Source organism: Impatiens glandulifera, chromosome 1 (assembly GCF_907164915.1).
Source record: "Impatiens glandulifera chromosome 1, dImpGla2.1, whole genome shotgun sequence".
In the NCBI taxonomy this organism is placed as follows: domain Eukaryota; kingdom Viridiplantae; phylum Streptophyta; class Magnoliopsida; order Ericales; family Balsaminaceae; genus Impatiens; species Impatiens glandulifera.
This window is the reverse complement of record NC_061862.1, coordinates 138874639-138935586: the sequence shown is the minus strand read 5'-3', so window position 1 is coordinate 138935586 and position 60948 is coordinate 138874639. Positions and strand designations below refer to the sequence as shown.

General features: G+C 35.8%; 3 protein-coding genes across 4 annotated transcripts; 2 read left to right on the top strand and 1 right to left on the bottom strand.

Moving 5' to 3' along the window:
• Positions 1–272: 272 nt before the first annotated feature.
• Positions 273–1994, top strand: LOC124919907 (heme-binding protein 2-like). 2 transcript variants are annotated; one of them, XM_047460271.1, is made up of 3 exons: positions 273–516; positions 1029–1507; positions 1854–1994. In XM_047460271.1, exons 1-2 carry the CDS (start codon positions 305–307, stop codon positions 1480–1482), a joined length of 666 nt encoding a protein of 221 aa, XP_047316227.1. In that variant the 5' UTR covers positions 273–304; the 3' UTR covers positions 1483–1507; positions 1854–1994. The 2 variants fall into 2 exon arrangements, with proteins under 2 accessions (XP_047316227.1, XP_047316226.1); XM_047460270.1 differs by lacking the exon at positions 1854–1994 and having other exon boundaries at positions 1029–1564.
• A 111-nt stretch (positions 1995–2105) lies between these two features.
• Positions 2106–8756, top strand: LOC124945151 (chaperone protein DnaK-like). Its single transcript, XM_047485537.1, has 6 exons — positions 2106–2325; positions 2397–3869; positions 4269–4320; positions 4434–4533; positions 6915–7131; positions 7203–8756. Exons 1-6 carry the CDS (start codon positions 2106–2108, stop codon positions 8693–8695), a joined length of 3555 nt encoding a protein of 1184 aa, XP_047341493.1. The 3' UTR covers positions 8696–8756.
• A 27183-nt stretch (positions 8757–35939) lies between these two features.
• LOC124945141 (F-box/kelch-repeat protein At2g44130-like) lies at positions 35940–36965 on the bottom strand. The gene has a single exon (XM_047485526.1). It carries the CDS (start codon positions 36963–36965, stop codon positions 35940–35942), a length of 1026 nt encoding a protein of 341 aa, XP_047341482.1.
• Between the last annotated feature and the right edge of the window lie 23983 nt (positions 36966–60948).

Here is a 60948-nt window from a genome sequence, read left to right as displayed (position 1 = left end):
ATATTATAAAACTCACGTATATTGTAAACACGTGAGTTCATAAATACGTTTTAGATGAAAACGCGAGAGTGGTATTTCGCGTCTTTGAGTATTGAGTAGGCACGCGAGGGACAAAATAGGAAAAAAAGACCATTTTTTTTCAAGATTTACAAGGCGGAGAACTTTTTTGGTATTAGGGGTCTTATAAATGCCAATTTAATCAAATTTCCCATTAAAATACAAGGTAAGAATCAATTCATAAATTTATTCAGTAACTCAGAATTCAGAAGGGAATCTCTCAATCTCAGTTAGTTCCTTCGAAGAAATGGCAAACGATCGGTTCCCTTGGAAGACTCTCACAGTATTGCTTAATCTCCTTTGCTTCACCGTTCTATGCGTAGCTCTCGAATCACCACAGTACTCGGTTATTCACAAGGAATCAGATTTCGAAATCCGACGATACAGAGACCTGGTATGGATGTCTGCCCCAGTCAAAGAGGTCTCCTTCCATAAAGCCACTAGAAACGGATTCCACAGGTACTCTTAACACTCTATTCTGTTTTCCCTTGCTTTTCTGTTAGAGAAGATGATATTCAACCTGAATCATAAAATCCTGGAGGTTCTATGTATAGGGTTTTAATGGCATACCACAGAACCACTCACGTTTGAGACATTTTTACTCTTTTATGTGTAGGGTTTTCACTGGTAACCCGTAATCTAGTTAGACTTTATTCCAGAACAAAATACATACTTCTTTTTCGTTAGATTTTTCATCTATACTTGAGTTTAGAAGGATCTGGATCCTAATGCAAAAAGTGCAAGTTTAATGTGAGGATCTTTTATATGTTGGCAAGAGTTAACCAAATATATACATAATATCAAAGTAGATAAACAAAATGTTCAAATTTTCAAAAAGCTCCCTTAAAGCCCCAGGTCAAGGTTCTCAAATGGATTGAGATCAACTTGCTTATTCATCTGAGATACTCTTCTCTTCATGTTATAACTGAAAATAACTTTCATTTTTGTTTTGTGTTTTGGGATCATGACAGGTTATTTCAATTTATAGAAGGTGCAAATCTAAACTTCTCCCGAATTCCAATGACGGTTCCTATCTTAACAAGCATTGTTCCTGATGCTGGACCCCTCCACTCATGGGCATACTATGTTAGACTCTACTTACCTGCTAAGTTCCAAGAGAATCCGCCTCTTCCTCTTCCAGAACTGAACCTTCAGCCTACCCCATGGTCGAGCCGATCCATTGCAGTCAGACAGTTCTCAGGATTTGCGGATGATGATAACATTGTTAAAGAGGCGGATAAACTTGCTACCAGCCTGAGCAGGTCTCCATGGTCAAACTCTACTTCTTCTGCAAGTGGAGACGCCTATTCTATTGCTCAGTACAACTCCCCCTTCAGGTTTATTGGGAGAGTGAATGAAGTGTGGGTTGAAGTAAATGAACCTGTTGTTGATCATTCCATATTCAGTGGAGGAATAGCTAGCTGAGTATTGATTTTCTACAACTGAATTGGTGTGGACTGAACTTCTAAAACTGTTATTGTTTATATGTATACTCACTTGTGATTAATTCTAGTGTCACGGCCAATACACTAAAGTTCTCAAGTTCGATTCTCATTCAGAACACCTTGAGTTGTTGAACTATGTGTTACATATAATAATAAAAAATAATAATAATAAAAAGATTCTAAATGACACAGCCAAAAGTGAAAATGTTATTTCATGGTATTACATATCATTGCCAAAAATTACTGTTTTATGCATACTTAATGATTTATGTAACATTAATGTCTATTGAATTCAATTGTGCAATTAAATTTTTTAAGGGAATAGTTTTTATAATTTTGTTTTTTCAACAGGATATCCCCATGGGTCACTATAGAAGGATTAGAGATAAGGCTTATTAACTTAAGAAGCTGAAGAGATCACTAGCAGAAGGTAACACTAATTAGGTAGCCGTCTGGAATTTCTACAATCAATGGTTGGTGGGACCTTCTTGAGAAAACCAAAGGACAAGAGAATTAGCTACTACAAGTATGTGGATCAGTCATGGAATGCAACTTAACCAGAACTTATAGGCATACACGTTGTTGAGATTCATTTGATATATAATGGCAGGGAAAGGGAAATGGAAAGGACCGGCAATCGGAATTGATCTGGGTACGACATATTCATGTGTTGGAGTATGGAAGCAGGGCCGTGTTGAAATCATTGTTAACGATCAGGGCAACAGAACTACTCCATCATATGTTGCATTCACAAAGACAGGGAGATTGATAGGGGATGGAGCTAAAAATCAGGTAGCTGTCAACTCCATCAATACTGTTTTTGGTAAGTTTCTATTCTTCTTCTTTGATAATGTCATTCCATATAAAGTTTTCAAATCAAATTCTATGGTGCAGATGCTAAGAGATTGATCGGTAGGAGGTTTAGTGATGCATGCGTACAAAGTGACACAAAGTGTTGGCCATTCAAGGTGGTTTCTGGGTTAGAAGACAAACCAATTATTATTGTCAGCTACAAAGGCGAGGAGAAACAGTTCTTTCCGGAGGAAATCTCTTCCATGGTTTTAATCAAGATGAAGGAGGTTGCTGAGGCCTTTTTGGGATCACCTGTGAAAAACGCTGTCATTACAGTCCCGTCCTACTTCAACGATTCCCAAAGGCAAGCTACAAAAGATGCTGGTGTAATTTCTGGTCTGAACGTGATGCGTATCATCATTGAGCCAACCGCGGCTGCGATTGCCTATGGTCTAGACAAGAATAGAGCAAGAAGCGTTGGAAAAAAGAAAGTCCTTATTTTTGACCTTGGAGGGGGGACATTCGATGTCTCTCTCTTGACCATTGATGATTCCTTATTTCAAGTAATGGCCACGGCTGGTGATACACATTTGGGAGGGGAAGACTTTGATAATAGAATGGTGAATCATTTTGTGCAAGAATTCAAACGCAAAAACAACAAGGATATAAGTGGAAACCCTCGTGCCTTAGGTAGATTGAGAATGGCTTGTGAGAGGACAAGAAGGGCACTTTCATATACTGCTCAGACAACTATAGATATTGATTCTCTCTTTGAAGGCGTTGACTTTAATTTTAAAATAACCCAATCCATGTTCGAGAAGATGAACATGGATCTATTCAATAAGTGTATGGAGAGTGTTAAGAAATGTTTGAATGATGCAGAGATGGAGGAGAGCAGCGTGGATGATGTTGTTTTGGTTGGGGGGTCTACTAGAATTCCTAAAGTGCAGCAGCTTCTTAAGGAGTTCTTCAATGATAAGGAACTCTGCCAGAACCTTAATCCTGATGAGGCTGTTGCCTATGGTGCTGCAGTTCAAGCTGCCATGTTGGTTGGTGAGGGAAATCAGCAAGTTCAAGATCTTGTACTTCTGGATGTCACTCCTCTTTCTCTTGGAATTGAGACACATGGAGGCATCATGTCAGTCTTGATTCCTAGGAACACTACAATTCCCAAAGAGATGAAGAAATCCTACACTACAGGCTTTGACAACCAGTTGAGTGTTCAGATTCAAGTGTACGAGGGTGAGAGATTGATGACGAAAGACAATAACTTTCTTGGAGAATTTAGGTTGTCTGGAATTTCTCCGGCATTGAGCGGTGTTCCTAAAATCTCAGTATGTTTTGAAATCGATGCAAACGGGATATTAAATGTTTCCGCAGAGGAAAAGAAATCAGGTGAGAAGAATAAGATGTTAATAAGGAATGATAAAGGAAGGTTAACAACAGAAGAGATAAAGAAGTTGGTGCAAGATGCAGTGAAGTACAGGTTGGAGGATGAGGAGCAGAAGAAGGCAGCGGAGGCCAGGAATGAGGCGGAGAAGTATGCGTACAACATTGCCAAGGCTCGCGGTGCTGGTAACCTATATTGAGGAAGTTGATTGAATTAGTTGCTTGAGTATTTTATAAAACTCAATTTTGTTGCTAGTTAATGAAGCTGTTTTGTACTTTGAGCTTATGATTCTGCAAAGTATATAAGTTAAGTCTGTGGATGAATTATTAACAAGTCGAGGGTTTATCTACTCTTTGAGCTTGATATCATTTCTTATATAATTGGACCTCGTTCTCCAATCTTGCTTCAACTCTCTCTTCCTCTCCCTCTTTTAAGCCATCGAAGAAGAATTACCTATAAACAGATTGCCTGAAAGCCTCATTTCTGATATTCTTGCTCGTCTTCACTACAAGGACATACATACCTGCCACATCTTAAGTCTTTCCTAAATAGTTCCATCTTATGCAAACTTCTCACTTTCACAGACTCAGGAAACACAGCGGTTATAGGAACATCTAGTTTGCTTGTTCCAGTCTTGTGATTTCGATTTTGTATAATCAATGTTTTTGACCCAATGAATCGAGAGTGGAACCACTTCCCCCGATCCCTAATTTCACAAACGGGATTCTTGAGTTGACTCGGATTGCTAGCTCAGATGGAAAACTCGTCGTCATTAGCCATTGCAAGATGATGAGTGGTGACCCGACTTTCCTGTTCATGTGGGATTTTGTGACTAGAGGTGGTGGAAAGGCAAGAACGTACCAAATAATTCATAATTGTTCATGGTAGATGTCGATTGCAGGATATTCATCGCTGCTATCATAGATGATAAGGTGTTCGATTTGGGAGTATGATGTGAGGAAAGATGAGTGGACCGAGTTGCATCAGGTGAGAGGCCCCTAAATAGAGATGTATGTAATTGGAGATGAATTATGAGTTATAAGTACAATTGTCGTATTAGGCAGGGTATTGAGAAACATAGTGCAGATGTATACCATCTTCAAACTGGAAAATGGAGACAACTTGAATGGTGTTTTGGACTCAATGAGTTTTCTTGTCTTTTTTGCAACACTCGGTTTTGAATATAATGAGTAGATGATGAAGTGGTCCAAGTTTAACTTGATCTGGAGGTTTGGACTCCAATTGTGCAATCAAAGATTGGTAATGGGCATAGTTTTCACGCACAATAATTGTTACAAAGATTTTTTTTTATCTACATGGAAAAGATGGTAATTTTGAAAAAGTTCAGCCCTTTACTATTGAGATTTCTGGACTTGTGAAATCAAGTTGTTTTATGGAGCTTAAATTAGGGTTCTTCCTCTTTTTCAAGGTTGTTTGTTAGTAATGACTTTTGACTTGATAAAGGTTGTTTTTTAATCATATTAAAGTTGTTTCTTATTTCAGTTAGCATATATATAGATTGTTTATGTTAAAAAATGTGTTTTGGTATGATAAATTTCTGTAAATTTGTTTCTATTCATATGACAATCAATCATTCTCTATGCGTCTGGATCTTTCATGGACACATAATTCGCCGAGATGTGAGTATCTGCTTTGTTTGTTCGTAATGGTGAGTCTATCTTAATGTTAAATTCAATCTATTGTAGTTCATGACAATATTAGAATCTAGATAAAAAAAACATACTTGAGAAGGAGTTCACATTTTATCTCAATTGATGCAAGTATAGTCAATGTGACCTAGTAAATTAAATTAAGATATATATAGTAATCTCTGAATTGTGATATATATAGTAATTATTTAATTGATGTATAGTATAGCCAATGTCAGACCTTGCTCTATTTTTTTTTCTGATTATTTTCTATAACTAATGTCATCTACATGTACTAGTAAAGAAGAATAGTCTTTACCTTTTCTTAACTACTAAAATAAATAAATTGAACCCATTCAGTTGGTGTTTAGATAAAAAAAAACAAGGTTTTGTATCTTGACCCTTTTATTGGATTTCTCGATTATCTTGATCTATGTATTTATACTCAGGTATATTCATGAGTATGATAATTCTTGCTGGTATAGTATATTCTTATGTTTCTATGATGGATTAGGTTGTAATATGCATTTTCACCACATTTCAGCATTCTTGTTTTTTGTTGACTTTTTTGCAAATTTTTGTTAGCAGGGCTAGCTTTTATTAAATGCATTTGCATAGTTTTTGCAATTAGGAGATATGTAGTAGTAATAGGTTCAAGTTTGATCCTCATTTTGGATCAATTGATTATCTTAAGCTCTGTTGTTTGTGCTTTAATAAAATTCCTGCATTGATCTTGAGTATATCTTCTGAGGTCATGATTAGATAATTTTGAGTAATTCAGGTTTTGTTGTTATATGCTTTGATTTCTTTCTCGTCATTGTTTTGGTTTTCAGGGGACAATGATGAAGATGGAGAGCAAAGATAAAGGGAGATAAGTCTTTCTTTGCTTTGGTTTCTATCTTTATGTGAATTTGGCGTGGTTTTGTTTCCTTGGATTTTTGCTTTCTTGATGCATTTCTTTGAATGAGTGCATGAATGTGGTTGGATGTGCTTTGTTTGTAATTCTTTCAAATTTGATTTGTATTGGAAATTTGATAAGATGGGGTGGGTGGAGTTGGGTTGGGTTTCAAGGAAAGACTATAGGTTTGTAATGGGTATCATAAGAATCTTGTGCGTAAAATAAGAAAAACAGTGGTCACTATAGAAGCAACTCACTAGAGTAGTTCAAGTGTCAAAAGTCAGATGATGAAAGGTCATAAATATTATTCTTACTATTGAATTACAGAGAAGCTGGAGAGATGATCATTAATATCTATTGCATCCGGCCACTACTAATAATAATTAGATGAGGTGTTTGAGAATTGTGCTAGAATTAATGATGTGGAGAGATGAGAATCAATGACTTATTAACTTATTACAGAGAAGCTGGAGAGATGATCATTATTAACATATATAGAAAGGCAACACTATATTTGGTCTGGTTTTACTCCAATCAATAATTGGTGGACTGGATTACTAAACCTTCTCAAGAAAACCAAAGGGCAGGAAAATTTGCTATTACAGATCAGTCATAGAATACAACTGAAATTAGAAATACCATATCATTATAGACATAGACGGTTTGTGAGATCCATTTGATATATAATGGCAGAGAAAGGGAAAGGACCCGCCATCGGAATCGATCTGGGTACAACATATTCATGTGTTGGAGTATGGCAGCACGACCGTGTTGAAATCATTGTTAACGATCAGGGCAACAGAACAACTCCATCATATGTTGCGTTCACGAAGACAGAGAGATTGGTCGGGGATGGAGCTAAAAATCAGGTAGCTGTCAACTCCATCAATACTGTTTTTGGTAAGTTTCTCTTCTTATACTTTTATAATGTCATTCCATATATAGTTTTCAAATCATTTTTTATGGTGCAGATGCTAAGAGATTGATTGGTAGGAGGTTTAGTGATGCATCCGTGCAAAGTGACACAAAGTGTTGGCCATTCAAGGTGGTTTCTGGGTTAGAAGACAAACCAATGATTATTATCAACTACAAAGGTGAAGAGAAGCATTTCTTTGCGGAGGAAATATCGTCCATGGTTTTAATCAAGATGAAGGAGATCGCCGAGGCATTTTTGGGATCACCTGTGAAAAATGCTGTGATTACAGTCCCAGCTTACTTCAATGACTCCCAAAGACAAGCCACTAAAGATGCAGGTGTAATTTCTGGTCTGAATGTGATGCGTATCATCATTGAGCCAACGGCTGCTGCAATTGCCTATGGTCTAGACAAGATAGAAAGCAGCGTGGGGGAGAAGAACATCCTTATTTTCGACCTTGGTGGGGGAACATTTGATGTCTCTGTCTTGACCATTAAAGATGCTGTCTTTGAAGTGAAGGCCACAGCCGGCGATACTCATTTGGGAGGAGAGGATTTCGATAACAGAATGGTGAGTCATTTTGTTCAGGAATTCAAACGAAAAAACAAAAAGGACATAAGTGGAAATCCTCGTGCCTTAAGCAGACTGAGGATGGCTTGTGAGAGGACAAAAAGGATACTTTCATTTACTGCAGAGACAATTATAGATATTGATTCTCTCTTCGAAGAAGAAGACTTTAGTTCTAAAATAACCCAAGCCAGATTTGAGGAGATGAACATAGATCTACTCAGTAAGTGTATGGAGACTGTCGAGAAATGTTTGAATGATGCAAAGATGGACAAGAGCAGTGTGGATGATGTTGTCCTGGTTGGAGGGTCTACTAGAATTCCGAGAGTGCAGCAGCTTCTTCAGGAGTTCTTCAATGGTAAAGAACTCTGCAAGAGCGTCAACCCTGATGAGGCTGTCGCCTTTGGTGCTGCAGTTCAAGCTGCCATTTTGAGTGGTGAGGGAAATCAGAAAGTTGAAAATGTTGTACTTTTTGACGTCACACCCCTTTCTCTTGGAATTGATACATTTGAAGGCATAATGTCAGTCTTGATTCCTAGAAACACTACAATCCCCACAAGAGTGGAGGAAGTCTTCACTACAAACTTTGATAATCAATCGAGTGTTTTGATTCCAGTGTACGAGGGTGAGAGATGGATGACAGAAGACAATAACTTTCTTGGAGAATTCATGCTGAACGGAATTCCCCCAGATCTGGAAGGTGTTCCTGATATCACTGTATGTTTCGATATCGATGCAAATGGGATATTAAACGTGTCAGCAGAGATAAATACAAATACAACGGGTGTGAAGAGTGAGTTGATAATAAGAAACGATAAAGGGAGGTTAACAAAGGAAGAGATAGAGAAGATGATTCGAGAGGCGGAGAAGTACAAAACAGAGGATGAGGAGCGCAAAAAAAATGCGGAGGCTAGGAATGAGGAGGAAAAGTATGCTCACATCATTGCCAAGGCTGGCGGTGCTGGTTTTCGTGTATCCTAAGATTGAGGAAGTTTATTGAAATATTTATGTAGTACATTACATAGTGAGTAAATTTCTTTTTGATACTTGTTTGCATGGAAATTGAAAAGATTTCTTGCATGTCAACAAAAGCTATTTTGATAGCTCTGTTTCATGACTTGCAAATATTGTAAATGGGAATTTAAGTGATGATTCCTAGATTTCGAAAGGTCTTTGAGGACTAAAATTTTGGTTTAGATCCTTCCTCATAATTTTGGTATGATTTAGGTGCTGGATGTTTGGATGATTTTTTAGAAACGGATTCAGTCATTATTTGCAACAACAAATTGAAATACAAGATTTAGAGATTAGTTGAAAAATGGTAAATATCAGATTTTTTTGTTCTAAGATCTTGGAAGGTAAGGCTTTTTATTTTATTTTATTTTTGGTTATAACTTTTGTGTAAATTCAAGTCAATTATGACTATGCATTTTATACCATATCTACAAAAATCTATATAGAATATTTTCAAAAATCTGTTTGTTATCAACAAATATTTTAATTTTGCATAAATAATAGATATTTTTACATACTATCCACAGCAAGATGTCAAATAAGGTATCAAATAAGTGTTAAAATAATATTAAATGCTGCAACCCTAAACTCTAAAGTATCAAAATTAAGTGTTAAAATATGGGTATCAAATTTTGATACGGGACCAAATTTGATGTGGCCCAATCACAGCGTGCCAAGTGGCAGCACGGTTGGTTACTTTTTTGTTTTTGTTTTCTTTTTTAAATACACTTTTGGATAATAAATAAATATATATATATATCATTATTTTTTATTTTTTGAGATCTATAAATAGAGACTTAGTTTGTGTCATTTGGATACCAAAAAATTTCTAAAATTTTCCACCATATTATCATCCTGGTTTCTATCACATTTCTTTTGACATCTTCAAACTCTTTCATGGATACTTCACAAAACTACATCTTCTTTTCAAATTACTTCCCAAATCAAGCTCAAAACTCAAATATACAACCTTCGAACCAAAACATTGAACGTCCAGAGTTGTTTGTATGTTTGATTTACCAAGTGATGAATAATATTGTTTGTGGTTAAAAAAAATGAAATTATGTATAAATGATGTTGAAGTGAGAGAAATTGAAAAAGTAATTTTGATACCTTGAATAATACTCTGTTGTAGGATATGCTAAAAAGTGGATGTTAAAATAGATGTTAAACTGACGTGGCAGGGCATTAAATGAAAAAATTTGATACCATGCTGTGATAGTCTTAGTTTGTGCTTCATTCCAAATTCAAATTGATTTTTAGTTGCCAAGTTTAAAACCTTAACGAATTGCGCTTTTCTTTCTAGGTGAGCTATTGAGTGTCATTATTATCGGTCTTTCTAAATTTTTTAACTTCTTATTATTTAAATAAAAAAGTAGGATATTTACCTAATAACTTGGACTGAGAATTTAAATTTAAATGTGTAACAAAAATATTTTATTTATGACTAGGAGTTTAATAAACTATTTTTCAGATTTTTTTTTTTAATTTATTTAGTTTTTATTCAATTAATAATTTAATATTTATTTTCACCTTTTAAACTATTCTTTTTGCCCCTTTTAAAATAAGATAAACAAAAAATAATTTCAAGCAATCCTATACACAAATTTAAAGAAAACTAATACATGTTACATCTATTAAATTATATTTTGTGCTCAAGTACAAAATTTTGGCTCTGATACCATGTAAGATATGAGAGATTGTCTTCAATGAACTCTGAATTACATAAGACGGGTCTCTTATATACATATTAAATTAGACTTACAAGGAAACTAATATAATACAATATAATATCGATATTATCACAATTTATTATATTTTGATAATATTTTATAGATATATTATTTTTATATTATATTTCCATATTGATTATATTTTTTTAAAATAGGGTGCGAATTGAGTTATTTGAAAATAATTTAGAATAAAACACATCAAATAACAAGGATATGGAACAAAATTTTCAAGCACATGCGTGTCATGTTCCCACCCTTTTGTTTTGAGATTGTGATGATGATTTGAATGATGGATAGATTGTGGATTGCATATTGACTTATTTGAAAATAATTTTGAATAACCCGCATCAAATAAGAAATTTAAAACAAAAAATTTCAAGTCCATGTTTCATATGTTCCCACCTTTTTGAGTAGGAATTTACAAATCATAATTTAAGTAGGGTCTTCCATATAAATCTTGTTCAAATATATTATTTTGAAATAGGACACAGGAAACATATGAATCACCAAAATTACTCTCATATTAATCAAGCAATCATGAAGAACTAAAAGTAAATTATGATTAGTAAAGAAACTTCAAAGATAGATGGAGACCGACCAAGGCAACATGTATCAATGCTTCATCACGTGATGATGAGAAATCACCAAACCTGTTAATCAATTTTCTATCACCAAGAATTACAATTATGTTAGAATGCTTAATGGGCTGTGATCCAAGAAGATTACCCAAAGAATAACAAACCCGATTTTAGAATTTTACAAAATTTAAATTTAGGTATTTCTGTTTAAGGTTGATTGATTGTTTCTAATCTATACTGAAAGTTCATATGTAATCATATGTTCGATTTCTAACCATAAAACACCATAACTAGGCAAAATACAAGTTTTTACAATTGGAAATATAAAAATTTCAAATTGGAAATATGAATTAGAGGATGATTGAAATGTTACTAAGGATTGGAGAACACTCTTAGGACCTTAGGAAAGCTTTTGTGATGCTTAGATACAAGTTTTAAAGACTTACACGAAAATTTGAAATTTCCAAATGCTTGAAGCTTTAATTGCAGAATTTTGAAAATCTTCGATTTGAAGCTAGATAGTGGATCTATTGGCTTCAGATTTGTTCAGGTAAAATCCATTTATGTTATTATAGTTGTTCTTCATCAACTTGGTCGGAATATGGATGAATCATCCCCATTTATGTAGGAGAAATGATCACCGTGATAGGGTAATCATTTCAACTTTCGAATCAGCCGAAAAGGTGGACTGTAGAGGAAGTTCCACTTTTGAAAAATCAAAAGTGGATATGTTCTTATCCTTCAGGTGATTGCAACGAAAAAGATGATCGAGACTCAAAAACGACGTCATTTTGTGCGTGTTCAGGTGTTCTGTCAGTGGTTCGTCCAATGTCGTTGGCTTTTGGGAATTTTGTTAGCGATCCAACAATTATGTGTGTTAGGATCGGTGACAACAATAGAAAAATGGTTGAATATTGTTGTAATATTTTTAACTTTCAATTCGATTTTAATCCTGTTAAGGTTTAAAATCTATTTCTATTCTTCAACAAATCGTAGCAAACTCTTGAACGATTTCAAGTGCGGAAAATGCTTATAGGATTTGAAGCGGAAAATGCAATAATGAATGAAGCAATAAAAAGACAACATAAGATTTTATGGATGTTCGGAGATAAAACTCCTACGTCACCCCTTCTGTTTCTAGAAGGATTCCACTAGAAGACTTTGATTTGTATAGCCTCTATACAAACCCACTCAGAGTACAGGTCTTAACAATTGCATGTTCTGAACTCCTAGCTATCACACTCTTTGGAACAAGAAATATTATAATCAACTTACAATACTGAAATAACTATCAGGTAGTACAAAAGATTATCGCTCAGCTTATCGTAGTGATTAGCATAATGAACTTAGTGAGAGATTAATCTAAAAGATTTTTGGATCGTGAGATACGGAGATTCAGAGATTGAGCGTAAATTCACCGAGAGAGATCAAGAGATTCATCGTTGTACTCTGATACTTTTTTATATTGAGTGCATGACAATGGTCGAATATATCTCGTAGATACGTGACAACTTTCCGTTTGTTGTACGCCAAGTTTACGGGATAGTAGTGCGCGGAATATTCGGTAGAACGTGGCGTACGGGATAATATTGCATGGACTAGTGGAATAATCATATTCATGGAAGTTGTTCATTTTGTCGTCTTAAACTGATGTAGAAGATGACTGATATGGAGCTCTGTTGATGATCAACTCTCTTGATAAGGAAGTCATCTGTTGGCGCAACTCAATTGTTGACGCAACTCTGTTGTTGACGCAACTCAGTTGTTGGCTCAACTCAACTGTTACCGCAACACTACTATTGACAACCCAGCTGTTGACGCAACTCTATTGTTGCCGCAACACTGATATTGACAATCTAGCTGTTGACATAACTCTGTTGTTCGCTACTCGGATGTTAGCGTAACATAGTTATTGGTGCAACGCTATTGTTTGCTACTCGGCTGTTAGCGCAACACAACTGTGCGGATGGAGCAAGACTGCTGCTAGCGCTTCTTCATTTTGCTGTTGGAGCAAAGCTGCTGCCATCGATTCTTCAACTCTGTTGATGGAGCAAGGCTACTTCCAGCACCTCTTCAACTCTACTGTTGACAAGACTAATGTCAGTGTTTCTTCAACTCTATTGTCGTCAACACTATAGTTAGCGCCTCTTTAGCTTTTTCTGCACATTTAAAACATTTGCAGAACTTTGTTTTATTTATTTATCAACGCATCATCAAAGCTATGTCATATTAATTTTTATTATCCTAAGTTCATTTTAATCAATTAAAATATTTTTCTTAATTTAACTTAATTAATGATTTCCTTTTTAATCTTAATTCCCATTTTACTTTCTTTAACTTAATTTAACAATTTCCTCTTTTTTGATGATGTTAAAACTAAGTTATAAGAGTAGGAAATTAAAGGTAATTATATATTAATATATAAACATAAATACAAAAAATATTTATAGTAAAGATATCCCCCCTTTTAAATTCTTCGTAGCTTTCCCAAGCCCGCTTTAGCTGACTCGCTGCCTTCCTCCTCGTCTAGGCTTCCCCCTCGACCACTTTCCCCTTTTTAACATCATCATTCTCTATCCGGTTGTCTGTTGCAATCTTAAGGTAGTCTATTACTTTGGTAATTTGCATACCGATAGTGTCGATCTTCGTAGAGAGATCCCGATTATAGCCGCCGATGGAGTTATGCAGTATAGTCTTCAACCTGCTCATGGAATCCATCATAATGGAAACCTCAGCATATCCCTTCGTGACTTGGCTTAGGATTTTGTCTTCCGCCAAAGCTGTTGAGGCGGATGCCTTTCAGGATGCTAACACCTTCTCCTTAAGGAAATCAATTTCTCCAAGGATGGTTGCAATACTCTGTTGCATAGGAGAAATGGTGTCCTGGATTATGTTGCGGATATCCACCGTTCCTAAAGATGACTCTTCTAGAGAATGATGAGTCGAATGTTCAAGTTGGGAAATGGGTAGAAGAATCTGTAGAGGAACAACCCATTCACTGGCCTCAATGGCAGATGGCTTTGGATCATTAGATAAAGGAGAAGCTCGAGGAGAGGGCACCTAAATCAGTGCTTGAGATAAGTAGTCGACCCCCTAAATTTCTACACACGTCTTTGATAATTCCAGTCACTACTACATAGTGACAAGATGCAGCTAGAGGGAGTTGCTGCTCAGACGGGATAGATTGTTGTTTGATTGGAGACAGAAGCTTCTCGATAGCAAGAATTTGGGGTGGCTCAGAATCTGAAGAGATTTGTTGCACAATAGTCCGGGAAAGCTACTTTTCAGAAGCAGGGGTGGATAGCTGCTCAACATCTTAAGAGAGCTCCTTCTCAGGAGCAGGAGAGGAGTGTTGCTTAGCAGCTTGGAAGGACTACTGATCAACAGCAACGGGGAGCTGTTGCTGCTCAGCAGCTTGGCTGAGTTGATGTTCAGCAGCTTGGAAAAGCTATTGCTCTATAGTAGGAGGTAGATGATGCATTGCCACCAAAGAGAGTTGCTGCTCAGTAGTAGGGAATATCAACTTTTCAACATTGAAAAGTTGTTGCTCATCATTAGGACAATTTGGCACTCCCATAGAGCTGGAGGCTAGATAACTTCCGCTTGAATTATAGATTGGAGCCCTTTGTTGCTAAACAATACTGGAGGATTTAGTACCATGTATGAAGGACATGGCTATTGAGCTAAACGAATCTAGGATATGCTGAAGCTTATCGTTGACTCTAGCATCCAGCCATACGGTTTTCTCAAGAGGATTGTAGTTGCCCTATATTTGGCGAAGGATCGGGTGTAGTCCTCAAGCGTTGCTCGCGACTAGTTCTCTCCTCTTGAGAGCTTCCTGAATATTTTTAGTGCAAAACTAATTTAGGGTTGATTTCTCTAGAACTATTAGTGCCTTAAACTTCAGACTTAGATCGACACCGTAAAAGAATTGAGTGAATCTCTAGTGAAGCCTTATCTTGAGTCGAACACTCTTAGTCTCTCCGTCGCTGTCGTCTCAACCTCCACCATAATGAGATTGACGGTTTGTTTCACTAGGGTGAGAGGTTCGGGTACAAAGACCATAATATCTTTTTCCTTTCCTGCAACTTCGGCAGGTTGAGTAGCAGTAGGGACATGTTCCCTAAATATAATACATCTAACAGCATGAACCATTTTTGCGATGGCCGCTGGTGAGATGGCTGATAAGGGAACAACTACTGCTGGAGTTTCTGCTTTTGGTTGTGCTGCAATAGGGCTAACAGCTAGCTCTATAACAGGAGTTTCAGCAATGTCGCCAACAGGGTCTTCAACAATAATACCATCTGACACAGAAGTTGGTGCTTCAATAAGGTCTTCAACATGCGCTTCGGTCAGAACCAGTTCAGGAGTTACCTCATGAGTCTTCTCTGCTGCCGGGGTTTCCTCTAGTCTAGCCTTCTTGGCTCTAAAGATAGTCTCAATTGTCTCATCAATTGAATCAAGGTTTTGACTGTTTGAGCTTCCAATCGACTCCTCAACCACTGACTTCCTTCTGTTCCTTGGAGTTGAGCGTGGAGAGAGGGTTGAACGCTTGGAAAGGGTAGTCGATTGTCTGCTCGACAGTTGAGCGGATGTGTCAAGACTGGAGTTTGACACTCCTATCAACCTGAAATAGTAATTGCTGACCGTTTTAATGGTTAGAATCCTATTAGGATGAACGTTCACGCCCTTGCCTGTGCTAACCTAGAGGTGCTCGAGCATCTTGCTGATCTGCACGGCAAATCCAGTGTGCTGCTTCTTTGGGAGAGTCACCATCGTCACCAGGGTTTTGAAAAGGATGGATGACCAGTTGATAGGCATTTCTTTGGTGATGGCCACCATTATTTCGAAACGATCTTGAGTGTAGGTAGCAAAGGATCCTACTTTTTCCCGAAGGGATTTTGAAATAATATCGTTGAGAACACAAAACTCCGACTTCAAGAACTTCTTCTTTTCATGAGTCTCAACAGTAAGTGAGATGACTAAAAAGACTGTTTACATTTCCTTGATCATATCGGCCGGAATCTGGTCGAAAGTAGAGAGCCCTTCCATCGAAAGCCCATAATATTGGGCGAACAACTCTTCTAAAATAGAACCTCAGCGCCTTTCATCGTGCACTGAATGATTTCTCTAACTATCTTCACTAAGGAAAAGAACTCGTAAACCCCAGGTTCATGAACTGTGAATGGTCCCCCTAGAAACTTCCTTAGACCGAATGTTTATAGGGAACAAAATATCGCCACCATTTTGAGCATCTTTAAGTTGTAGACAGCTTCAAAGTCTACCTACAGAGTATTTTGAGCGTAAAAAGTCAGTTTAGATTTTTTGGGTTTAGAGGATGAAGATGAAGAATGCTAGAGTTCTAGAGAGAAGATGGAGATTTAGGGTTTTGAATCGCAAATGGGAATATGAATCGTTTTAGGCGTGTTGGTCACACTTTATAGAAAATGATAGACACATGTCTTCATTTTGTTTATTTTAAAAAATAAATATTTATTTTAAAAAATATAATTCAAAAATTTGACCGTTCATTGTCCAAAGAGGGATGAAACGATAACGTATTGATAAAATTAAAACAACTATTCCACTCAGCTTAAGACGCGCCGTCTGATGTATACTAAGACAACCGACTAACTGTGTTGTCTGCATGCCTTGAATTTTTGCTTAATGTCATTACTATGCTGAAGGCGCTCTACTGATTCACAACAACAGTTGTTCAACATCAGACTTTTCCTAACAGCGGAGTGTCATTATTATACTGAAATTATAAGTTTCTTAAGCACAGATCGTCTGGTGTACAGTGTCATCAGTCGACTCTTCTTTCAGCATGGTTTGAAATAGCTGTTTCAACATGTTTGGCTTATTAGTTAAGTATCAAATTCCTCATAAGTTTATGCATCATTAATTAATTTAGATCTAGAAGACCTAAAATATTTCTAAAGTAAGAAAACTTAGTCTCGGGGAGTAGCTTCATGAAAATATCAATCACTTGTTGATCGGTAGGCATGTAATCCATCCAAACGCGCTTTTGCACTACATGGTCTCTGATGAAGTGGTGTTGGATGTCGACATCCTTTGTTCTTGAGTGCAACATCAGATTATACGTGATCGCGATTGCGCTGGTGTTGTCACAGAAGATCAGTGACTCGTCTGCCTAAATGTCAAAGTCCCTCAGCTACTGTTGAATCCAAAGTAACTAAGCACATTAGCTTCCTGCAGCAAGATATTATGTTTCTGCTGTAGACGTGGAAATGGACGTCTGTTTCTTGCTGAACCAAGAGATCAGGCAATCACCTAGGAACTGACACGTTCCACTGGTGCTTTTTCTATCAATCTTGCAACCTGCATAGTCTACATCAGAGTAACTAATTAAGTTGAAACTAGAATCATTCGGATACCACAGTCCAACGCATTGAGCTACTTTAGATATTTCAAAATACATTTAGCAGAATGTAATGAGATTGTTTAGGATTAGCTTGAAATCTTCCACACAGACCGACAACAAACAGAATATCTAGTCGACTGACTATTAGATAGAGCAGAGATCCAATTATTCCTCGGTAAGTTGTTATATCGATATCCTGACTGCCTTCATCTTTATCCAGCTTGCTTGATGAGTTCATGGGAGTTGAGGCAACTGAGCAGTTCTCGATACCGAATTTCTTTAGTAATTCCTTGATACACTTCATTTGGTTAAAGAAAGTTCGAGCTTCAATTTGCCTAACTTGAAGTCCAAAGAAGAACGTCAGCTCACCCATCATACTCGTCTCAAACTTGTCCTACATCAACTTAGAAAACTTTTCACACAGTTTGGGGGTTAGTTGACCCAAATATGATATCATCCACATAAATTTGTACAAGTAATATATGTGAGTTTTTAACAAATCTGAAAAGTGTTTTATCTACTGTACCAATAATAAAATCATTCTCAAATAAGAATTTAGTCAATATATCATACCAAGCTCTAGGAGTTTGCTTAAGACCATATAAAACTTTATCTAACTTGAAAACATTATTAGGTAGAGAATGATTTTGAAAACCAGGTGGTTGTTCAACATAAACATCTTCATTAAGTATATCATTTAGAAAAGCACTTTTAACATCCATTTGATATACTTTAAAATTTTTGAAAGCATAAACTAGAAAGATTCTAATAGCTTATAGTCTAGCTACAGGGGAAAATGACTCCTCAATTTCAATTCCTTTCCCCTATCTTTGAACTACTAGCCTAACTTTGTTTCTCACAATTAAGTCATTTTCACTTAGTTTGTTTCTAAAAACTCATCTAGTTCCAATAACAGATTGATCATCTGGTCTTGGAATTAGATGTCAAACTTTTTTTTTTCAAATTGATTTAGTTCTTCTTGAATTGTGTTGATCCAATCTGGATCAAGCAATGTTTCATCTACTTTCTTATGCTCAATTTGAGAATAAAAGCAGAGTTTGCAAATTCATGCATTAGTTGGCTTCTAGTCCTAAGAGGTGCAACTAGATTACCTATGATTAATTCAGGTGGATGGTTTCTGTTTCATTTGAAGTTCGGTCCTAGAGGGTCAATTGTCTGATCAGTTGTTTCAACAACATTCAGACTGCCAACTGCATGCTGTCTTTCAGTCTAGTTGTCTAGTTGAACATCAACCGGGTCAACTGGATAATCAGACGGGTTATTTCCGTTGACCTAAACTTCATCATCACTATCAGATTGGAGATTAGCAGCTTCCAATCTATTAGACACTTCAATAATTTCATTAGAGTTATTTTCAACAGATTCATCAAATACAACATGAGTAGATTCTTTAACAGTTAGAGTTTGTTTATTAAAAACTCTATAAGCTTTTCTAATTGAAGAATAACCTAATATTATGCCAACATTTGATTTGGCATCAAAAGTAGTCATGTGAGTTTTGCCATTATTATGAATAAAATACTTACAGCCAAATATCTTAAAATATGATAATTTAGGAACTCTGCTATAGAAAATTTCATAAGGTGTTTTGTTAAAACGCTTATTAATCATTGATTTGTTTTAAGTAAAGAATGATGTATTAATGGCTTCTGTCCAAACCAAAATCAGCTAACATTGATCTAGCTGCTTCTTTCAGTGTTTTGTTCCTCCTTTCAGCAATACGATTTTGTTGTTGAGTTCTGGAACTAGACAACTCGTGTTTAATACCAGATTCCTCAAGGAAAGACGACAAATTCTTGTTTGTAAATTACGTTCCTCTGTCACTTCTAATCTTTATAATGTTTAAATATTTTTCATTTTATAGTCTTCTAAAGATTTTAATTAAATTTTTAGCAGTTTGATCCTTAAATACTAAAAATACTACCCAAGTAAATTTAGAAAAATCATAAATTATGACTAGAGTATGTCTCATTCCCCCTAAATTGGTTACTGAAATTTGACCAAACAGATGCATGTGCAATAGTTCTAGACACCTATCGGATTGGATATTCCCTTTGTTTTTAAAAGTTGATCTGACTTGTTTTCCCATCTAACAAGTAGTGCAAACCTTATCTTTACTAAATTTTAGTTTAGAAATACCAGTTATAATATCTTTTTAACATATGTTGTTAATTGTTTTAAAGTTTAGATGATTTAGTCTTTTATGCCACAACCAATTTTGATCATTTAGCAATTATGCATACATGATTAGATAATTTGTTCTTCTAGTTCATCTTATATGAATATACTATTCTACTTCCTGTCAACAGGATGTTCCCCTACTAATATCTAACAAGACATGCATGTTTTTGAAAATCTACTTTGTACCTATTATCACACATCTGACTTATACTAATTAAGTTATAACATAGATTTTTTACTAACAGTACGTTGTTAATTATAAGGTTACTGTGGACAATGTTACCCTTACCCACGGTTTTACCATTACTGTTATCACCAAAGGTGATTTTTGGTCATGTGTATTTTGTTATGTCTGTTAGCAGCTGGCTGTTTCATGTCATGTGCCTTGAGTAGCCGTTGTCCAAATACCAAACATAGTCTTCCAGCCAGTTGTCCTGATTTACCTACACATATATATACATTTATGACTTTTGTACCCATATTCATTTGGGTCAATAGTTAATTAGTCTCTTGGGGATCCATATTTGAGTTATCTTTATGGATCTACCATTTGTGTTGTTAATAGAGCGTATGTTTTAGACTCGGCAGAGGTCTTCTTGCCAGCTAATGATCCATTGACTTTAGAAGATGAATTTTGATAAAAATTTCTTGACTTTCTGTCACGCTTTTGCTTACTAGACTAGTTGACTACCCTTTTCTTGGGCTTAAGCCAGCTTGACGTTTGGTCAGTTTGCTTAACATATTTAATTTTATCTTTTAGAGTCAAGTCAACACCGCTTTGGTTAGTTCCAGTATTAGTTAAACTAGGAAAATTTCCGTACGATGCACACGGATAATGATAAAAATAAAATAAATTAAAAAAATTATAATAATATTTATTCAATGTTTAAAATTATTAAAATAAAAAATATAACGCTCTCATTCCACATTTTATTCACTTCGATAAAACAACTTATTTTCTCACATGTTTCATCACATATTTTTTTCCGAATAATCTCTCATTTCGTGACTTTACACTTTCACTTTGTCAATCAAATATTTGATTCATATTTTTTAATAATTAGCATCGTGACCTCACACTTTGGTCAATTAAATATTTGATTCATATTTATTTAACCTCTTTCATATGATACCGGTCTATTATCCCTCGAAAAAGCACATCTCAATCACATTTGGTTAAAGGTTGTATTTGTTATGTTAGGTTGCAAGTTCGAAACCTACAAATAACATTTTTAAATTTATTTTTAATCGTTTTAAGTTTATAGCGGGTCAACCCACAATCCGACCAAAGTATCCATTTACTCTCACATAAATATCCAAATTAACCACAGCTCTCGACCCGGCAATCCGGACACTTTAAAAATTAAGCATAATTATATATATAGATTAGTTAGTTAAAAATTTGAACTTTTATTGATTAAATATCTCGCGTTCATTAAATTTGGTGTTGAATCTTAAATATAAAGTATTGTTAGCCTAGTTGGTTAAAGTGTTGTATTTATTTTGTTAGGTTGCAAGTTCGAAACCTACAAATAACATTTTATAATTTATTTTTAACCGTTTTAAGTTTATGGACGGGTCAACCCACAATCCGACCCAAATATCCATTTACTCTCACATAAATATCCAAATTAACCACAACTTTCGACCCGGTAATCCGGACACTTTAAAAATTAAGCATCATTATATATATATATAGAGAGAGATTAGTTAGTTAAAAAATTGAACTTTTATTGTTAAAATGTCTCGCGGTAATCAAATTTGGTGTTGAATATTAAATATAAAGGGTTGTTAGCCTAGTTGGTTAAAGGGTTGTACTTGTTTTATTAGGTTGCAAGTTTGAAACCTACAAATAACATTTTTAAATTTATTTTTAACCCTTTTAAGTTTATGGGCGGGTCAACTCACAATCCGACCCAAGTATCCATTTACTCTCACATAAATATCCAAATTAACCACAGCTCTCGACCCGGCAATCCGAACACTTTAAAAATTAAGTATCATTATATATATAGATTTTCCTTGACGAAGCTTATGGGATGAAGCTTGCCTTTTACTAGGTTAAATTTTTTGCTAGACTCGGTTGGATTGCTTTTAACAAATCCTAAACTAGATTTGTATCCGGCATGTCTTTGCTACATAATTAGCTGTTTGACAACATTTTAAGACTTTGTCCAAGAACTAACCACGTAGTTTAATATTTGGTTTTCAACAAAAAAAAATGGATTATTTCTTTGAGCTTCTCATTCTCAGTTGAGAGCTCATTTATTTTGTTTGTCAAAACTTCCAGTTCATTGTTTTGAGATGAAGAACTTGTACTGTCAGATTTGTTTTTAAGTTTATTTCATTAAAAGAGTCTGACGGTTTCTTATACTCAATGACCATTTCATTGAGTGCAATAGTTAGATCATCTCCCGTGAATTCGTTAGAAGTGAAGTCAAATACCTCAATGTCGTCTGTCATGAATCATTTAACACTTTCGTCCTCACTTTCGCTTGATGAGTTGTCATCTGAGTCACTATCAGCCCATTTGTTCTTGCTTTCATCATCTAGAGCTTTATGTTCCTTCTTGTTCCTTCTATCAAATGGTTTCTTGTCGTCCATTTTGGGCTTTCTGTAGTCAGCCTTGAAATGACCTAATTTTTCACAGTTAAATCATTTTAAATTAGCATTTGAATCATTCTTAAAATTGTTTCTATTAGAATTAGAGTTAGAATGATTCTTTCACATGAATTTGCCAAACTTCTTGACAAATAGTGACATGGCGTCGTCGCCGATCTTCTTAGCAGACTTCACAACTGTCGAGGCAGGTAGCTCTTCAGCAGTCAACAGGGCTTTTATTATGACAGAAATGAATGGTTCCTCCTCATTCCTTGAGTTTATTTCAAACTCGTAGGCTTTCAAATCGGCGAAAAAATCGTACAGCTCCATCTTATTGAGGTCATTATATTCTATCATGGCCATCGTCTTGATATCCCATCTTATTGTAGAAGTTAGACGTCTACTCACGCACTTCTTTAGACTAACTCTTCTGTAGAAGTTAGACTTCTACTCGCGCACTTCTTCAGACTAACCCGTCTGTAGAAATTAGAGGTCTACTTGCGCACTTCTTCAAACTAACTCGTCTGTAGAAGTTAGACGTATACTCGAGCACTTCTTCAAACTAACACGTCTATAGAAGTTAGACGTCTACTCGCACATTTTTTCAGACTAAACTGTCTATAGAAGTTAGACGTCTGCTCACGCACTTCTTCAGACTAATCCGTCTGTAGAAGTTAGATGTCTACTCGTGCACTTCTTTAAACTAACACGTCTGTAGAAGTTAGACGTCTACTCGTGCACTTATTCAGACTAACACGTCTGTAGAAGTTAGACGTCTTCTCGCGCACTTCTTCAGACTAACTGTCTATAGAAGTAAGACGTCTGCTCACACACTTCTTCAAACTAACCGTCTGTAGAAGTTTAACCTCTACTCGCGCATCTTGAGTTGTACTTGCGCATAGACAATTTACACAACTTAGTTTTGTTTATGAACACATTACTTAAACTATGTCGTATTAATTTAATCTTATTCATCTAAGTTTATTAAAATATTTTTCCTTAATTAATTATTTCACTTTTAATTAATTTTTCTTTCTCTTTATTTAACTTAATCTAATACTATTCTTCAAAAAATCGTAGCAAGCTCTTGAACGATTTCAATTGCGGAAAATGCTTACAAGATTTGAAGCGACAAATGCAGTAATGAATGAAGCAGTAAAGAGACAACACAATATTTTATGAATGTTCGGAGATAAAACTCCTGAGTCACCCGTTCTTCTGTTTCCAAAATGATTCCACTAGAAGACTTTGATTTGTATATCCTCTACACAAACCCACTCAGAGTATAAGTCTTAATAGCTGCCTGTTCTAAACTCCTAACTATCACTCTTTGTTGAACAGACAATGTCCTGTTCAACTTACAATACTGAAATAACTATCAGGTAGTACAAAATATTATCGCTCAGCTTATTGTAGTGATTAGCATAATAAATTTAGTGAGAGATTAATGAAAGAGCTTTTTGGATCGTGAGATACGGAGATTTAGCGATCAAGCGTAAATTCACCGAAAGAGATCAAGAGATTCGTCGTTGTACTCCAATGTATTTTTTATATTGAGTGCATGGCAACAGTTGAATCTATCTCGTAGATACGTGGCAAATTTTCGTTTGTTGTACGCCAGGCGTATATGATAGTATTGCGCGGAATATTCGGTAGAACGTGGCGTATGGGATAGTACTGCAGAATATTCGGTAGAACGTGACGTACGGGATAGTACTGCGCGGGCTAGTGGAATAATCGTATATGTGGTAGTTGTATATTTTGGCGTCTTAAGCTGATGTAGAAGATGGCTGATGTCGAGCTCTACGGATGATCAACTCTCTTGATAAGGAAGTTAGTTGTTGGCGCAACTCAGTTGTTGACGCATCTCAACTATTGACGCAACTCAGATGTTGACGCAACTTAGCTATTGCCGCAACTCAGCTATTGCCGCAACACTACTGTTGGTAACCCAACTATTGACGCAAATATATTGTTGCCCCAATATTGTTGTTGGCAACCCAATTGTTGATGCAACTCTGATGTTCGCTACTCGGTTGTTAGCGCAACACAGTTGTTGGTGCAACATTGTTGTTCGCTACTAGACTGTTAGCGCAACATAGTTGTGCTAATAAAGCAAGACTTTAGTCAGCGCTTCTTCATTCTACTGTTGGAGCAAGGTTGTTGCCAGCGCTTCTTCAACTCTGCCCTGATCACCTACTTCTTGGTCGCACGCGTCTTCGGCTGCAACGGGCTACGCGGGCGCGCCTAGAGCGTTGGATGAAGATTCAATGCTCATCCAGCGGGCGTGGTTTTGACTCTAGCCATTTCATAGAATTTTGGCTACACCCGATTACGAATTTTATTTTTTATTTAAAACCTTAAGAGATTGTTTGAAATTGATTTTTCTTTCACCCTTTTGGATTTAGTTTTGATATTTTTAAATACATAAAATATTAAAATTAATATTGTAAATATTTTACCAATTTATTTTATTTATTTTATTTTATATATTTTAAGGTTAAAAAATATTTTTTGGAGATGAAATGGGTACCACATTTCATTCTAAATTATTTATTTTTTATCCCTTAAGTTTTTCTAAAATTATTTTAAGATAAAATGAGTAAAACATTTATTCCAAATAATTTATTTTTTTTTTGTTTTGGCCTTTTCCCCTAATTAATTTGATTAATTAATTATTACAATAATTAATCATTATTAATTGTTTTAATTGAGTTTTTGCCATGGGTTAGTTATTTTGATTTTATTTTTTAAAATATATATCAAAATAATTATTTTAATATTATAAATTGGGATGTAGATTTTTAGTGTTTACAATTGTTTTACAATATCTTAAATAACGCTAAAAGCTACGCATGCCTAGGATCGAAAAAATAATCGGTTAAAACTAAAACGTTAAAAACCGATTTTCGAAATGAAAATTATAAAATAGAGAACATTTTAAATGGATATAGAAGATGAAGCGCGAAAGTCATTCCCCAAGTATCACCAAACTCGAACTAAAATGATACTCTAGCTAAAATACGTTTGTACACGTAAACTTTTTTTATTGATTTTTAAAAACTAATTGGCGACTTTATTTTTAAATAAATAATCTTCTAAATTAATTATTAAAAATTAATTTAAATAACGAATTTCAAAAAAATAAATTGTAATTTGATTACTACAAATCTGCAAATTATTTAAATTTGAACCGAAATTAATTAATTTCAAAAGATCTCAGGAATTATTTAAATTTTTTAAAATAATATTTATTTTTTAAAAAAAAATGACACGCAAAACAAGACTGAAATTATTGAACCTTGAGCCATTTTGGGCCCAATACGGGTTTCCCATGGGTTACAATATTATGAGGCATTAAATAATGGTTTATGACTAAAAATTTTTATCAAGGATTAGTATTATGGAAGAAATTAAAAAGACCACTAAAATTGTACTATCACAATATATCAGCCATGTTGTATTTCAATAACAACAAAAGTACAACAAAGTCAAAATTTATTGACATTAAATTTCTTGTTGTTAAAGAAAGAGTACATGGACACTTAAACATGGTACATATTTGAACAAGCTTAATGTTAGTAAATCCTTCTACAATGTCTTTCATGAACATATTATTTACGTAAATTCCTAATTCACATTTGTTTTAGTTTTATTAAAATTAAAATTAAAATTAAAATTCCATTTCTTAGTTTTAAATGCTTTACCCTGCTTAAAAATTTGAATTAAAGATCCAGATTCCAATTTCATGGTTATCTAACCCAACTTATTGTATTTGGATATAAATTTAGAATTGAATGTGAAATTCTCGATGGAGTTTTAGTATTTGTTTTATTATCTACTAAGTTAGCTCAAGTAACAAAAGTGATTCCTAAGAAATTAAATGTCACTAGTTCGAATTTTTAGTTAATACGACTTAACTTAAAGTGAATCATATCTTTGTGAGGTTCGTAACAAACACCAAAATAGAGTTTTAATCCTTTAGTGAGTGGATTTAGTAGTGTTCTTAGAATTAAGGTCATGAAATTAAAGCTTAAAATTAGAGTTTTGAGTAAGACAAATCACTAAATTTAGGTTCAACATAATTCAATTTAGGTTCAACATAATTCTACCTTTTCTGATTTCTACATTACATTATCATCTTTTATTCTTATTTTTTTCAATAATAAATCATGGTATATAAAAATTATAAAAATTTCATTTACATATGATCATCTCTTTCTAAACATCAACCATTTACACTACTATTACAATTATGTCATTACTCATAAATAAATAATTTTAAGACTTGATTCAGTAAGCAAATTAGTAATTAAGTTTTTAATTAGTTATTGATTAAAATAAGTTAAAATAGTTAACTATAGATATATTAAAAAAAATATTAACTCTATCTTAAATAACAACACTGTCTCATCGGGAAATTGGATGAAATGACCCTACAAATAAGGCTATTTGCATCCGTGGTAATGTTTAATAATTTTTGATCTGATGACCACTTATTTTTTTTTTGACGATTTTACCCTTTTCGCGTAACGCGAAGGGACTCCGCGTTTCGCGAAGTGAAACGGTATTGATATATATACTCAAATTTTTTCATTTCTCTCATTTTCTTTCTCTCTCCTCCTTTCTTTCCTCCGGATTTTGTCGCCGGCGGCGTAAACTCCGGCGACGTCGACTATTATGAATGAAATCTACAAGATAAGAAACCTAATCCCCGAATCTATGTTTGTATAACAGATTTATGTTCTTATTTGTATTTCTTAATGAAACCCTAACCCTAAATATGTTCTTTTTGGTGATATTTGTTCATATTGAATCATATTTGTTCATATTGGGTTATATTTGTTCATATATGTTCATATTTGTTCATATATTGGTTTATTAGTTCATATTGGTTCATCTTATTGATTGTTCTTTTGGCTGTGATGATATTTGCAGATGATATCGTTTCTGCTAGTTACTTAACGAAGCGTTAAGTACTTAACGAAGCGTTATGTACTTAGCGAAGCGTTAAGTACTTAACGCTTCGTTAAGTACTTAACGCTTCGCTAAGTACATAACGCTTCGTTAAGTACTTAACGCTTCGTTAAGTACTTAACGCTTCGGCACGCGCGCGTAGGAAGACGAAGAGGCGCGCGTATATGCACGCGCCATACCATATGTTTTAAAAAATAAAACATTTGGACATTCATTTCTTTCCCTCTTCTATCCTCTCGATTCCTCTCTCTCTACAACCGTCTCACTGAAGAACACATTGACAAGGCCGATCTTCCCGTCCCCCTCGTGTCCTCCCTCTCTATCATTTATTCCCCATAAATCTCAGGTTAGTTTTATTTTGGTTGTTGCATGTCTTTTTTTGGTTATGGGTTTTCATATTTGCATGTTTAGTTTTAGGGTTTTGGCTGTTTCAGTTTATTTGGTTAGGTTTAGCGTTTAATGTTTGTTTCTGGTTATTGATGATTGCATTATATTTGCATGTTTGTTTCTGGTTGTTGGTTATTGTTTCTGGTTTAGGGATTCGCGAAGTACTTAACGCTTCGTTAAGTACTTAACGCTTCGCTAAGTACTTAACGCTTCGCTAAGTACTTAACGCTTCGTTAAGTACTTAACGCTTCGTTAAGTACTTAACGCTTCGTTAAGTACTTAACGCTTCGTTAAGTACTTAACGTTTGATGTGGTCTATGTATATGATCTTACATTTTTGTTGTTGTTCCTTTTGTAGATGGCAGAAACCACCGTTCCTGATTTCCCTGGACGGATTTCTTGGAAAAGCGCCCTCTGCCTTAAGAAGATTGTAACGAAGTTTGAGGAAATGGATCTTGTGGAGAAGGTGTACAATACCCAATTCCGATATATAGTCTCTGCGCCAGTGTTGCAGTTCTCAGGAACTATTGTACATCACATGTTGCTTAGGAGGGTAACCTCAACCTCCAAGGAGATTACTTTCAATATCAATGGGCAAGAACTTGTGTTTGGTATGAAAGAGTACGCCTTGGTGACGGGCCTAAACTTCGGAAGGTTTCCTGAGGTGAACGAAGAAGAATGCCGAGGTTGTCCACCTCTGTTGGTAAAATATTTTAAAGGGAAGTCGAGTGTGGTAATGCAAGACTTGGAGACTGCTTTTTTGAGATGTAGAGATAAGGAAGATGCCTGGAAGATGGGGCTGGTATGCTTGATTTGCCTGTACCTATTTTCATTTGACCCAAGGAGGGTGGTATTTGCCAAAATCCTCCACATGGTCGAAGACGAGGAAAGTTTCCTCCGATTTCCTTGGGGGAAAGTGACCTTTAGAGCCACCCTCAAGGGTTTGAACAAGAACATGAGACATCTCAGTCACACATATTATAAGAAGAAGAAGAAGAGTACTACTGATCCTTATGCTCCTTTTGCTTATAACATTTATGGGTTTGCACTGGCATTTCAAGTGTGGACATATGAGGTCATCAAAGGTTTTGTTCCTAAATTTGCTAGAAAGAATGAGCTTAATGATCCTCTACGCCCAAGGTTGTTAGTCTATCATTCCAACAGGAAGAACACCTTGATCGAGATAAAGACTGTCCTGGAGACAACGGATCTGACTGAGATGGAAGAGTCCTCCATGGAGAAGAGGTTATACAGTGGTGAGGACTTTGAACAAATAGATGAGTCAACTGATGAATTTTTTGAGGGATTTACAGAAGGGAAGTTAGTGAAGGAGGATTATGATGATGAAGAGGAGGGAAGTGAACCTGAGGATGAACATGAAGAACCTACTTCCAAACCAAACACCCGGAAGAGAAAGGCTGCGCTTAATCTCAAAGAAGCCGTAAACCTGAAGAGGAAGCTTGCTTATGAATCTAGTCCTGCCCACATTCCTAGCCCTCCATCCGCTACTAGTCCTGGATTACCTCCAACATCTTCTGTTGGATGTAAATGTGAAGAGCTGAAAGAGGAGGTAAAAGCGCTGAAGGAGGAACTCATCAAAGAGGTGAAGGAGGAGCTCAAAGAGATGAAAACAGCTTACGAAGAAACTCAAACAAATCACAAGGCTTATATGAAAAAGTTGGTTGTTAGTATGTGCGAACAGTTATTAGCCAAATCCAACCAAAGGATGGCCACGTTAATTGTCAAATTAGATAGTATGGAGGAGGAGAGGAAGAAGAAGAAGAAGAAGAGCAAATTGGAAAAGAAGGGCAAGACTGAGGTAAGATGAAGATACTTATCGCTTCGTTAAGTACTTAACGCTTCGTTAAGTACTTAACGCTTCGTTAAGTACTTAACGCTTCGTTAAGTACTTAACGCTTCGTTAAGTACTTAACGCTTCGTTAAGTACTTAACGCTTCGTTAAGTACTTAACGCTTCGTTAAGTACTTAACGCTTCGTTAAGTAATTATCTTTTGTTGTTCTTAACTAACCACACTGTTGTTTTATTTTTGCAGGAAGGGAATGTGGAGGAGATGAAGACGAATGACATGGAGATGAAGGATGGGAAGGTGGAGGAGGAGAGTGAGAAGGTGGAGGATATAACTGAAGTAAGTTTTACTTAGTGAAGTCAAATGTTGTTTCGGGAAGTAAACGCTGACCACACTGTTGTTTTCTTTTTGCAGGATGGGAAGGTGGAGGAGATGATGACGAATGAGATGGAGATGAAGGATGGGAAGGTGGAGGAGGAGAGTGTGAAGGTGGAGGATAAAACTGAGGTAAGTTTTGATTAGCGAAGTCATATGTTTCGGGAAGTAAACGCTGACCACACTGTTATTCTATTTTTGCAGGATGGGAAGGTGGAGGAGATGATAACGAATGAGATGGAGATGACGGATCGGAAGGTGGAGGATAAAACTGAGAGTGTTAATGTGAAGGTGGATGGTGGGGAGATTGAGAACGATGTGAAGGTGGATGGTGTGAAGGTGGAGGATAAAACTGAGAGTGTTAATGTGAAGGAGGATGGTGGGGAGATTGAGACTGATGTGAAGGTGGATGGTGGTGAGACTGAGAATGATGTAAAGGAGGATGGTGGGGAGATTGAGACTGATGTTAAGGTGGATGGTGGTGAGACTGAGAATGATGTAAAGGTGGATGGTGGGGAGATGTTGCTCTCCGATATGATGCAAGAAATAATTGAGAAAAAGAAGGATAAGGTCAAGGTTGAGAAGGTTGAGAAGGTTGAGAAGAAAGCCAAGGTTGGGAAGGTTAAACTCAAGGTTGGGAAGGTTGAGAAGAAAGTCAAGGTTGAGAAGGATGCCACGGATGGGAAGGATGAGAACGATGGGAAGGATGGGAAGGATTCGAGGGCTGGGAATGATGAGAACGATGATGATGACTTCCAATTATACAACACTCCACCTAAAGGAGTAGTTCCCAAAAAAAGAGTGAGGAAGCAGAAGAAAGATGAAGACTACACCAACCCTTCTTTGTCAAAACAGCCAAAGACGAATGATCCATTAACTATCAATCCCCTTCAAAAATTTGATGATGAGTTGTTGGTTCAATTACAGAATTGGTTGAAAGATGAAGCTACCAATGATGAGACAAAGACTGTGTTTACTTGCGAAGCACGAAAGAAGTTGTTTGTTAGAGTTCTAACAAAGTCCACATGGCTTAAAGATCCTGTAAGTCTTGCATTTCATATTAATTCTTTAACTTATGAATAAGGTTTTTGATATATGCTGCCTTTTGTAGGAAATCAACGCAGTGTGCCACTTGTTGCGCAAAAGGATTGAGCAATATCCCAAGACATATAAACATTGTAAAGTATCAATAGGGGATTGCTTATTAGCAGATATGATGAGGCGAGAGTATCCGAACTATAAAAAAGATCCTGAAAATTTTCCAATATCAGACGTCTTTTCTCAGTACTTCTGGGGAGCGCCTCATAGACATATGCCAGAATGGCCACACGTAGACGATATTTACGTGCCTTTGAACATTGGCAACAAGCATTGGGTACTGTGCGTCGTTCGTGTACAAGATAATCACATTGACGTTTATGACTGCGACTCGAGTATTTATAGGAATCTCGATCCATACATGAGACCTTTGTGTGAGATGTTTCCACGAATATATGCAATGGGAGCCAGTGATGCTGAGCTAAAACGGTATCCTAATTTCAATTTCCAGAAACTGACATATAAAAGGTTGCCACACCCAGTCAAAAATGCAGTCGCCAAAAATGGGGAAGTCCCTAGAGCAGAAGAAAGTGGGGATTGTGGTGTATTTATGCTTATGCACATGGAATACTTGACTGCTGGTTTAGGTGTAGAGAAGGTGACTTCCAATGAAATGGACTTTTTTCGACAAAAGATGGCGGTCCGGTTATTTCATCAAATTACAGAACCTTAGTTTGTATTGTAATGGTTTATTGATTTTTGGATAGAACTTGACTTGTGCTTATGTATTCTGAACTTGTATTCATTTTGGGTAGAACTTCAACTTAAGTTACATTTCATGTTAAAATATTTTTAGTTTTAATGTAGTCTGGTTTGTTGGTAGTCTGATATTTTACAAACCAAAGAATTGAACATATAAATCAATGTACCAAGTAACTAACTTAAACTCACTTAAACCCAGTTTTACTTAACGAAGCGCTTAACGAAGCGTTAAGCGCTTAACGAAGCGTTAAGCGCTTAACGAAGCGTTAAGCGCTTAACGAAGCGTTAAGCGCTTAACGAAGCGTTAAGCGCTTAACGAAGCGTTAAGCGCTTAACGAAGCGTTAAGCGCTTAACGAAGCGTTAAGCGCTTAACGAAGCGTTAAGCGCTTAACGAAGCGTTAAGCGCTTAACGAAGCGTTAAGCGCTTAACGAAGCGTTAAGCGCTTAACGAAGCGTTAAGCGCTTAACGAAGCGTTAAGTGCTCCTACAGTAAGCAGATAAACTAGATACAACATACAGATTACAACTTATCCGATTACAACTTATCCGAGTTCAACTTATCCGAGTACAACTTATCCAAAACATAATACAACTTATCCAAAACATAATACAAATTATCCAAAACATAATACAAATTATCCAAAACATAATACAACTTATCCAAAACACTTATACAACTTATCCCAATCCCAATCAATCTAAAGGCTCATATTGTTGAGATGATGGCTCGTGCTGTTGAGAAGATGAGTCATGATGCTTAGATGATGATGCTTTTGCAGTAGATGGAGCAGGCATGACTGCTTTGCATGTGGCCCTATTATGTCCTAGTCCACCACATGAGGTGCATCGTCTCGGAGCCTTACGTACCTCACCTTGAGATGACCTACGCTTTGTTTGTGGACGCCCTTTCTTAACCTTCACGGGTGGTTTTAGACATACTCGTTCCTTGATCATTTCGGGAATATCCCAATCGTCTTCATCACCAGCAGGGTAACATGTCTCCGCATATGCATTCATCCAAGATTCAGTTGTGTAATATCTGTAAGAATGGAAAATAAAACGATTAAACAATTGGTTAAATAGATTGAACATGTGAGCTGAATAATACCTTGAACAAAAGTCATAACAAACCAAATTGCGGTGACGGGCAGCAGCCATTGCATGAGTACAAGGAAGACCAGAAACTTCAAATACCCTACAAGTGCAGTTCATGTCTTTCAAATTGACTTTAAAATGAGACTGATTGTCATGCACATAAAACTCGAATCGGTTAAGCGATGATACTGTATAGAATCTAGCCTTCTCGAATCCCTCACGTAACCACTTTTCATATGTTGGAGATAACACTTCTCGGTGGTTGGACGCTCTTTCTCTTCTCTCATTAAACCAACCTTGTATTGTCACTCTTAAATACTCCGCCATTGAGGAAATGGGGTACTTTCTGGCTTCCCTGCTCTGACTATTAAAACTCTCAGCATAATTGCTTGTTAGTTGATTGTATCGCTTACCGGGGAAAAATGCTCTACTCCATCTTTGAAATCCAATTTCTTCCAAATAGGCAGCAATCCTATTATCTTTAACCCTTATCTTGTCAAAAAAACGATTGAATTCGTGGACGGTGTAAGCACGAGAAGCCATATCAAACTCCATATGACAATTATCAGTTTTGAATTTCGCGTTGATATTCATCTTTATGTGATATGTGCACGCACCGTGGTATGCTTCTGGAAAAACAGCACATAAGGCATTGGCGATGCTTGGGTGTCTATCGGATACGAAGACGAGATCATCAACTAATCCAATTGCTTCTCTCAATTTTTGCATAAAATAAGTCCAAGAGTTATTATTCTCTGAATCAACAACTCCGAATGCGACAGGATATAATTGTTCATTAGCATCTAATGCAATAGCCACCAATAGTTGACCTCCCACCTTGTGCTTAAGAAAACTGGCATCAACACACAATACGGGACGACAAAATGCTTTGAAACCCCTAATAGAGAGGCCTAGGGACATGAACATATACTTGAAGTGCCCGAACTCGTCTGTTTGGATGTCTGTTATGGTACCAGGATTATGCTTCTCCAACATGTATAAGTATGAGGGTAATTTTTCATATGAATCCTCAACCGTTCCTCGCACCGCCACTAATGCCATTTCCCTAGCCCTCCAAGCCTTATTATAAGTCAAATTTACCCCATAAGTTGCCTGCATGTCTTCAATTATTTTCTTAGGCAAGTGATTATGGTGATGGTCCATATACTTACTCTTCACGCACTGCCCAATAACCCATGCTGGTGTTTGCATTTTTTTCTCTGGCCTAGATAGAACTGAGCATGAGTGTTGTTGGTCGAATTTCCGGATCTCAAACATCTCAGATAATTTACCTTTCACGGCACGCAATCTCCATTTGCATTTCTCATCCAAACATTTCACATACCAAAGATGTTTTCTTGACTTCTCCACCTTGAATTCAAAATGATTAGCCATCGCATATTTATATAGCATCAGTTGTAGTTCTTTTTTATTTTCAAAAAAGGCACCGACTTCCAATACAGTTTCAGTAGTTAACGCCAACGCAAATGAGGGGTCTGTCGGTGATATGTCTGTCGGTGATATGTATGTCGGTGATATGTCTGTCGGTGATATGTCTGTCGATGGTGTACCAAATGATGACCTTCTTGCACTACATGGTGTACCAAATGATGATCTTCTTGCACTAGTAGGTGTACCCGTTGATGCTCTTCTCGCACTATGCGGTGTAGGTAACGATGCATGCAAGTCCTGAGTAAGTGGGATGTGAGGCAAAGAGTTATCTCCGGCTTCATTATTTTCAACAAAGACCTCCGAGGGTAAAGCTTCTGGTACAATTTTCTGAGTAAATTGTGGGAGAATACTTTCTTGAGTTGGGTAGGTAAGTAGTGGTATCTTTTCTTTAGTAAATTGTGACTTCTCTACTACAGACACAAACAATGGTGACACAGTTCTACCCAAAATCAAGCGTGATAAATATATGTTCAGATCCTCATCATCTTCAATAAAAACGGGTTTAGGATTTGTGATATTCGGAATATCATACTTCACTTGCAGCACTAAATCATAGGTAGATTTCTGCACTTGAAGTCTTTCATGGAGTTTATCAATTAATTCAGCATAACGAGTACTTTGGGGTAAATCCAATGTTTTGATTGAAGAGGCATCAAAAAACCATATTCCATTAGCATCAACTTTCCACTCTCCATTATAGAAAACGAAAACTTCGGCTGCAAGATAAATTGGAAACGGGATAATTAATACTGTGAAATGGAAACCCTTCGCGAAACGGGAAGTACTTAGCGAAACGGGAAGTACTTAGCGAAACGGGAAGTACTTAGCGAAACGGGAAGTACTTCGCGAAACGGGAAGTATCATCAGATGAAACCCTAAACAACGCAGTGATTCGAAAATGCATAAATGAACAACAATAAACTTGAAATACATAAACTTACCAATTGTTACAGTGCTTGTGCTCGTCGTGGAGCTCATTGAGTGCCGCCGTTGAACTCCGTCGCCGGCGAGATTAGAGAGAAGGAGGAGAAAAGAGGAAGGGAAGAGAGAGAAGAAGAAGAAAAGAAATGAAAAAAGATGGCCGGATTTTATTATATAGTAAGGGTATTCTGGACTTTTCACAGCGTCTCACTTCGCGAAACGCGAAGTCCCTTCGCGTTACGCGAAAAGGGTAATTTCGTCCAAAAAAAATTAAGTGGTCACCAGATCAATTTCAATTATCTGGTGACCACGGATGCAAATAGCCTTATTTGTAGGGTCATTTCATCCAATTTCCCGTCTCATCACATATGTCTTTTATCCAATATTGCCAATATATATATATATTCAATTTCACCAATTGAATTGTAATTTATTATTAAAAAAATATATCACCCTACAGATTTTCTCTTTTTCTAGGATTCTGTACACAGATATATGATATTAAAATGAAGATAAGTGGATCCAATCAAAGATTTAGATCAACTGATTCGATCAAAGATTCAAAGAAGAAGTATTCCATATCCTATGTTTTGGATAAATCCTAAGTATGTGATTCAAGAGTATTCAAGCAAAGATTCTTCACAAGAAGTTCTAATCAGAGTTCAAAGGATTCACACTTTATGACAAACAAGTGGAAGTACAATAATATTGTGATGACAAGCAATACTAGGTTTGATCATTACTCAATTTTAACCCATCCAAATCAAACTTCTAACCAGCAACATTCCTATCATTTCCAAGACACTTATTTAGATAATAAACATAATGAAATTCAAAGTCAAACTATAATCTAAAATAGCAAAGTATATTCAAAGTTAAGGAGAAAGAGATGCAATTTAGATCTCTACACAACAACTTGATTCAACAAATGCAAGAAACTCGGATCTAAGGGGGAGTATTCTTTCAAAATTACCATATTGAGACCCCATAAAAAACAAAGTTTCACGAGCATAACCTCCATTGACCGTGACCATTATTAAACTTTGTGCACCCAATTGGAATCGAGAAAAACTTAGTACGTAATTTATGTTTAACTCTAACAACAACTCCTTCAGTAACTCTAGCAACTCTGGAAATTTAAACTCAGTGCAGCAAATAGGACACGAGGAGTCATCGGGATCCCATTCAACTAGTCTCCAATTTCCAGTTTGAAGATGGTATACCGCTGCACTATGTTCATACAAGGGTATGAGTTTTGTCTTGCAACCGTTTAAAACCCATAATTCCTCTCCAATTACCTGCAACTTATAGCACCGATTTAGCTTATGACTCATCTGAGGCAACTCGTTCCACTCGTCCTTCCTCACATCATACGCCAAAACCGAGATAGACCCATTACCTTTCGCAACACCAATGAATATCTGACTATCAAAACCCACCATAAAGAAGAAAGAAGAAATTGAGGGCAAGTCCTTGCCTTTCCACCATCGCTGAGTCACAAAGTCCCACGCGAAGAAGGAAGATGTCAAATGACTATCCTCGGAGCACTTGGTAACGAAAAATAGTTTTCCATCCAAGCTAGCCATCAGAGTTGACTCAGAAAACTCATTTATGAAATTAGGGATTGGGGGAAGCTGGTTCCACTCCCGACTCATCGGATCTAGCACATTGATAACAAATTTGTACTCACAGTATTTATAAAAACCGTGCATCGTTGGAGGAGGATGAGAAGACTGAAAAAAGCAAGCGAGATGATTCGAATATCCCAGTTGTTTCCTGAGGCTGTAAAAATGACGCGTTTGTAGAAGACGACGCCATTTACGACAGACTCGCGATGCAAAAAGTATGTCCTTGTAGGAAAGACGAGCAAGACACTGAAGAAGTAGGTCTTCAGACAAACTGTGTATACTATGTTCTTCCATGGTAAGATAAACAGTGAGGAAAGGAAAGATATAAACTTCGTTTAAAATTAGGGTTTTGGAAAAGTTTTATACAGGCCCGTTGATATATATTACATATAATGAACAGTAAAATGTTTTACACGGTGGAAAAACATCATCGGCCCATTGATATATTTGTACATATAATGAACAGTAAAATGTTTAAACATTTGTTTTCTTTTTTTTTTGAAATTTTTACTTACTAAACAATAATAGTTAGAAAGACAATAATATTTACTTATTTGATACCTACTTTATTTTTTCTAAATATTAAAATAAATTATATTTAACCAAATAAAAATCTGTGTTTTTGGATAATTGTTGAGAAGTTTGTATTGATGATCTAAGTTATCAGCGATATGATAAGCCTACATATTTGGGTTATCATCTTAATTATTTTTTTGTTGGATTATCTGGTTAGAGAGAAATCATCGAGCTTTCAATAATAGCAGTCGTCCAATGCGTAACATTCATAATTTAATCTATTATTATTGACGCTTTCTAAAATTCGTTCAAAAAGTAAGTAGAGTCTGTCGAGAAGTTAATCGTCATTGTTAGAATGAAGTCACATGTTTTGATAATTTATTCTAAACAATCAAAAATGGAAAAATTGTTAGACTAAATTTTAATTAACATAATCGATTTTATGAGTTATAAATGATTTCACGTGGTTTTGATAATTTAGTTTAAATAATAAAAAAGAAGAAATTGTTAGATTATAATTTATGTAATGGTTTTGATAATAAATGGATAAAACTAAGTTTTAATTTATATATATATATATATATATAATGATAAGTACTCCTGCTTGTCACACTGGTGACCCAAGTTCGAATGTGTGACACAAGTTCGAATCTTATCAGGTGCAAATAATAATTGGAGTTTTATTAACCGGAAGCGACTCCAACAACCGAATCCGGCTGGATCTATGGAAAGCGACCGAGTCGGTCAATCAAATATCTTAGGAATATTATTTGATGTACTATCTTGGCACTTGACACTCATCCAACGGAATGAGAGACGGTTCATACAAAGCATTGTATTAATCCTTACATCTGTGTGATTTTTGTAAGTTGAATAGATAGTGTCTAATTCCTTGTTGTCCGACTAGGTTTGTGTATGCGTTGTAATCAAACAAAATCTTTTAGTGAATATCCTTCTGAAGGTTGAGAAGAAGGGGTGACGTAGGAGAGTTTGATCCGAACATTCATAAACAAATCCTTGTGTCTTGTGTTCTTCACATTCAACATTTTTCAACTCTTTATCTGTCGCTTCAATTCTAAGCAAACAGTTCCGCACTTGACTATGTTCAAGAGTTTGTGACAACTTGCGAAAATAGAAACATATATTAACTTCTAACAGAGCTAATATCAAACGAAGGTTTTCGCGGTTAACAATATTTAGTCAACCCCCTGCTATTGTTGACTCCTTTCCTAAATATCATTATTCTTATTTTTTTCTTTTAATATAATGAATTGGTGTTATGTTTAAACGATTTTTTTTAAATTTTTAATATAAATGGACATTTTTCAAAATAAATATTAAAGAAAACATCTCTATAATATTTTTTAATTTTCATAATTTTTTAATTTTCTTAATATTTGAAATATTTTATTTTAAAATTTTAAAGATTTGTTTAATCTTAATCATAAAAAAAAACATCAAGTATTCAATCTCATTATATTGCAAAATGAAAAATTGTGATTTTAGACATGAGTATAAATCAAAACAACATATTAATCAACTAACTCTATCAACAAACTAACCGATAATTTAAGACTTTTAAAAATTGACATCGACATTTTAAATATACATTTTGGTGAAGAAAATAAACGTTTTGCATGCTTATTCTATTCATTTAAAAATCTATCAACCAAATATCAACTATTAATGAAAACCTATACAAATTCTTAAAAATCTAAAATAAAGTTGGTATTTCAATTATGAAAACAATTGTAAACTCAATCAAAGGTGAAATATCTCCTATAAAATCATTAAAAAAAAAAAAGAAAGTCCAAAATCCAAATAGTTCTTGTTTGATGTCTGGTTTGTAATTTAATTGTTTATTGTTTTGTTTGTTCTGTAATTCAGTTGTTTGAAACCCAATTAGTATTTTCAACAAAGTTATGGTCTAGCTCCTTTTGTTTCTTGAAACTCATTTCCTTCTTTTGGATTTTTTATAATGAAATAACACAAAATGTTTTTTTTAAAAAAAAAAAGTTCAAATATATATATGATCTCAATATTTTGAATGAGCCTAAGAATTTTTTCAAAACTAAACCGAGTTACTTTGGTCCAAAATGGAATATCTATTATAACTAACCCAAACCATCTTATTTCAACATTATTTCAATTTCGAACTTCATATCTAATTTCTCAACTCAATCGTATTCAAATAATCTTAATAGAAGGACATCTAATTTCTCAACCCAAACATACTATTTCAAATAATCTTAGTAGGAGATTTAAATTTTAACTTCTTCGATTTAAATCTATAATCTAACCTACGAAATATTACCTCATCTAATTCAGTATCATCAAACCTCAATCAAATGTTTCATCACTAATTTTGAATAAGTTGAAGATCAAATAATCCTTAACGAATCTTTCTTTAATTAATTAGTTGAATAATGGAGTTACATACATATTTGAACCTATCAGCACACCATCATCTAGATCACCCTCTCATTCATCAACAAATTCAACTAGAGTCATAACAAAATTAATTGCAGGGCATGAAAGATACTAATGAACTAAGCACATTCATTCAAGTAAATGATTCATCTATATTTTATAACATTATTAAATGACCCCTTCTATAAGTAATTAGTATGAGGAACATTCAAATAGATTGTTTAATATAAACAAACAATCAATCCAAAGTCATTACTAACAAACAATGATAAAATAAGAGTATCCAAAGAAACCTATTTTTTGTTTAGAGCTCCATCTATATTATAATTTAGTTAGTTATATTTTTTTTTTATCTCTTATTATTTAATATAGTTGATAATTAAGAAAAATATGTAATGTAATATGAGAAATAATTAGGAAAATAATTTTTTATAGAAATATATTATTTTTCGACGGATATTTCTATGGAATTATTACGAATTTTCTGACTGATATTCCTAAGGAATTATTACGAATTTTCCGATGATTTTTTTACGGAATATTTTTCACTGAACGATATACCGACGTTTTTTATAAAAATAAAAAATATGTCACTAATTATAAATTTGTCAGAATTTATCTGTAGAAAATATTCGTCACAAATAACACATTCACTTGTAGTGATATTAGGAGGGGCTGAACTTTCTCAAACTCACTATCTTTATCCTGCAGACCATAGCCTATACTAAATTTTGTACACCCAATTGAAATCGAAAAGGTTTTTATGCACTTCCAAGCAATATTATTCTCGGACCACTTCTTTAACGTCTCACTATATTCGAACTAATTACAATAACAAGCACATCATGTTTTTTCTCAATTGTGTGCAAACAAAATTTAAAACAATATTTTACAAAATTCAAATGACATACATATCAATTATGTTGGAAATTTGCAAAATATTTATAATTAAACAATTTGAAAATTAGTAGGGCAAATTTTATTATATTTATTGTTCAGTATGAATAAAATATTCTAAAATCCTAATTCATCAAATTCATCAACCCTAACGTACTTGTGCACCGTCTTTAGTTTTGTGTGTTTAAGGTAATTAATATTTACTAATTATAACTCTCTATAATTTTTGGTTGATGATCCACATCCAATGTCGGATTTATCTCCATGCCTCAATATCCAAAAACTTTGTTTTTTGTTCTCTTGTTTGGAACAACCGTGTCAAGGTTTATGAACCCGTATAGAATAACCCTCACGAGCCTATGCTTGAGGAAAGACATCCTCACTTTTGCGAATCTTATCAATCCAAAAGACCAAGACCATAAACTAATAGGTTATGACACGAAAAAACATTGCCTCAATTTCTTTAAGAACTTAGAGTTTAATTATTTATTTATAAGTTAATAAATAAAACAAATTAAAACTTTAAAATTAAACATTCATAATGTGATAAATTTGTGGCCATATTATAACCACAAAATTAATTGAAGATCTCATCTTCATTAAACTCTACATTCATGGATTTCCATCCATAAAATACACTTTAATGCTAAATTTAAAATCTTATAAAGCATATCATAATAATAATAATATATATATATATTGTTAGATAAAATTAGACCGGTCAATAAAACTTAACATAAATAAACTTCTCATGCAGGAACAAAGAACCAGACCGGTCAAACCAATGAATCGGTTAAGAAAACTCAACCGGTCAAATTATCAAACCGACCAGAAACATGACCGCACAAAGGAAGACAGGATTGGTCAAAACCGAAGGCTGGAAACACCAGACAGTCGGTCATTAACCGACCAGAAGCCAAGGCAAATAACCGGAAGTCATCCGGTAAAGACAAATAACCGACCAGCACAAGAAGATACTTCGGGTATCTGATGAGAATGATACCAAAGGAACAGACTGAACATTGCCATATTCATACAAGTTTGAGGACAGTCTGCAGGCTGTAGAAGATCGTCTTACAGGATCTTTCCACTTCAGGATAAATCAGAGGCAATCTTCCAAGTACAGACAACTGTCTAACCGACAGTTACCACATTGAGTAAAAGACAAACCTAGCCAGTTTGTCCTACATACTGGAAGAACAGACTGCCAATTCTGATAGGTTGACCGCCAGGTCTGAAAAGTTGACCGTCAGGTCTGAATCACTGAACCTCTGCTCAGCCAATCAGATTCAAGGAAGTGAAATATGACCGTTGGCATATTTCACCTATAAAAGGAGCAGCTGAAGAAGAGTAAATGCGGTGACACAGTGAACAATTAATTTACAAGTGATAAGATTGTGTTCTCTCTCTAGAAAGCTTAAGTGCTAAGTTGAAGTGTGTATTTACAATTTCGGTGTAAATTGTACGGGTGTTATCGAGCAGAAAATAAGTCTCGATCGGATTGTATTTGTATTCCTTAGTGAATATCCTTCTCACGGTTTCGAGAGGAAGGGGTGACATAGGAGTTTTATCTCCGAACATCCATAAAAACTTGTCTTGTTATTTACTTTCCGCATGATTTACTTTATAACCGAGTTGTACTAACCGACCTACACCATTTCGACCGACTCTACACTATCTAAACCGAATCACCAAGTTACAAGAACCGACCCATCAATCTCCAAACCTGCCTTATACAAAAACCGGTTATACCTATCCTGTAAGTGTGCTGCTTCAACCTGAAACAAACCTCTTCCGCGCTTGAACCTAGTTCAAGGGTTTGTGACAGTTTGTGTAGTATTGAAACCCCGATGTTAATCTCTAACCGGATTAATCACCACCCTTTGAGTGAGACGCGCTAACCGGCCCAACCCCGATCCTCCAGCGGCGACCTAGATCCTAACAATTGATATCAGAGCAGTTAGTTTCAATATTCAAGAAAGCATGTCTTTCGATAGGCCTCCAATGCTAGAAGGTGATGACTTTGCCAACTGGAAGGCACGTATGCACCTACACTTAATCACCATGGATGACGAGATGCAATTCATTCTAGCCGAAGGACCGATAATCATTGATAAGGACAGGAAGGATTGGACAGCCGAAGATAGGAGAAGAAACAACCTGGATAACCATGCTAGAAATCGGATCTCCAACAGTGTGGATAGAAACACGTACTGCAAGATCAGAGACTGCAAAACCGCAAAGGAAACATGGGACACGGTTATTCAGATTTATGAGGGAAATGAAAGAACCAAGGAAAACAAGGTAATGGTAGCTACTTAGAAGTTTGAAAGCATCAAGATGAAACCGGGAGAAACAATGAGAGAATACAGTGACCAGTTCACCGGTGTGTTAGATGAGCTAGCAACTCTTGGCAAGAAGTATGATAACAAGGAGGTCATCATGAAAGCTTTAAGATCTCTTCCAAGTGCGTGGGACATAAAGACAATAGTGATGAGGGAATCAAACTGCCTAAGCAAAATGAGGTTACACGATGTATTTGAAGATCTTAAGGCATATGAGTTTGAAATGAGATCTAGGACTGAAGAAGAGGTTTCGGCCTCAACTAGAGCCTCGATCACATCCACAGAACCGGTTGTACCTGCACCGATCAGAACCGCTGAACAGTTCACTGATGATGCCATGGCAATGCTTGCACAGAAATATGGGAGGTTCATGAAAAGAAGCCAACCGACAAACAACTACAACTATGGTGATAAATCCAATGTAAGATGCTATAACTGTAACTGTTTGGGACATTTCAAGTGGGAATGCATAAAACCGAGGAGGGATGACCGGAAACCGGATAACCAAAATAACCGAAATAACTATCAACAAACCGGTGAAGGAAATGAGGTTTAGAAAGCACTAATAGCCGATGATGGAGGAAGTCTATGGGCTCACAGTGACACTGATGATGAACTCACATGCCTCATGACAAATGAGGAACATGTATTTGACTCTCCTTATGAAGAATTTACTAAAGATGAGTTATATAATGCATTAAATGATATGGTAGCAGAGTATAAGAACCTACTAGCCCTGTTACCTAAGCAACTCAATTTTAGAGTCGACCCTATAGTACCCATTCTAACAGAATCAGAAATACCCGTTCTACCCGAACCAGAGATCATAGAACCTGATGAAATCCCTACCTTAGAAACCGAGTTAGCACCTGAACCACCACTCAAGACCGAACAGTCTAGTGAACCAGTTCGAGAATTGACCGAAGAAGAAAATGCCCGACTCCAGTATAAAATGGCCGCATATAAGAGATCTAGTGACATGATAAAGAAAATGTGTAGTTATAACAGACATCCTTTCTGCATATTCGGTCTAGGATACAAAAAGGATAGATCCAAAGACCAAAAACCCGCAGAGAAATTTAGGCTCTCAAAGAATGACCTTCCCTTCATAAGTTTTGTTAGAAGTTCCTTAACCTCTGAAGAGGAACTGACCGCATACTATATGGCAGAAAAACTAACCTATGTAGGTCCAACCGACTCTGAGAAGTGGCTTGACCCTGAGAAAAGAAAAGCCGACCTGCTCAAAAATAGGAGAGCCAATCCTCAACCGCATAGGACAAACCACAAATCACCCTCATTTAAGGCCTTCGTAGAAAAACCGAAGTATCCAAAACCGAGTGCCAAAAGGACGGTTAAGACCTTAGCAAAGAAAGCTGTCCGGTTTGTCAAAGTCTGGGTACCCAAGGGACTAATCGCATGTGGACCCAAGTAAATGTGGGTACAAAATAGTTGTAAATATGTATATTTTGCAGGATTTAAAGAAACGGCTAGGAAACTCTGAATGGTACTTGGATAGTGGTTGCTCCAAGCATATGACCGGGAACAACAACCTACTAACCGACATCAGAATAGAAACCGGTGCACTAATCACCTTCGGTGACAACTCAAAAGGTAGAACTGCGGGCAAGGGTAAGATTGTCCATGGTAACCTAACAATTGATAATGTACTCTTAGTAGAAAACCTACGTTTTAACTTGCTAAGTATTAGTCAAATGTGTGATGCTGGATACACGGTAGAATTTCTTAAACATGCATGCCTAGTTAAGAATTCTCAAGGTACCATACTACTAACCGGAAATAGGCTAGGAAATATCTACAAGGTAGACTGAAAAACTAAGATAGAATATCCTATATGCATGATAGCTAAGACTGATCAAACCTGGCTATGGCATAAGAGACTAAACCATCTAAACATGAAAACCTTAAACTATATTCGCGGTAAAAAGTTAGTCGACGGAATCCCTGACATAGTGTTTAATAAGGACAAGGTTTGTCCAGCATGTCAAATGGGTAAACAAACTAGGTCAACATTTAAAAGTAAAGGAAATATTCAATCTAACCGATGCTTAGATCTTCTTCACATGGATTTATTTGGACCAATTCAGGTCATTAGCCTAGGAGGTATGCTTTACACCATGGTAGTTATAGATGATTACTCTAGGTATACATGGGTAATATTCTTACCATCCAAACGTGAAACCGCATCAAATCTGATCACATTACTTAAACGTTTGCAAAATGAAAAATCAACTCGCATTAATAGCATTAGAAGTGATAGAGGTACCGAATTTACCAACAACACTTTAACCGCATTTCTTGATGAATCCGGTATTAGACACGAGTTGTCTAGTGCTAGGACTCCTCAACAAAATGGCCTGGCCGAGAGAAGAAACCGAACTCTCAAGGAAGCTGCACGATCCATGATAGCCGATTCGGGCATTGCTCAAAAATTTTGGGCTGAGGCTATCAACACTGCATGTTATACATAAAACCGGTCTCTAATTAACAAGTTTCACAACAAAACACCTTATGAGGTTTATTTTAATAGGGTTCCCAATCTTAAGTACCTTAAGATTTTCGGTTGTAAATGCTATATTCATATAAATTATAAAACCTATCTTTCTGCTTTTGATGCAAAAACCGATACTGGGATCATGTTAGGTTATTCAGCAGTGAGTAAAGCATATAGAGTGTACAACAATAGAACATTAACCATGGAGGAATCACTTCATGTTGTTTTCGAAGAATCGGTCGAAAGTAATACTGCATCATGCTTTGATCTACACAACAGATTGGAAAATAACAATATCCATTCTGATTGTGAAGATGAGATTCCGGTTTTCAGGCGGTTTGTCCATGACCAAATGGGTAATGATGAAACCCAGCCGGATCAAGCTGTCCCACGACAGGAAGCTGACACTTCGGTCCAAACCGAGGAAATCGGTCGGTCTGACAATCCTGTTCAGCCTACCGATATGTCTAGCCTTGATCAAATAAACGGTAATTTGGTAGACATCCCTGAACCGAATTTCAAAAGGAACACCAAGCATCCTTCTGAGCAAATTATAGGTGACCCTTCAGAACCTGTTCGAACTAGGTGTCAAATTTTGGAGGAATACTTTAATTTCACCTTTATATCCCAGATTGAGCCAAAAAGAGTGGATGAAGCATTGTCAGATCCGGATTGGATCTTGGGAATGCAAGAAGAGTTAAACCAGTTTGAGAGTAACAAAGTTTGGTACCTAGTCCCTAGACCGAAAGATCAACTGGTCATAGGAACAAGATGGGTATTTAGAAATAAACTCAATGAAGACGGTTTGGTCACAAGGAACAAAGCTAGGTTAGTGGCACAAGGATACAAACAGGAAGAAGGCATTGATTTTGAAGAATCATTTGCCCCTGTAGCTAGGATTGAAGCTATTAGGATTTTTCTAGCCTTTGCTTCTTTCAAAAACTTTAAAGATTTTCAAATGAATGTTAAAAGTGCATTTTTGAATGGTGACCTACGTGAAGAGGTGTATGTTGAACAACCACCCGGTTTCAAAAATGCCGAACTACCCAACCATGTATACCGGTTAAACAAAGCTTTATACGGTCTAAAGTAAGCACTTAGAACCTAGTATGACAGACTAACCGCATTTTTATTAAAACATGACTTCACCATCGGTTCGGTGGATAAAGGGTTATTTAAATTTGAGAAGAAGGAACATATCCTACTTGTTCAAATCTATGTAGATGATATCATCTTCGGTTCAACCGATCCTAAGTTATGTGATAAATTTTCAACCCTGATGACTAACAAATTTGAAATGAGTATGATGGGAGAATTAAGTTTCTTCCTAGGTCTTCAGGTTAAACAACTCGAAGAAGGAGCTTTCATTAGCCAACCCAAGTACACTAAGGAACTGTTAAAGAAATTCGGGATGGATACATGCTCCTCAGCGGCTACTCCAATGAGCTCATCGGTCAAATTGGACAAAGATGATGAGGGTCAATCAGTAGACCTGACCGCTTACCGGGGCATCATCGGTTCTCTCCTATACCTGACAGCAAGTAGACCGGATATTCTATTTGCAGTCGATGTGTGTGGAAGATTCCAAGCCAATCCAAAACAATCCCACTACACAGCCGCAAAGCGAATATTGAAATACCTAAAGGGAACACCTGACGTCGGTCTATGGTATCCAAAGGATTCATCCTTTAACCTAACAAGCTATTCAGATGCAGACTATGCAGGTTGCAAGATTGCAAGATTGATAGAAAAAGAACTAACGGAACATGCCAATTCCTAGGTGACCGGCTTATCTCATGGCATAGCAAGAAACAAACATCAGTTGCCACATCAACCGCAGAAGCTGAATACCTGGCGGCCGGAAGCTACTGTTCACAACTTCTTTGGATCCAACAACAACTGAAGGATTTCGGTGTCATAGCCGAAGAGTCTCTAATCTTCTATGATAACACCAGTGCTATATCAATCACCTACAATCCGGTTCTACACTCCAGAACCAAGCACATTGACATCAGACACCACTTCATTCGAGAACATGTCATGCTGAAGCATATCCGGCTGGAATACGTACCAACAGATCAACAAGTAGCCGATATCTTCACAAAGCCTCTACAGGAAGCTAAGTTCTCTCAATTCAGACTTACACTCGGTTTAACCGATATTAGTCAGATCATCCCTAAGGATGCTTAAAAGGAAAATTGGTTCGGACAGAAAAAACCGGTAGTTCCTCCTAAACTGTTGGATTTCAAATTTCCCAAGGTATCTATGGAAGAACCGCCTGGTTTATCAGTTAGAGTAAACCGACCGGTTATTTAGTGCATGCACCAAATAACCGCATCGGGACGAACAACTGATAACTGACCGGTTCGGAAATAGTTTATCTCAGAATATTTGAACTTCAAACAAAAGTGGAATAATTATCTGTGTTTAAACTTATCTGTTCTGAAACATTGCCTTTTCAAAGTAAAATGGTCGCACCTAAAAAGACGTGAAGATTTGATATCTTTCATGGTACAGGTCTATGACCAACATCCTAGGCTGTAGACATGCTTATTTCATGCAAAACTCTCTACCCTATGGTTAATAGACATTATCACATGTGATACCTGGATAATAGGATCCTCTCCCCACTAGTATATAAGTTGAACAAACCTTAAACAAAACAATCACAAGTTGTATAACTCTTTCTCTCACTAAGACAAAATGTCTCAGTTTCTAAACATCCTTCAAGTGGATTTCAACTTTGCTCAAAGCACTAAGCATTATGAGGTCTTCAAGATGATCAAATCTCTTGAAGATACTGGTCTCCAAATCTTTCTAGATGATAAACATGTCATCTATTCTGAGTCTGTCCTGGAGTTCTTTTACAACGCTAGGGTTTTTCGTGGTACTCCTCACTTTGACACCCACATCCAGTCAAAGGTAGGAGGAATCGTATTTGACTTTACCGAAAATGACTTTGCCAGATGCTTTAATTTACCAAAGCAGGGGCTAACCGACCTCAACATACCGGCTGAACTAAAAGCCGAGATCTCCTTAGCCTTTGCCCGGTCAAGCCATCTAGTGGATGACCACGGTGCTAAGTCACTATTGAAAGCTGAATACCAGCTTCTCAATGATGTAATCGGTCGAGGCATCCTGGGAAGGGATGTGACCAACACATACTGCACCGCTGCCTTCAACATCATGGCAGCTATAACCACCGGTACACCGGTCAATTGGTTGAGGGTACTGTTCGACATTCTAATCTGGATGATTGGAGTTCAAACAGTTGGCCTCGTTCCTCAAATAAGCTGTCTGCTTCTAGAGCTTGGAGTTCCGACATGCCCGGGAGAAGGGCTGAACCAAGCCCAAGTACTTACCAAGGAAGTTACCGACTCTTTCTATGAGTGGTTTGAGAAGGCTTGGAAGAGGAGGAACCGCCACATCCACTCCAACGGTCACACCAACTCCAGCGGATATTAGGTCACTCCTTCCTACACCCGGTCATTTTGTTGCACGCACCGGTTTTATCTCTACTCAAACTCCTTTATGATCATTTCGGCTTCATCTATGTTATCTTCGGTCTAGTCTAGGTTATCTGCGGTTTCAATCGGTTACTTTTCAGTGTGTTGTTGCATCAGTCATTAATGAAAAGTAACATTTAATTAATGAAGTAACCCCCAACCACCTGAGTAATTACTATCCAACTAACTTGGTTAATTTTCAACTAAATCCCTATCTCGAGCTCCGCAATCAGCCTCTTCCCAATGCACTTTGGAAACATAAATATCTTCTTCCCTAATAAGACAAAACTAACATTCAATGTTGTTGTTTTCCCTCCAAAACCGGATCTATATAAAGAGACTTTTCCTAATCAAATTAACACATCTCAAATCATAAATCTCTTAAACTCCTTCTCTCTCTAATAGCAAAGTTTGAATCATGCTGAGCAGAACTCTAGGAAACTTCTTGAGCATTAACTTCGATTCATGTATGGAACATTGGGATATAGAAACAAAGGAGGTCATGTTTGAATCCCTCATTGACACCGGTCTTCGAACCTTTCTCGAAGAATCCGGTCCCATACTTCTTGAGGATGTTAAGACTTTCTTCAGAAGTGCTTGCATCAGAGGAAACTATATCGTTTCCACGGTGAGAGACCATACCTTCTGGCTGGATGAAGCCGAATTTGCCCAAATGTTCAACCTGCCCACAGAAGGGTTTTCCGACTTCCAAACCCGGGTGGGAAGTGCAGCAACCGATCCCTCAATATTCTTCTCTGGAACCGATGTACCGGTGGAAAATCATGGGTTAAAAACCCTCCTTGCTCACCACATCCAACTCCTTCATGAGATTGTAAACCGCTCTATCATTTGTCAATCCCCGAATCAGCGTTACTCCAAGAAAATATTTGACATAATGACCTACATTGTTAGCAACACGGTCATCAATTGGTCATCGGTCATCTTCCAGAACTTGAAAACAATGGTGCTGACCAAGAAAGGTCTCGGTTATGCTCCTCACATCAGTCGGATCATTCTCAAGTACCGCCCAGAATTTGGACCGGGCACACCGGCATCTCTTTCAAACATCCTTGACATAGATGGAGTGGAAGAAAAGCTCTCAAGAGTCGTTATCACATAAGTTATATCTTTATTTCTTATGTATTTCTATTTCCAAACCGATCCATATATCGGTATCTATCTTGTACCTTCACTCAATGAAACTCTATTTCAGTCTAAATAACCGGGTCATCATAACAATCCGAATATCCATCTAAGTAACCGGTTAATATTATTAAGTAACTTCGTTTTCATTAAAATATCCGGTCAATATCAAAGAAACCGCGTCTTCGCGGTTATGCACGGTTTCGAGAAAAACTACTTAATTCAAAGTTGCAAAAACTCTGCTTATTCAAATAACCGGTTAAAATTCGATAACCAAAAACTTTCCAGTCAAAACACCGCATCATCGCGGTTAACAAATTTGAGGGAAATTTCGCGCCCAGAAATTCCCGCTCATAAATCCCGCCCTTGACTTCCCGCCTCTGATTTGGCGCCCTTAGCTTCCCGCCCATTGATTGCCGCCTCTTTGATTACCGCCCTTAGCTTCCCGCCCGTTAATTGCCGCCTTTTGGCTTGGAGGGAAAAATCCCGCCAAAAAGTTGATGGAACGGTTGGGCTTCCAGACCGCGCTTATAAAAAGGGTCTTTGGCATTTCATTTTACTCTTACGCGAAACAACTTTCTCTCTCTAAGCTATCAAACTTTCTCACAGCGGTTATTCTCTTATTCTCTCAAACTCTCTCAATCACCAACAATGGGTCGTGCTTCGGCTTTATTCAAACATATCATTCAGGTGGATTTTGAGGAGATCCGACAAAACGGTTCGGCTCCGGCAAAGGAAGTTTTATCCCGGATCACCGAAGCCGGACTCGAGTACTTTTTAGGCGGTCCTTTTGTTCTCTACATAGAAGCGGTTGAAGAATTCTTCAAAACCGCATCTCTCTCTGGCGACAAAATAACGGCAACCGTTGGCGACAAGCATATCGATATAACCGAAGAGTCGGTTGCGGATATCCTATGTCTTCCAACAAATGGCCGCAACGCTTCGATGGAACTAGATCCAACAACATTCGAGGTGGCTTGCCAAATTCTCTCGGCAACCGGGGCTCCTGTAAAAGTATCCGGTAAGAAGTCATCACTGCGACCGGAATATATACCGCTCTGTGACATCTTCACTAAATCGGTTCAAGCGAGAGGAGGAAACTTCGAAAACCTCACCAAGGCCAAAATCGAGATACTTATCGGCTTACTGGACGATGTACACGTTAACTAGGCGAAGGAGATTTTTAACAACCTGAAAGACATGGTGAAACCGGATTCCACCCGGTCATGGGGATACGCCATCCCTTTTGGGAAGATCATGCTCCACAACAACATCAACACCGGTCCTGATGTTCTTCTCTCATCGAGCGAGGTAATAAGATCCCGACAATTCCTGGAGAAGAAGCAGCCGGCCCCCGGTTCTACAGGTGGCCGAAGAAAGAAATCTACCGCCAAGACACCGGCTCCGGTAAAAGACAAGTCCGGAAGCAAGGATAAGGAACCGATAGTATTCACGGAACCGCCCTCGGAAGCACGAGATGAGGAAGATTCGGCCTCAACGTCTGACCGAACCGGCTCGCAGAACACGGATGAAAATCCGTCCGATAAAGAAGAAGGACCGAATGAAGAAGAACAATCGGCCACAAGCCTTGACAATGCCGGTGCGGCCGCAAGCTTTGAAAACACCGATGCCGGTGCAGACGACCATGAGGAGGAAGATGCTCCCGTTGACAACGACCAAAAGATAGCTGCGAACATTGTACATAAAATCTTGGAGGAAATCGATCTGCGAGCTCAAGCGGCTTACGCACTATAACGGGAATGGTTCGAGTACCGATGCAACAAATTATTCAAGCACATGCTACCGGGCCTAACCGATGGACAAAGTTTCAGAAGGCTGAAGGAGATAGAAGAAAATGTTATAAGACTCACAAACGCCGAGGATCCTAACGAAGCCATGGACCGACACGCAATAGTGAAACCGCATGCTCGGCTACAAAAGCTAACCGTACACATATGAAAGCTTACAGAAAGGTATGTTGCGGGAACACCGAAGGCTAAGTTACAACTCCTGGTGTTGGATAGGCTTCATGTCAAGAAAGGAGAATTCATTGACGAGATAGAGCAGATTGAAGCGGTGCGCAGACAGCGAGGTACAACGCACTCTCCGCGTCTTGAAACCGATGACGGTCAGAATCGAGGTGATACGTCTCCTCTGGCGGAACCGGTCATCAACGAAACCGACGAAAGGACAGAGACTCCTTTCACCAGGCCACTTGAAACCGGTCAACCTGGGGATTCAGAACCGGCCGTCACAGAAGAAAAGGTCAAGTCTCTCATCAAAGATTTGGTCAAAGACGCGGTTAAACCCTGGAAAAAGAAAACTAAGAGGGTCGCGGTTCAGGCATTACAGATGGCCGAAACAACAAGGAATGACCTTATGAAGGCAGATGCCTGGATCACAGAAATCGAAGTCAACCACCGTGACGACACGGTTGTATATGACGCTCATCTCAGGCTAACCGTAGACTTGGAAGATAAGACCTTCAAGTTGGTGGATGACTTGGAACGATTTCAAGAGAAAACCGATCAACGGCTCACGAAGGTAGATGAAGACCTAGGGCAGTCAAGCACCGAAGCCGGTTCAACACTCCACAGAGTCATAAGCCTAGAAGAAAAGAATGCAAGCCTCGAGGACCGAAATACCAAACTTGAAGCCGACCTCAAGGCGCTCACCGAACAGGTGAATGAGCTGAAAATGCCAAGTTGACTGCCGATACAGCGGTTGAGGAAGCAAACGCCCGGGCGGCTAAGAAACTACAGGATGCTCTGAATGAGCAGAACCGGACACAGAAGGAGGCACCGCGGTCTGATGCGAACTTCAACAACCGCTTACGGATATTAATTGCAAGTGATCCGGAATTCGCAAAAACTGTGGCCGCTCGAGAAGCCAAGGAGGCAGAGCGGTTAAACAATGAAAAACGAAGGCTCGACGAATATGCAGAGGCCAACAAAAAGTCCAAAGAGGCTCCCTCCTCTTCGGTTCCGGCGAAACGGAAAAGAAAAGCACCTTCAAAGAAGGTTCAAGTACACAAGATGCTGGAGAGGATCACCGAAACGGTTATTGAAAATCCACTGAACCCGGATCCGCTAACCGAGGATGAAATCGAAGAGACTCTCGAACCGCGATCTACAAGACAACGAGTTCTCAATCCGGCTCCAATTAGCACGATCGGTCAACCGCAAACTGGAGGCTCATCTTCAAGAACGGCTCAACCGGATGAGGAGCAACCAACCGATGATATGATGAAAGAATTCCTGCTATCCGAATCAGAACAGGGGATTTCTTTTCTTAATCTATGTTTATTTCAGTTTTTACATATATAATGCTTTCCCCTTTCCGGTTACTTTTATATATATAAAGTTATTTTTGAAACCGGCCTATACTTGCAACCTTACATGATTTTGATAATTTTAAATAAAATAATCAAAAAGGGAGAAATTGATAAGATAAAAGATTAGAACTTTCCAAAATTTTTCTCAAAATTTTTCCAAATTTTTTGAAAAATTCTCCCAAGTCAGTTTCAAAAATCCGGTCAAATAAAGAACCGGCTTACGTTTGCAATCTTACATGATTTTGATAATTCTAAATAAAATAATCAAAAAGGGAGAAATTGTTAGATAAAATTAGACTGGTCAACAGAACTTAACACAAATAAACCTCTCATGCAGGAACAAAGAACCGGACCAGTCAAAGAACTCAACCGGTTGAGAAAAGAACCGATCAAGTCACCGGTTAAGAAACTTAACCAACCAGAAACATGACCGCACAAAGGAAGACAGGATCAGTCAAAACTGAAGGCTGGAAACACCAGACAGTCGGTCATTAACCGACCAGAAGCCAAGGCAAATAACCGGAAGTCATCCGGTAAAGACAAATAATCGACCAGCACAAGAAGATACTTCGGGTATCTGCTGAGAATGATACCAAAGGAACATACTAAACATTGCCATATTCATACAAGTCTGAGGACAGTCTGCAGGCTGCAGAAGATCGTCCTACAGGATCTTTCCACTTCAGGATAAATCAGAGGCAATCTTCCAAGTACAGACAACTGTCTAACCGACAGTTACCACATTGAGTAAAAGACAAACCTGGTCAGTTTGTCCTACATACTGGAAGAACAGACTGCCAATTCTGATAGGTTGACCGCCAGGTCTGAAAAGTTGACCGCCAGGTCTGAATCACTGAACCTCTGTTCAGCCAATCAGATTCAAGGAAGTGAAATATGACCGTTGGCATATTTCACCTATAAAAGGAGTAGCTGAAGAAGAGTAAATGCGGGGACACAATGAACAATTAATTTACAAGTGATAAGATTGTGTTCTCTCTCTAGAAAGCTTAAGTGCTAAGTTGAAGTGTGTATTTACAATTTCGGTGTAAATTGTACGGGTGTTATCGAGCAGAAAATAAGTCTCGATCGGATTGTATTTGTATTCCTTAGTGAATATCCTTCTCGCGGTTTCGAGAGGAAGGGGTGACGTAGGAGTTTTATCTCCGAACATCCATAAAAACTTGTCTTGTTATTTACTTTCCGCCTGATTTACTTTATAACCGAGCTGTACTAACCGACCTACACCATTTTGACCGACTCTAAATTATCTAAACCGAATCACCAAGTTACAAAAACCGACCCATCAATCTCCAAACCTTCCTTATACAAAAACCGGTTCTGCCTATCCTGTAAGTGTGCTGCTTCAACCTGAAACAAACCTCTTCCGCGCTTGAACCTAGTTCAAGAGTTTGTGACAGTTTGTGTAGTATTGAAACCCTGGTGTTAATCTCTAACTGGATTAATCACCACCCTTTGAGTGAGACGCGCTAACCGACCCAACCCCGGTCCTCCAGCGGCGACCTAGATCCTAACATATATATATATATATATATATATATATATATATATATATATATATATATATATATATATATATATATATATATATATATATATATATATATATATATATATATATATATATATATATAATAAAATTTTATTTAAAATCAATTTTTTAATTTTAATATATTAAAATTTTATTTTAATTTATATCTTTATAATATAAAGATATCATCAACTCTAAATCAAGAATTGATTCAAATTAACAATTAATTTGTTCATTATTATCAATCAATGCAACGTAGCTTTGATACCAATTATTGAAAACTTATGTTTTTCTAAACGAAACTTCATATCAAAATCTAAACACTTAGTGTCAGGATTTCTATGTTAAATTGATAATATTATCATTACTCTGGTTTTTAGAGAAATACATGTTTATTCGTGAATTGAACACTTAGTCTCAGGATTTCTATGTTAAATTGATAATAGTATCATTACTCTGGTTTCTAGAGAAATACATGTTTATTCGTGAATTGAGACAAATATGGTGGTATGACTTGAGAGTCTCAAGTGTTTATTCTTTAATTAGTCCATACAAGAGCTTGGTTAGATTCCTTACTTTCGACTACTATGACAACAGAACTAGAGAGGAGCAATTCATATTTTAAATTATAAGGATTGATAGTATTCTTTATCTTAATAACTTTAAAAGTTATCTTTTTTATTTTCTCTCTTAATTACTTCCCATAAAGTAATTATTTAGCCACATATATTTTGTTTTGTATCCTTCAAATTTTTTGATCTCATTATCATATAAATAAACTATGAAATATTTAAGTAAAGAATATATAAATATTATAATTCTTTCCTTAGTTAACTTTAAATTATATATTATATCATTCATAAATAAATAATATATTCTTTAAATCTTAATACCATAATTAATTTTATTTATTTTATTAATAAATAATATTTATTTAAAATATTAATTCTATAATTAAGCCTCTTTAATAATATATATAATTTATTTCGTAAATAAATAATATATTAATTATTGATAATATTTCTTATATATATTAATAATTAACTATATTTTCTTTTAATCTAATTCTTCAATTATTAGTGTGAAGATCCAATTATAATAGTTATATGTTTTACTCAATTAATCGTAGTTGGCTTCTAGTAAAGTATTACTCGTTCTAAAGTAATTGGATTAAATTATCTCAAATAATTATTCTATCAAAAATTAATCATTACACATTAACTTAAAAAATACAATTTTTTTCATCATCTACATTGTTATCATAAAAATAATCCTTGTCCTTCTTATCGATCACACCTCAATTATTTTTTTCATCACAAATTATCAATAAATTGAAGATCAAATAAAGTTATAGTTTATGAGAATATCAGCACATCATCATCTTATTCATTAACTAATTCAAATCTAGAAATTTAATGGAGTTCATTTCAAAATCATAAATTATATTTGATGGATTATTAATGTTACAAAGAAGAAAATTTCAATCATTGTCGTACAAATCTACACATTTTGTGGCAAGATTAAGCTCTACTATAATTGCTTAACATAAAAACTTAAGAATAATGATAGGAGTAATGACTGAGGCAACGACTCCCTCCTTTTAAAAAATATTACAAACCATTTTCTTCTTCCTGCGCACCTCTTCCTCTTTTTTTGATCAAATCTTTTTTTCTCGCTCTATCTCGCTTCTTCATCTTTCCTCTCAAAAGTCAAGTACATAGGAGGTAGAATGATGAAGGATAAGGCATTTTGTTCGGGCGGATCAGAGATATCTGATTTATATTCGGTGTTTTAAAGAAATCGTCGATATCGATATCGATATGCTTCAGGACTACATTCCCAGACCAAGCCTTAGATTTGATTACGATGATGACTCATCAATGTCCTTCGGAAGCACATCGTCTCAGTAGCTTTTATCTAGAGAGCAGGTGAAATTTCTCTCTTCCTCGCCTCCGCACATCAATCAATCGTCATTCAAGTGCTTCTCAATCTCGTAGGGCTGACAATTTTAGACACGATACGAAAACACGACCCGGACCGAACACGAAAAAATTATGTTAAGGTCATGTATTTTTTTGTTCGGATCAAAATCAGGTCGACCTGTTTAACCTGATTAATAAACAGGTCAAATCGGGTTGACCTGACATGACCCAAAGTAGACCCGATAAACCATTTACAAGTTTCTTTTGTTGAGTTTTGTGTTATTTTTCTTACTCACTCACTCATTTTTTTTTTGTAAAATTTTGTATGAGTGAATTTGTGATTTAACTTCATTTTTGTTTTGTATTGATGTCATTTTAATTTGAAATAGAGAGATATGAATTAATTATATCAGGTTTGGTTCGAGTTGAGTTAGGTAAATCGAGTTAAACAGGTCAAACGAGTCAGGTTTAGGTCAAACACAAATAAATAGATCAGATTTAGGTTAGAGGTTTTTGACCCGAATTATTAAATAGGTCAGGTTTATGTTAGAATCATTGAACCCGTTAACCTGTTAATCCGAACCCGCCAACCTGAAACTTACCTAAATTTCCACCCCTACAATCTCGGAGTTGAAGAAGAAGAAGATTTTCACCAACCTGTCGAAAAGTCGCGGTGGCAAGGAAGGGCAATGGAGGTAACTCAATAATGATATCTTTGACCGACCTCATCAGACATTCTCTCAGCCATTCATCAATTTTTTAATCCAACGACCACTCATCCATTCATTCAATGATTATCCTTACTTTCTTGCTTTTTCATTATCTTTGTAAGTTACATCTAGGGACGAATTTATGTAGGGGCTCAGCGGGTAGCTGAAGCCCACCCAAAAAATAATAATTTTTTTTACGATTCAAATTTGAAAATACCCGCTAATTTTTATAAAATTTTAAATTAATTCACTATTTTCTAAATATTTATTAAAAATAAAGGTCAAAATTACTTTTTTACACTCATTTATTCAGAACTATTTCGTTATTTTTTTAAGTCTAACCCAAATTTTTTTCAAGTCCATCTCGATAGTAAATTTTGGATCCTTCCTTGATTACATCCATCAATAAGTAGTTTATAGTTACAATAGCTCATTCAATACATTTGGTTAATTGTAATAATTAATAAATTCATTTCTATTTGATTAATTTCACTTTAATTTACATTAAATTTGGTGTAAATTTCATTTGAATTAAACTTTAACTTAATTCATATTTAAATTTAAAGTAAATTTTATTTTAATTAAATTTACTATTAATTCATATTTGAATTTGGTTTAAATTTCCTTAAATCAAATTTCATCAATAATTTACATTTAAATTCATATTTGAATAGGTTCTTCACATACGACAAACGCGGCATATTGTGTGAGAGAGAAATTAGGATTATAAATTTGGGTAATAGAAATTAGAAAAGGTGAAAGTATTTAACACATTAACAACCATCTCAGCCGTTGATATACTTGTGCCCACAGATCAGACTATTAGGACTGGTTTGATTTTTGTTAGTTTAAAAGTTGTATTATTATTTTTTATAAAATCTCTTTTTATCACATCATCATTATTATTATTATTATTATTATTATTATTATTATTATTATTATTATTATTATTATTATTATTATTATTATTATTATTACATCCCATCCATAATTTTATTAATTAATATACTAAAATACATATATTTTATTTTTATAAAATTTTAATTTTATATATAAAATATTATTTTAGTAATTAAATCTATTAAAACTCAAATATTATTTATTTTATTAAACAATATTGTTTTGATAAGACTCTAAAAACAAATCCCTAAAAAACAAGATAAACAAGCTCATATAGTGTTAAAACTTAAATTATAATAATCCATTTTGGGAATGATGTAGGAATTTTTGTCTAAACATCAATATATATTTGTTTGACTCATGGTTTTAGAACTTCTTTGATTTGTCTTGAGTCTTTTTTTTAGTTGAATATTTAAAAATGGTACTCTTAGTTTGATATTGGGTTCTTATGATTTTTTATGTACAAAAATTTTGTTTGATAAAAAAATTAGTTATTTGAGATATGTTAAGATAAATTATTAAAATGTTTTTTTATTTTAGATATAAATTTAATAAAAATAATTAAAAATATTTTAGTATTTTAATTAATAAATTAAGGGAATTTCATAATTAAAATGAGAGTAACTTGTAGTATATAGTATAGTATAGAGAGAATTAAAAAAAAAAAGAAATTAAAATTTAACTTCAAATAAGATACAAAGAAAAGTTAAGAATTATTATATAAGGTTAAGATATAGAATTATTAATTAAGGTTTTTGTAATAGTTGAATTTTAATAATGCACTAATTGTATCCTGGATTTTGTTAGATTCTTTAAGTACATAGTAACACTTATTTTTATTCCGTTTTAAAAATAAAAAATAAATGTATATTAATTTATTATCACTTGAGTTGAATTTCTAAATGTTTAAATGCATGTTATTAAATATTTTTTTTACTATTTATAAATTAAGTGGAAAATATTGAAATGTAAACATTTTATTATCAATACAAACGGTTTGAAAATTATTACGATCGGAGTTGAAACAAAGAAGTTATGATCAAAATATGATTAAAATTATTTTCAAATAAAACCTAACATATGTGTCAATTATAATTGGAGAACTACAACTTAGAGACAAGGAGTACAAGAAAAAGTGGAGGCAAAGAATGAGGCATATAAATATGCTTAATGTAACGTCTAAAAGTTTCCGTTAAAATGTTTTTACGAATGGTGAAGTTTAGACTCATATCCAAATGTCCTATAACTCACATTCATCTCGAATCTTGTAAAAGAGTTTACTTCGATGAACTAAACTGGTAATTCACATTCGCCTTCCGTTTTTTTTTTTGTGAGAAACAAAGATTTTTTTTACGTTAAAAAGCACGTTTAAAAATAGTATGTTTAAGATTCGGTACTTGATGACATTCGAAAAAAGATCTCGACAATTTGTCCCGCGTGCCCGTTCAATTGAACCGCCTCTACTTAAAATCTTTGGCCATATTAAAAAATGTGATTCTTATATTTGTTTTAATAATAAATTATTTTTAACATGAATTTTTTAATTTTGTAACACGATAAAAAAAACGCTCAAGAATCTCAAGATGTGCATCACTTAAAGACATTTTATTATTATTTTTTAATCAAAATATCATTTAAAAATAAGTTAGACTTTATAGGCAAACCTCATAACTTACATTCACGTCGAATCTCAATATCTCCGCCAAGATTGAGAATTAATGTTAGACTTGACATAAGTTTTTTTTTTTTTTTTAACTTTTTTCAATTTTTAGAATAAATCTTACGACAAAAAGTTGTAACCTAATTTTTCTCGCAAAATTAGGAAAATAGAATTTTGGTTTATAAACAACAAGAATCAAAGATTTATTTTTGAGCTCGGTATTTGGTTACATGTGAAAAATGCATCGACGTTGTACACCACACGCTCGTCTAGTTAGACTTTACTACTATATTTTCACCTTTTTAAAAATATTATTCTTACACTTTATTTTTTATATATTTTTAAATTCTTGTTTAAATTGTCCTACAATACTCATTCTAATGCTAGATTTGATTTATCTGGCGACTATCGACCATTCATCAAAGACACGAACTATTTCCGTAGGTATGTAATAACACTAGTAAAAAAAAGAGTTTTAGTAAGGGCCAATATCGTTACTGAAAGTGTAAAAGACCGTTTCAGTAACAACCTTAGAAACCGTTACAATTCGTTACTGAAATTGTCGTTACTATTATTAAAAAGTATCAACAACTACCGTAGAGAGTTGTTATTAATATTAGTATGAGTAACGACGCTATAGTCGTTACTAATATCAGTAACGGTTCTCTAAAGGTAATGCCATTACTGATATGTATATCATTAGTAATGATAGGGGACTTAAATCTGGGATAGCGAAATGGAATATTGGATATTCAGTTTAATCACATAATATTCCCTCATTTCCCTTCTTAACTTATTTCTCTCACTCTCCTCATTAATTAATTCATTTATCTCTCCTCTCTTTCATTAATTA

Coding starts and splice junctions, on each gene's coding strand:
- LOC124919907 (XM_047460271.1), top strand. CDS start 305: ATGGCAAACGATCGGTTCCCTTGGAAGACTCTCACAGTATTGCTTAAT. Junction 517..1,028: donor ACTAGAAACGGATTCCACAG/GTACTCTTAACA, acceptor GGATCATGACAG/GTTATTTCAATTTATAGAAG.
- LOC124945141 (XM_047485526.1), bottom strand. CDS start 36,965: ATGGAAGAACATAGTATACACAGTTTGTCTGAAGACCTACTTCTTCAG.
- LOC124945151 (XM_047485537.1), top strand. CDS start 2,106: ATGGCAGGGAAAGGGAAATGGAAAGGACCGGCAATCGGAATTGATCTG. Junction 4,321..4,433: donor AGTTTGCTTGTTCCAGTCTT/GTGATTTCGATT, acceptor TCGGATTGCTAG/CTCAGATGGAAAACTCGTCG. Junction 7,132..7,202: donor CTCCATCAATACTGTTTTTG/GTAAGTTTCTCT, acceptor TTTATGGTGCAG/ATGCTAAGAGATTGATTGGT.